Below are 72,089 nucleotides of genomic sequence, written 5' to 3' on the forward strand. Positions count from 1 at the left end.
TAAATGTGAAGCTTGCTAATGATGCATGTAATGATGGATTGACTACTCTTGAAATTTCTTTTAGTATTCTTGAGTAGGGCATTGAGTCCTTTGTTTAACCATGACCAAAAATTTAAAAGGAGTATGGTGTGTGAGGTATTCGGCCATGGCATGCTCATGAGCATGGTTTATGTTTCTTGCATGTTAGTTAAAATTTGTGTTTTGGATGGTTATGAACACCTTGAAATTGACCTTGCACCTATATGTGTATATGTGTTTGCACATGATGATTTGGTTATGAAGTAAATGATAAATATGTTTGTTTAAAGAAGAAATGGTTGAAGAATGTTTGTGAAACTTGCATGTATATTCGCCATATGAGTGCTTGATGCTATGTTATAATTATTGAGCTTAAGTATGTGGATGTAAGTGTGTGCGGCCTTATAAGGGCTAAGTACCTTGGATTCCCTTTGATATTCAAAACGATTAAATCAATTTATTTGTTAACATTAAGCTCAAGAGCAAAGGGAACTAGCTCCAATAAAGGAAAAGAAAAGGTGATTGAATAGCCGTTGGAAGCGCCGATAATCTCCAAGGTAAGTTTTCGAGTATCGAAACTTAGATTTTGATTCGATTGAACAAGTAATAAGCAATCGAAATTGTGCCCTTGTATGTGGCCATTGAGCCGAAATGATATTCTTGATTAAGTAAATTGTGCATAAAAGTTTGTTATGAAATTGAAACAAAGATGTGTATGAATGTGCGACCAGTGATATCCGGGCTAAGCCCAAGGCAATTGTGCGAGTTGTGATATCGGGCTAAGCCCAAGGCAATGGTGCGAGCTATGATATCCGGGCTAAGCTCAAGGCAATTGTGCGAGTTGTGATATCCGGTTAAGTCCCGAAGGTATTTGTGCGGGTTACCATAACCGGCTATGTCCCAAGGCGTTTGAACGAGTAGCTATATCCGGTTAAACTCAAAGGTATGTGATTTGAAAATTATAAGCTTGCTGGAAAATTTTCAGTTAATGCACTTGTGAAATTCCCAACAACAAGGTATGTGTTGTGTGTGCTTTGCACACTAGGAGTAAGTGCGTATGAATATTTGCTCCAATGATAAACGAGTTATCGGCCTTAACTAAGCCGTTATTTGTGTATGAATATAAGAGTTGGGATTGTGAAGTAAGCATGTCATTGAGAAATTGTGCATATGAATTATTGTTTAGCTACTTGAATGCTATGCTTTGGTTGTGTGTAATTATGGCTCGAAACTTACTAAGCATAAATTGCTTACTCCGTTCCTTTGTTTCTCTGTTTTATAGATTTTGCTCGTTAGCGATCGGATTCGGGATCATTGAAGTGAAGTCATCCACACTATCAAACCCCTTTTGGTACTCTTTTGGTTGAACTTTGGATATGGCATGTATAGGACTACCCTCGATTGTTTTAAGTTCTTTGTGATGTATATGTGTACGGCCATGCGAAAATGGTTCGTAAAAGTGGAGGATGGAATTTGACCATTTGTGCTTTGTAATTATATTTGGTTTCATGATGTGATTATGGTTTGGAATGAGAGTGTTGGTCACATGATCAGCCATTGGAATGGCTAAATATGATCATATGTGGACCTATGTATGTCAAAATTTTAGTTGGCCCATGGAAACCACAAGATAGGTAAAGTTTACCTTGAAAATAGATGCTGGCAGCAGCAGTGGTGCGGATTTGAAAAATCGCCAAAATTTGTAGGATTGTTATTAAATAGTGAATAAGTTTTGTAAACGAACCTTGACGAGTCTATTTTCATATGAAAGTAACGAAACGATCATATGAACAGTATACCGAGAGATATTAAAGTTCTCGTGAGATAGGGCCAGGACGGTTTCTGGGTCCCCTGTCGCGACTTTGAAAATTTACTATAAATTATCCAGAAAGAATTAGAAGTCATGCCTTATATGTGCAGATTCCATTTTGAGTCTAGTTTCATTAGAAACAAACGGGACCAGTATTAAAGCCCTGTACAGAGAGATATTCAAGTTGTAACGCGCGAAGGTCAGTGTAGTCCCCTGTAACATGGGTGACTTTAACTAATAAACTGTACCAATTGGCCCGACCAAAAATTCTAGAAATAAATCCATGGATGGATATATGAGTCTAAATTCAGGGAAAATTTACGGAATCAGTTTCTGAGTTTTGAAACTCGAGATATGATTTTTAAGGCGACAGTGATGCAGTTTTCCAGCCTGTCTGGAAAGGCCAAATTGGTCGGCACTTTAAGAGGATTTGTCTCGTTAACCCCTCGTGTCCGACACCGGCGATGGTCTCGGGTTCGGGGTGTTCCATGTGCAATTCATCCATGTTTCGCAATGGCGGCGGAATTTGTTGCCTCTACCCAAACTATTGCAACACTCGATCTGATTCGTGCATTTCCACCATCGCGTACACTATCAACGGCACCTTCGCGACCCACATACTCTGATTGTCCAAAATTTTTGGAAGGACGCATTCTATGATATCTGCCTTGGTGTATGGCATCCATTCAAAATGCAGTGCACAACTGTAAATCTTGTTATGTACGTAATTTTTTTTTACAATTCATTGTGTAATTATTATAGATTGGAAAGAAAAAGTAACGAGCCTCGGATTCCAAGTGTTGATCTAACAATAGCCTGATATCTTTAAGCTAGTCAAGTAGTCCCACGTAACTCGGCCCATGGTTCCACCTATACAACCGATATGTTAGTTCAAACATATAATAAATTAACAATATTTACTATACGAACTACATATTTATCAAGCCATGATTTTCACTTTGTCACCAATGGTATCATGTTTGAGTCATTCATTCGGGGACGTAGAAACGGTAGTCACCACCAAGCCTACAACTGTAGCAGGAGCAAACAACCCCTGATTGACATATTATTCAGTTACGTCGCCCGACATTACTCTCGGTATAGTGTGTCCCAAACTCAATTGTTTGCATTCTTTGAAGTCAACTAGGTGTAGTAACCTGAGGATTAAAATGCTCCCTATTAACCTAAGGATGAATGCTTGGGCATATTGTTCTTTGACAATGCCGTTCGAGTTCCAAGGAAGCTCCTTGAAATTGGTTTCCAACAAATTCATCGATATCCGGCCACCTTCAAACTTATTCGAGACCTTTCCCAAAAATGTTGCGCAAAGGCCTTTTTTACCAGGAACGATCGTAGACCCCATGACGACTAACCCATCCACCGGTAAACCCATTTGTAAAGCTATGTTTTCCAGTGTGATTGTACACTTTCCGCATGGAAGATGGAAAGTGTGTGTCTCAGGCCTCCATCTTTCCATTAATGTGCTGATGAATGTAGGATCGAGTTTACAACCCCCAAGCATACAAAACGCATGCAAGAATCATACCTCTTGCAAGTAACCACAAATTTCGGTGATTGGGCCATTTGACAAATTATGTATGAACCCCTTCAAAACACAATCATTTGCCTATTTGTATCGGAAAAAATTATTTTAAAATATTTTAAAAATAAAAGCTTTAAATTTAACTTGATTGAAAATAACGAAATTTGAAATTTTGTCTTACAATTATCGCTTGAGCGGCAGAAATGTACTTGTTGTCCGAACAAATCAAAGAGGTTGTTATTCGTGAATATTTAATCGAACCTTATAAAATACAAAATAATTAAAAAAATTATTCTTAAACGAGCGTATCGAAAAATTCACAACAAAACATGCAAAATTGGAGACAATATAGAGACTTGAAAGTTTAGAAAGAATTAAAATAATTAGATTTGAGTAAAATGGATAAAAATTTTGATAATATTTATAGAAAAAAAAAATGGTCATTAACCTTATTACCGTTACTAACCAACATTCAAAAAAAAAAGGGTCATCAACCAATTTCTCTATTTTTAAAAAAGACGACCCTAAACCCTAATTTAAAAAATCAACTTATTTCTTTAATTTAGCCGTAATTTTCATAAAATATTTATAAAAAAAATGGGTAATCCTTTATGAACCTCTTTGTACGGATCAAACCCAGTGGGGCTTTCGGGTTATCATCGTGACTGGGCTGGTCTAATTAAAGAATGTAATAGCAACCCAGGTCCCAGACGTGCTGGCCTAAATACCCATAGTTCACATAAAAATTATTGAGTTTAATTTTAAGCTCAAACCAACATAATAATTTACCGACTGGAATTGTATATGCAACAAGTACACACAGACACAATTCACAAATTGCAAAATTCACAGACCAAGAAAACAGAAGCTGATAAAGCTTAAAAATCTAGACTTGATTAAAACCAAATACAGGGGAAGCTGAACTCTCACTCTAAGCCCAGGGAGGAACTGTACAACAATATCAGTGATGCACAAAATTGGACATAAATATTTGTATTTACAGCTTCATCATATTGATTACTCCTACATACAGCTAAGTCAAGACTAATGCATCCCACTAGACCTATCTGGCAGGACCCGAACCACCATTTGTGGCTGTAGTTTCAGTTGTTGCATTGTTTCGCACTTGAGGGGTAACAGGATTCCTGCTATTTGCAAGAAACGCCTGCAGATGTGGTGGAACACTAGGTGGAGACGTTATATTTGTTTGTGGCCTTGCAGCTTGTGTTGACTGGGTCGGTTGAATCATCATCTGGCTAAGAGATTCAGAATATACTCGACCTGTAAGGCTTCCACGCATTCGTCCTGTAGGTCGCCAGTTCTGCTCAGATGCCAAATCAGCTGACGTATCAGGTCTTGAAGCTGCAGGTGCTACTCCACCTATGTTCAATCTCTGCTCGACGGCTGAAGCCCTACTACCATCAACATTTCCAGGATATGATGCTGCTCTTGGTGTTTGAGTTTGAACTGCCACCATCGGTGGCTGTCTAGCCATTTGGGTGGTTCTCTGGGAAGCAGCCATAAATCTGGTAGGATTGCTACTCACATTGCCTGCTGTGTAGCCTACCCCAACTTGTGCAGCTCCTTGTTGAGCCTGTGCCCGTAGTATTGGAGATGGTGACCGAATCAGGCCTGGAGATGGGCTCCTGGGTTGGGACAACCTCGTGTTCAGTGCTTGCTGCAGGTGTGGGTTCTGGTATTCAGCCCGAAACCCAGGAGGTCTGTATGGACCTGGGAGTTGACTTGGAGCTGCAGCACCAACTTGTTGAACTGGCCGGGCAGGAGCAAATGATCGTTCTTGCTGAATCCTACTCTGCATCTAGAAATTAAACAAAATCCAGCATGAAATCCTGGAAAGAGTGCATAAACAAGTGCAAATACATAATAACGACGACAATAATAATGTAACAAAACTCGAGTGATGGTAAAATGAAAATGAAGCCATATCTAGCACCTGATGTGGAATACGCGCAGAGCTGGTTGTGTTCATCGTATTCATACTATTACTTGATCTCTGTTGTGTTGGTGTCTGAGTCTGAGACATTGCTGGGAGGGCCTGAACTGCAATTGATGATCTGCTTACATGTCTAGGTATGTTCTGCAAACTTCCATATTCATGATTTGACATTGAATTTGTCACTTGTGAAGGATGTAATGGCAAATTATTTGCAGTAGCAACTTGATTTTGAATCCCAGGTGTTGCAAGATTAGCATTACCATGAGCATCAGCTCGATTGGGTGCTGGAGAGACAGCATCAGAAAATACTGGTGACACTGTAAAATTTCGTGTAGACTCAGTGCCACCAACTTGGGTATCTGTCCTAGAAGTAGAAGTGCCAGACCTATGACCTGAGTAAAGTACAGCCCAAAAATCATCGTCCAAAACATTTTGATTAGCTCCAGCTAAATTAATCAATTCTGGTGTTAGGGTTAAATTTGGAGCAGCAGACAAACTTTGAAGAGTAGCCACAGGAGGCTTCCTGTCTTCAGTTTCGATAGTTTCCAGTGCATCCACAGTCTGAGTAAGATCCAGAACCATGGGAACGCCCGTAGCAGATTCTGGCAGCTCAGACCCATCTTTTTGGCAATTAAGGGTATTACCATGCAACTCATCTACGTCATCATCATTTTCCATCACGGCTTTCCATGATCCATCTGCAGAGATGATCACATCAGACACATCCTCTGCTACCTCTTTCAGCACCTGATAACAGACCAAAGCTTTAAAATAAGTGAAACAAGAAGAGATTACAGAAGAGCAAAGAAAACTCTGTAGCAACTTACCTTAACCATATTTTGATCAATCCGGATGTTAGTGTAGCATACATGTTGATTGCAATGTGGGCAGCGCCAGGAAGGTCTTCTAGAGTTTATGTTAACATAGTTATTGAAATCAAAGCACTACAGCAAATCAAATTAATATTATAAACAGAAGGAACAAGAGTTAGATCACCATGTGAATAGCAACAATACATTAAAAATAAGAACCTACTCCTTAAAGTAACGTATTTATCTAATTAATCTATTATAGTAATTTAGAACCCTGTGAAGTCCCCTCTCAACCCAAAAAAGAGAGGAAAAAACAGTTATAATATTCCATAAGTCCCTGTACCCTTCACAAATTTAGGATTTAGTCCCTATACTTATATTTCCAAGAATTTAGTCCCTCTATTTTTCAGATTTCAAAATTCAAGTTCAACTGTAAACACAGTTAAATTTTTTTGGTTAAATTTGTTGATGTAACATTTTGAAATTAAAAAATACTCACTTGGTAGCCATGTCAATAAAAAAAATGACCTTGTAATGAAGATGAATTTAACAAAATTTTAATAATGGTAACAATTGAACCTGAATTTTGAGATCTGAAAAGTATAAAGACTAAATTCCTAAAAACAAAAGTACAGGGACTAATTCCAAATTTGTAAAAAGTATAGAGACATGCCATATTTTTACAAAAAAAAAAAAAAAGAACCAACTTTACATTACAAGTATAGATTTTAAACCAGGCTTTTCAATTTGAGAACAGGAAAAGTTTAAAGCATATGCGACAATGATAAAAGTTGGCAGGCAGAGGAATCAAAGCAAAAGTTTTTTAAAGGATTAACTTTAAGGATTAACATTCACCATAAGGAATTCAGAATTTAGTGAACAATTAGGGAAATTACTATAAAATTTCTTCAACAAGTGCCACAACATGCAAACACCTCAAGAAAAACTCACCTGAAGATGCTTACATGCATGCCCTTTGACAGGAGTTTTGATGCGTGTTCGGCTGTTGGAAGATAAAGAGAGTCAATTAACAGAACTTCAGTATGTAAATTGAATTATAATGTTAAGATGAATTAGCAGCCCTTAGTTCTCAAGAAAAACAAATTTCATGAACCACTTATAAAAATAAAAAAAAAATAAAAACCCAAAGAACACCAGAACCAAAATAGAATAATGAAGAAAGAAATAATGAATTTGATGCACACTCAAAATTTCGGGAAGACAGAAAAACAGTAGGATATAATTACATAAATGCAAAATAAGGTAAAAGATGTGACCAACATTTCAAATATGTTTTCAACTTTTACATCTAGAGAGAGAGAGGGCATTAATCAAACGGCATGTGCAACTATCAACCCTGACATTTATTTTGATCATATTGATAGAAAGCCCTCTGCCCCAGTAACAAAATATATGAATTACGATAAATTTCCATGCTCTGTGGTAATGCTTTTAAAATTTCATTTAAAACCGATAATCTAACCAATTGCATTATTTCCCCCTAGCACCATCCAAAGTTGTTATGAAAGAGTTAACAAAGATTAAAATCCTAGATTGTCATATATTCCTAATAGACACAAAATGAATTGAATCACTTAGGGCAGCAACCAATTTACTAGAGTACTGGCTTTCACCCTTAGCATGTACAACCTAATAGACACAAAATGAGAATAAATCTGACCTAGGTCAAGATTTGTAAGATAGACCTTTTTAGTGTTCTTACTGTGAAATTTTGTAAGGTTTAAGTTATTGTTTGCAGTCAAACGTTATAATTTTGTTAATTCATATACTTTCTGTTCTTTTTGTTAGAAATTTGCCTCAGGTGGTCTGCGAGTTGGTTAGACATTGGGTTTCAGTTGCAGCCATTTTTTTAGGCAAATGTACTTTGCAAATTAGGAGAGAGGAAAGAAAAAGATGAAAGACAATAGACAAAAGGAAAGGAATAAGAAAGAATTATAACAAGTTAGTTCTATAATAATTTCTTATATTTTCTTTCATTAGGAATTATGTGCCTCTTTTCTTCAAAAAAAAAAAGTGATAAAATATTCTAGTTGCTTCTTCCATTTTATTTTGATTCCCTTTTACTTCCTCCAAGAAATTGTTTATATAACCTTCAATAAAAACTGTTTACTACATTGTTTAGCTAGATTAGATTCTTACGATCAGAAAATTTTAATTTCAACAGGTTTTTAAATTATATGTTAACCATATCACTTCCAAATTCCAATTAAATGTTCACTACCATTATGGATGGTCCATGGGGGAATATTTTGTAGCAAAACTAGGAGCAACTGTCCTTTGAGATAATAGTTAGATGGGGGCTTTAGATGTTACTGGTGTAGTATGATTCATGTGCAATTGCACGAAGGGAAAATTCTAGTATAACAAGGGAAAAACTAGCGTGGCTTACCTTATGGGACACTTGAGTGAGATCCGTGATGGCCCTTCAATTAAATCAGAATCTTCTGTACCAAAAGAGGAGCAAAAATAAAATCAACCCGAAACTCATCATAACAGGATGAAGTCATCATTGGGATGGAACATAATTTCTCTATTATTTGTACTCATGCATACCTGAATCTGGTGCAAAATCACCAGACTGAACATAATCTGGCAGTGTGGAAGCGTCAGGTGATGACGACTCCATACTCATGAAGGCAACCACAATGAGATAATGACCTTTTACAATATTAGTCTGTCAGCGAGCTCGATAAAATTAGGATGTTTAGGAAAAAAACGGACATGCTCATGTCATACCGCTAAACTGGCCCACAGCTTGGAGAAGATTAGTCCCATATTTCAACATTGCAGTCACATTTGTTGGCATCTGAGGTCCCATATCCTGATACAGGAGACGGAGAAGTAAAGAATTGATGACAGAATCTGCATCTATATAAGTCTTTACACAAAAATAATCAATAAATAAAATAATGGAACAGAAAGCGAACCACTGAAACATTTGTTCTTCTCTCCACTCCCTTTCCATTTAACAGAAAGCTGCAGAAGTTTAAAATATATATATCAGAAAAGATCCAACGTGAGCAATGAAACATTAAAAAGAGAGGAAAGGGTAACAGAAAACGATTCAAACCTCACTAGTTGTGGACTTATAATGCAAGCAGATGTCTCTACGTTATCTTTTTGAGACACAAATAACCTCTGAAAGAGAAACAGAAGGGAAAATACAGAGTGAGACACAGGAAAATTTCAACAATAAATGTTTTTCAATTTTAATCTCAAGAAAAAGAACTGCAGAAACAGCAAATAGACAAGGAAAATCCAATAACTGGCTGTATCAATTAGATAGTAAAGTGGTTACAATTTTCTCCTGAGGAGAGTATGTCATATTCTTCGATATATGGAAATCAACCACGAGCGCCCCGTATCCAGGCTACAATGCAAACAAACAAGATTAAAACATGCTAAATAAGTATTATAACAACACTGTCTAAAATGATTGAAGAAAATACCTTAGCTTCAAGAGAAGCAAGTATCTGGCCCATCTTCATTAATGGATAGAACCTGAAAAGGTAGGTTTATTATCTAACCATTAATAAACAGTAGCAGTAAAAAATATAAAACTTAAACATCCAAATCTAAAGAGATGTTCTTATAACAAGTGAGTGTGACAAGCAACAAATGAAACTTTAGGAGATTGGCAATGGGCAACCTGACACTTCTTTACCCACAGCTGGAGCACATATTTATACAAATACAAGCAAGTATACCTATATTAAAAACACCACTACAGATTCAACAGACAACAATGGCATAAAATGCTATTGTATAATTATTAAAACAATAATGGCACCTACCATGCTCATGGCAATAAGGAAAGACAGAGAGAAAAACCAAATAGGAAACTTGGCTTCAACTAAATATCATGTCAGTATCACCACATGATATCCGAGTCAAATTTCTTCGACAGAAACTAGAATTTAAAATTAATGTACTTTCCTATTGTGCCCAAACTGGAATTCAACATTTCTAGGCAAGTATCATTTCGATCAAACATTAAACATGGAAATAGAAATATCATTGTTCATGCAAATAAATATGAACAATAAAAGTGCCTACCTTGACATAACTTCCAAAATAGTTGCAAGTGAACCATCCAGTTCATTGTTAATAACGCCTGGGATGCAAAAGCAACTGCCAACCTAGATATGCAGAGAAACTACAATTAGCAACACAAAGGGGTACATATCAGTAAAGGGAGTCACCACCAACTAGGTAAAGAAGTGTTTATAAGGCCCAAGGTGAGAGTTTCAAACTTCTACAATGGCTCAGGCAGAAACCATGTATTATGCAGAAAAATTAAAAAACTAACATTCAACAGACAAATAGAAAGAGAGAGAACAAAAGCATTAGCTAGGAATCAAACCTCATTGGCAAGAGTTAAAAGTTCTCGACTCTCTCCATCTGAGAACCAGCTCATTTTACAGGCATTCTATCATGTACATAAAAAGTCATCAAGAAGTTATCTTCAGTTTTAAATAGATAGTTGTCAGTTCAAGACATGTTAATAGATCACTTGGTGTTGAAAAAATAATGACATGTTAAGAGACATTAGAAATACTTAAGATAGGATTTAAGGAAAATCAAGTAGAATAATCTTCCACTAAACTTAGATACCATATGCATATACAGGCATGCGGCCATTCATACACAAGCCACACAAATTTTTAATAGAAGAAAGCTCAATTGATGTGAACATCTAAAAATACTATAAATCTATAATACATGACACACCAGAATTCTGAGAAAGAGAAAGTTAAAACCAAACAAGTCAGATAAATCAGACATTCTATCTTGCTTTAAATTGCAGGAACCAATGATATGGGGGAAAAAAAACAAATACACTATATTGTTGGCTAAGTGCAATGTTTAAATACAACTATCAAAGGAATTAACTTCAGATCAAAGTAGCTCCAATGTGAAACAAATACACAGATGTAGACAACAATTTAAGGTACTGATGAGGTTCAGGTGATCACACAACTAGACAACAGGGATCTATCTAGATGAAAGTATTCAGAAGTACCTTTACTGATATCATCAACACCATAATAGCTGCTTGTAAGAAGAGGTCATTTCTGTGTTGACATATCTATAAAGCAGAGAAACATATTGGTGACATACATATTATTTGCAAAGACAAAAACATAATACTCCAATTCCGTTTGTTAGCTGATATGAGAACAGTTATCATCAGATGGAAGGAGTAAAAAAATCTACAAGTGGTGCTTGCAACAAAAATAGGTAAAGGTCAATATAATTAAATGATAACATCTACGGGAGTAGAACTTAAGCCATACCTGCTTCAACAATAGAGGTAATTCTTGCGCTTTAGCAGGAACCTCATTGTTGGCAATTGCATAATCAATGCCTCTGCACAATTCAAACAAATAATTATGAAATCAAAAGTAAGAATATATCAAATCCTATTCAAGTGGAATCAAATAATATGGGACAGTGGAACAAGCATAGACAAAACAGAATAAAGCATGAACTCACATACAGAGCTAAATTCAAAACAAAATTGAAACAATCACTAATGCAAAATTAAAATCCATTTTCAATATTTGAACAAAAGAAAAACATCAAAGCTTAAATTCTCCTAGTCCATAATCACCACTCACGCATAGCTTACAAACCAAATGAGAATACACAACTGTCAAGAACCTTCTTTTTTTTTTTTTTTTAAACATACAATAAAAACATGGAAAATTAAAGCACTTTTAGGGATGAAAAGAGATCTGAAATGATAAATTACAGTCCACATTCGTTCAAGAAAACACGCAACTTCAAAACCAAAATAATTGAATCTCTAACCAAACTTCACTAAATTGCACAAACTAAAACCTAAGTTACCCGGAGTTTTATTTTCTCTAAAACATCCATATTGGACATTTGAATCCGAGTACACTCAGATGCAAATATGGGTATCATTCCCAAATATATGAAGAACTTATAAAATTAGAACAGGCATACCCGTGTTCGACAGTTAACGAAAGCAAAATCAAGCAACAGACAACAATGTAAAGATATGGAAGCATCCTTCTTTGGTAGGACAAAAAATATATATATTAATATAAACAAGAAACGTGCCTGGCGAGAGAGAGGCACAGGCTGAAGAACTCCGAGCTTTGAGGCTGTCTACCAGGCTGAGTATGAGTAGCCAAGCGCTCAGCTACGGCCGCCACTCGAAACGAATTCACCACAGACGCCGATATTGGCTGCCCCGACGCCGCCGGCGGGACCGCCGTCATTTGTTTGTTCTCCCAAGGGTATCGACGAAAAAAGTGAAAAGAAGAAATAAACAGCTTCTTATGTTCGCTTCTCTCAATCGAATTTTGAATTTGGATCCATCAGGAGTAGGTAGAGGTTGTACATGTCCTGGGCCGCTGGCCCGAAGGGATGGCCAAAAAAATAAAACAATTTTATTAAAAATATAAATTCGAAAAATAGATTTAAAAAATAAAACATAAAGTTATTTAGAAAATAAATCGGATTTTAGGTAAGGTATTTGCTTCAAATTCAGCTCAACCCAAATTTCCAACAAAAACAACTTATTGTTATTTTTGTAACACCCCGAACCCGAGACCATCGCCGGTGTCGGACACGAGAGGTTAACAAGCCAAGTTCACTTGTTTTGCCCATCCATTTGACATTTCCAGTCAGGCTGGAAAACTGCGTCACTGTCGCCTTAAAAATCATATCTCGAGTTTCAAAACTCGGAAACTGGTTTCGTAAATTTTTCCTGAATTTAGACTCATATATCCATCCATGGATTTATTTCTAGAATTTTTGGTTGGGCCAATTGGTACAGTTTTTTAGTTAAAGTCACCCATGTTACAGGGATCGACTGCTCTGACCTTCGCGTGGTATAACTTGAATATCTCTCTGTACAGGGCTTTATTGCTGGTGCCGTTTGTTTCTAATGAAACTAGACTCAAAATGGAATCTGTACATATAAGGCATGTCTCCTAATTCTTTTTGGATAATTTATAGTAAATTTTTAAAGTTGCGACAAGGAACCTAGAAACCATTCTGGCCCTGTCTCACAATAGCTTTAATATCTCTTAACATGTAACTCCTATGACCATTTCGTTTCTTCCATATGAAAATAGACTCATCAAGATTCATTTACATAGCTTATTCACTATTTAATTCCATTCCTACGAATTTTGGTGATTTTTCACATTCACGTCACTGCAACTGGCAGCATCTGTTTTTAAGGTAGGTCTTACCTATTTGGTAGTCTCCATGAACCAACTAGTCTTGCCATACATAGGTTCATATATGATCATTTTAACCATGCCAATGGCTGATCATATGACCAACATTCCCATTTCCAAGCCATAGCCACATCATGACACCAAATATATACATACAAACCACAATTAGTCTAAGTCGATACTTCACTTTTACGAGCCATTTTCGCATGGCCGTATATATATACATCACAACATATTCAACCAACAAGGGTAGTCCTATACATGCCATTTCAAAGTTCAACCAAAATTTATACCAAAATAGAGGCGTGGATAGTGTGGATGACTTCGACTTTATTGATCCCGAATCCGATTGCTATCGAGCGAAATCTATAAAACAGAGAGCCAAAGTAACGAGGTAAGCATTTTTTTTTTATGCTTAGTAAGTCTCAAGGAATATAATCAGCTCTAATTACAGCAATACATTCACATAGCCAAATGCATCATTTCATTAATACACATTCTTACTTCACACTTCATCATTATATACTTTCACAAAGTATCAATCAATTTAATAACTAAAATTTATTAGTCGATTGAGCGAATGTTGCTCAAACATGTCGACTTTCCAATGCACATATAACGTACCTTATCCTTTGGGCTTTTCGAGTGTACTAATTGAATTTATTACAGCAACCAACACTCACCTCCAGCCCAAGATTCTTCGAATATAACCGGATATAATCACGCACAAAATGCCTTGGTCTTAGCCCGGATAGAATAACTTCATACGAATGCCTTGGTCTTAGCCGGATATAGCCACTAGCACAATTGCCTTGGTCTTAACCCGGATATAATTTCAACATAATTGTCTTCGGGCTTAGCCGGATATCATTCAATTTCTCATGTACACATACATCAATAATCATTGGACATACATATTTCATTTTCATTACTAAGGCTCAAAACGCAAATATAATCACAAGCATATTCGCCTTCTGGACTTAGCCCGGTAGAATTCAAATGCTCATACATACATAATCAATAATCAATACACATCCATACTTTATTTCACATAATTCAAGTAGGGTCACTTCTTGAGGACTTACCTCGGATGTTGTCGAACGGCTTTTTCGGCTATTCGATCACCTTTTCCTTCCCTTGTCCAATTGTGGCCCTCTTAGCTCTTGAGCTAATTCAAACAAATTCAATTTATTAAAACCTCATTGTGCTTGCTTATGGCGAATATGACAAGGAGTTTAAATGGTCATATGGCCACTCTTTAGCTTGAATACACAATGGTCATGCACATTTTATACTACATCAAGCAATTCAATACAATTTATTTGAGCATCAAGGAAAAGCTAAGGCCTTCAATAGGCTACCCAAGGCCGAATATTCATGTACATGTTGAGGTCAATTTTGCACTTAATACCTCACAAAAATAGCATGCATTTTACTAGTTAATGCTTTGCACATTGTGGCCCAAAACTTATAATATAGCATCAAGCACTTATATGTGTGCTAGGTCAATTGTGCTTGCAATTTCACAAGCATTCTTCCACATCTTCTTCTTTAAACCAATATATTCATCACTTACTTCATAGCCAAAACATCATGTGCAAACATATATATACAATATGAGCATGGCGAATTTCAAGGTGTCCATAGCCATCCAAAATACAAATTTTAACTAACATGCAAGAAGCATGAACCATGCTCATGAATGCATCATGGTGAATATGACAATCATGCTCCATTCAACTTCAATCATGGTTAAACACAAAAAGAAAACTCAAAATCCTACTCAAGAGTAGACAATCCATCATTGCATGCATCATCATCAAGCTTCACACTTAGCATGCAATGGCTTTATCACCATAACAACTTTGGCCAAATACCATTTCCATGGCATAACAAGGATTTAAGCCATGGCTAACATGCACATCAAATTAGCAACCAAACCATGCATGAAACTCCCAACACAACCTCATACATACCTTAATCTTGATGCAAACTTAGCCAAATCTCCTTCTAGATCTCTTCTAAACAAAGGAAATGAAGCAAAATCCTTCTTCCTCTTAGTATTTTCGGCCAAAAGGGAGAGAGCAAGCATGAACAAATTTTTTGTTTTCTCTTCTTGGTTGCACTGGCAATGGGGGATGCTACTCTCACACACATTTTTTTTTTTTCTCACCCATGCTTAGTTGTTTATTATTTCTAACATCATCCATTAGTAAAACATGTTGGGAACATGTTCCCTTGCCCATAACCTTGTCATGGCCGGCCACCCTCCTTAGGAAGGGATTATTTGACATGCAACTCCACCTTTTGTTAACATGTACTAACAAGCCATTTAAAATTAGCCTATCATATTTCACCATGTTTCACTTTGATCCCTATTTAATACTTTCTCATACAAATGGGTAAAATTAGATAATGAAATTTCCACATATGCATGCACACACATAGTAAGCATAGAATATAACAATTAATTATTTTATGACTCGGTTTAGTGGTCCCAAACTACATTCCGGCTAGGGTCTATTTTGGGTGTCACAACTCTCCCCACTTAAGAAATTTTCGTCCCCTAAAATCTTACCGGTAAATAGGTTTGGATATCGCTCTTTCATAGAATTCTCGGTCTCCCAAGTAGCTTCTTCTATCCCGTGCTTGAGCCATAACACTTTCACTAGCGGAACCCGCTTGTTTCGCAACTCTTTCACTTCTCGTGATAGGATACGAATCGGTTCTTCCTCATAACTCATATTAGCTTGAATTTCAATTTCTGATGGACTAATCACGTGCGATGGATCGGATCTATAGCGTCAAGCATCAAAGCGTGAAAGACATCGTGAACCTTTTTGAGTTCGGGGCAAAATCAAGCGATATGCCACCGACCGACTCGCTCTAATATCTCATATGGCCCAATGAACCTCGGGCTCAACTTGCCCTTACTACCGAACTCGAGTATCTTTTTCCAAGGCGATACCTTGAGAAACACTTTATCACCCACCGATACTCGATATCCTTACGCTCAGATCCGCGTCGACTTCTCGACGATCGGAGGCTATCTTCAGACTTTCACGGATTACTTTCACTTTCTCTCAAAGATCCCTAATCAAATCCACCGAAAATCTTGCTTTCACCGAGCTCGGTCAAAACAATGGTGTACGGCATTTACGACCGTATAAGGCCTCGTAAGGTGCCATCTTAATACTTGATTGAAAGTCGTTGTTGTAAGCGAATTCAATCAACGGTAAATACCGCTCCCATGAACCACTAAACTCGAGGACGCAACATCTTAACATATCCTCAAGTATCCGAATTATCCGCTCGGATTGACCATCGGTTTGGGGGTGAAAGGCGGTCTTGAAATGCAACTTGGTACCCAAAGCTTCTTGCAACTTTTTCCAAAATCGCGAGGTAAATCTCGGATCTCTATCCGACACGATGGAAATAGGCACCCGTGTAATCTCACAACTGAGAAACGTACAATTCCGCTAATTTGTCCATTGAAAATCCGTGCGACGGGGACAAAGTGGGCCGACTTAGTCAATCGATCTACCACGACCCAAACCGCATCCTTCTTACTTCATCGACAATGGCGGTCCGGATACAAAGTCCATTGTGACTCGATCCCATTTCCACTCGGGTATCGTGATTGGTCAAGTAATCTCAAGGCACCGATGTTCGCTTTCACTTGTTGACATATTAAACATCTCAAACAAAGTCGGAGATGTCTCGCTTCATACCATGCCACCAAAACCGACGCTTCAAATCATTGTACATCTTCGTACTCCCGGGTGGATTGCCATTCGGCTACAATGGGCTTCATTCGAATTATCGAAATGAGTTCAATTCTTTGAGACACATAGACGACTTTTGAACCTCAAACAATCGTCATCGTCGATTTGAAACTCCGAGTCCTTGTTCGAACACACGCAGCCCGCTTTGCAACCAACTCGTCATCGACTTTCCGAGCTTCTCGAATTTGGTGTGTCAATAATGGTTTGGCTTTCAATTCAGCCACTAACACACCGCTTGATCGGGCGGATAAGTACACATTCATCGTCAGTAAAGTGAATAACGATTTGCGACTCAAGGCATCCGCAACCACATTCGCCTTTCCCGGTGATAGTCAATGATCACTCATAATCCTTTAACACCGAGCCAACGTCTTTGTCGCAGATTTAAGTCTCTTTGGGTCATCAAATATTTGAGACTTTTGTGATCCGAGTATACATGGCACCTTTCACCAAATAAGTAATGTCGCCAAATCTTTAAAGGCGAATACGATGGCGGCCAATTCGAGATCATGAGTCGGATAATTTTTCTCATGTGGCTTTAATTGCCTCGACGATAGGCCACAACTCGACCTTCTTGCATTAATACGCAACCTAACCCAAGTAGAGAGGCGTCGCTATAGATGACAAACTCCTTGCGGACTCGGGTTGCACTAGAATTGGGGCTTCACCAAATAAGTTTTCAGTTGATCGAAACTTTTTGGCATTTCTCCGTCCATTCGAACTTAACATCCTTTTGGAGTAAGCGTCATCGGCGTGGCTATCGTTGAGAAGCCTTTACAAATCGTCGGTAATAACCTAAGCAAGCCCCAAAAAGCTTCAACCTCGGTAATATTTCTGAGGCTTCCAATTAAGTATGGCTGAAATTTTATTCTGCCCGACTCGAATACCCGTCATGAGATACCACATGACCCAAGAAGCTAACCTCTCTTAACCGTAACTCACACTTGCTTTAACTTAGCATATAATTGCTTATCCGTAAAATTTGCAAAGACTAACCGCAGGTGTTCAAAGATGTTCGGTCTCATTTCTTGAATAGACCAAGATGTCATCAATGAACACGACTACTTAATCGATCCAAATATGGTCTAAAGATCCGATTCATTAAATCCATAAATACCGCGAGGGCATTAGTGAGCCCAAACGGCATCACTAGGAACTCATAGTGACCATATCTCTTCTCAAGGCGCTCTTGGGTACGTCCAAATCTCGGATTCGCAATTGATAATAGCCCGATCTCAAATCTATTTTCGAGAACACCGAGGCTCCCTTCAGTTGATCGAACAAGTCATCAATACGTGGCAACGGATATTTGTTCTTTATCATCGCTTTATTGTCGACGATAGTCGATGCACGTACCGCATGGTTCCATCCTTCTTCTTCACGAACAATCTTGGCGCACCCAAAGGCGAAAAACTCAGGCGAGCAAAACCTCTATCCACCAATTCTTGCAACCGAGCTTTCAACTCCTTTAATTCCGTTGGTGCCATACGATACGGAGCTATCGAAATTGGAGTGGTACCGGTACCAATTCGATGCCAAATTCTATTTCCGAACAGTGGTAAACCCGCAATTCTTCTGGAAAACATCCGGTATTCACAAACCACGCACAGATTCGGTTTCTTTTCGATTCCTTGTCATCGAAAGCACGACGCAAGGTACGCCGCACCCTTTTCTTACATATTTTGGGCCAACATCGGCGATATTACGGTGGCAACCCTTTAAGTCCGTAGACTCAACCCGAATTATTTCATTATTCGCGCACCTCAAATCGATAGTCTTGCTCTTGCAATTTACAACCGCATCGTGCATGGTCAACCAATCCAAACCAAGAATAACGTCGAACTCATCGAACGGCAAAAGCATCAAGTCCGCGGAAAACAAAAACCTCGGAACACTAGGGGACTTTTCTTGCACACTTTGTTGACAAGCACGTAATGACCCAAGGGTTTGACACCGAATTACAAACTCAAGAGACTCAATGGGCAAAGTCTTCTTGGATGCTAAGGTTTCACATATATATGAATGAGTAGAACCGGGTCAATCAAAGCAATCACATTTGTATTGAAAAGAGTGAAAGTACCGGTAATAACATCCGGAGAGGCAGATCCTCGCGTGCGCGTATGGCATAAGTCCTAGCAGAGCACGAGCCTCGGATCGATGGTAGCATCTCTAGATCCTCTCGACCGCCAATCGACATTGCCCATATTTCTAGGTGGCCTACCTCGAGCGAAGGTAGCACCGGGTTTCCACTCGACTCACATTCTGCTCAAGCATCCTCGGGCAATCCTTCATAAAGTGGTCGGCCGATCCACACTTATAGCGAGAGCGATCACGAAACCAACAGCTCCCGAATGCCATTTGCCACAATGTGGACACTCCGCCTCTCTCGGCGATCATTTCCACCATCGGCGATCGAAGTGACTCGTGTGGTCACAGGGTCGATCGCGTCCTCGTCTAGAAAAGCCCAAACGCCTATAGACCGGCTCGCATCATCTCGAAATCTCTTCGATGCTTGTTGAAGAGACTTTCCGAGGATCTCTTCGAATTCTCCGGTTCCCACATCAGCTTTTTGTTTCTCCTTTCTAAGCTCTTGACTTTACAAGCTCGCTCAACAAGTACTACGAACTCTCGTATCTCGAGGATGCCAACAAACATCCTTATATCATCATTCAGCCCATCCTCGGCGCTTACACATAATAGCTTGGACGAAATGCATTCTCGCTGCATCGCTAAGCCTCACAAATTTTCGTTCAGAGTCAGAATCGACATCGAACCTTGCTTAAGATCAAGGAATTCCTCCGCTTTTGGTCGATGAATCTCGATCGATATACTTTTTAGGAACTCGGTTTGAAAGAATTCCCAAGTCACTTGCTCTCTAGGCACCACGAAGTCGAGTACTCCACCAATAGTAGGCGGACTCGCAGTAGCAAGGAGATGGTACACTTTAAGCACTCATCGGTGTACAGGATAGCTCATCAAGCACCGGATAGTGTTATCTAACCAAAATTCAGCTCGCTTCGGCATCATCATCATCCGTAGCCTTAAATTCAGTGGTCTGATGTTTTCAATCCTATCGATCGGGGCTTACTTGACCTTATTTGGTCAGTCACCGGAGGTATTGTAGGTGCGGGGGTTGCATTTGTCGGGAATGGAGGTTGTGGAACAGCCGTGTTGGTTCGAATGTATTGATTAAACCATTCGCTCATCACACTATAAAAGGCTTGCCTAGCCTCGTCATTAGAATTGCTGGCCATAGGTTGAGAGTCCGCCGGCGCTGTCCCTTGCGCGGGAGCAGGCGCCACACTCTCCACATCATCAGCTATCGCTCGGTTGGGATCGGGATCCATTGCTATAAACAAACACAAAGTCAAATTGTCAGAAATCACCACACTATCGATTCATCATTTAATGGCATGTATAGCTAGACCCCAAACACATCACGGTAGTCCTAGAATCGACTAAACCGTGGCTCTGATACCAATAAAATTGTAACACCCCGAACCCGAGACCATCGCCGGTGTCGGACACGAGGGGTTAACAAGCCAAGTTCACTTGTTTTGCCCATCCATTTGACATTTCCAGTCAGGCTGGAAAACTGCGTCACTGTCACCTTAAAAATCATATCTCGAGTTTCAAAACTCGGAAACTGGTTTCGTAAATTTTCCATGAATTTAGACTCATATATCCATCCATGGATTTATTTCTAGAATTTTTGGTCGGGCCAATTGGTACAGTTTATTAGTTAAAGTCACCCATGTTACAGGGATCGACTGCTCTGACCTTCGCGAGGTATAACTTGAATATCTCTCTGTACAGGGCTTTAATGCTGGTGCCGTTTGTTTCTAATGAAACTAGACTCAAAATGGAATCTGTACATATAAGGTATGTCTCCTAATTCTTTTGGATAATTTATAGTAAATTTTAAAGTTGCGACAGGGAACCCAGAAACCATTCTGGCCCTGTCTCACAATAGATTTAATATCTCTTAACATGTAACTCCTATGACCATTTCGTTTCTTCCATATGAAAATAGACTCATCAAGGTTCATTTACATAGCTTATTCACTATTTAATTCCATTCCTACGAATTTTGGTGATTTTTCACATTCACGTCACTGCAACTGGCAGCATCTGTTTTAAGGTAGGTCTTACCTATTTGGTAGTCTCCATGAACCAACTAGTCTTGCCATACATAGGTTCATATATGATCATTTTAACCATGCCAATGGCTGATCATATGACCAACATTCCCATTTCCAAGCCATAGCCACATCATGACACCAAATATATACATACAAACCACAATTAGTCTAAGTCGATACTTCACTTTTACGAGCCATTTTCGCATGGCCGTACATATATACATCACAACATATTCAACCAACAAGGGTAGTCCTATACATGCCATTTCAAAGTTCAACCAAAATTTATACCAAAATAGAGGCGTGGATAGTGTGGATGACTTCGACTTTATTGATCCCGAATCCGATTGCTATCGAGCGAAATCTATAAAACAGAGAGCCAAAGTAACGGGTAAGCATTTTTTTATGCTTAGTAAGTCTCAAGGAATATAATCAGCTCTAATTACAGCAATACATTCACATAGCCAAATGCATCATTTCATTAATACACATTCTTACTTCACACTTCATCATTATATACTTTCACAAAGTATCAATCAATTCAATAACTGAAATTTATTAGTCGATTGAGCGAATGTTGCTCAAACATGTCGACTTTCCAATGCACGATAACGTACCTTATCCTTTGGGCTTTTCGAGTGTACTAATTGAATTCATTACAGCAACCAACACTCACCTCCAGCCCAAGATTCTTCGAATATAACCGGATATAATCACGCACACAAATGCCTTGGTCTTAGCCGGATAGAATAACTCGCATACGAATGCCTTCGGTCTTAGCCCGGATATAGCCACTAGCACAATTGCCTTCGGTCTTAACCGGATATAATTTCCAGCATAATTGTCTTCGGCTTAGCCCGGATATCATTCAATTTCTCATGTACACATACATCAATAATCATTGGACATACATATTTCATTTTCATTACTAAGGCTCAAAACGCAAATATAATCACAAGCATATTCGCCTTCGGGACTTAGCCCGGTAGAATTCAAATGCTCATACATACATAATCAATAATCAATACACATCCATACTTTATTTCACATAATTCAAGTAGGGTCACTTCTTGAGGACTTACCTCGGATGTTGTCGAACGGCTTTTTCGGCTATTCGATCACCTTTTCCTTCCCTTGTCCAATTGTGGCCCTCTTAGCTCTTGCGCTAATTCAAACAAATTCAATTTATTAAAACCTCATTGTGCTTGCTTATGGCGAATATGACAAGGAGTTTAAATGGTCATATGGCCACTCTTTAGCTTGAATACACAATGGTCATGCACATTTTATACTACATCAAGCAATTCAATACAATTTATTTGAGCATCAAGGAAAAGCTAAGGCCTTCAATAGGCTACCCAAGGCGAATATTCATGTACATGTTGAGGTCAATTTTGCACTTAATACCTCACAAAAACAGCATGCATTTTACTAGTTAATGCTTTGCACATTGTGGCCCAAAACTTATAATATAGCATCAAGCACTTATATGTGTGCTAGGCGAATTGTGCTTGCAATTTCACAAGCATTCTTCAACATCTTCTTCTTTAAACCAATATATTCATCACTTACTTCATAGCCAAAACATCATGTGCAAACATATATATACAATATGAGCATGGCGAATTTCAAGGTGTCCATAGCCATCCAAAAATACAAATTTTAACTAACATGCAAGAAGCATGAACCATGCTCATGAATGCATCATGGCGAATATGACAATCATGCTCCATTCAACTTCAATCATGGTTAAACACAAAAGAAAACTCAAAATCTTACTCAAGAGTAGACAATCCATCATTGCATGCATCATCATCAAGCTTCACACTTAGCATGCAATGGCTTTATCACCATAACAACTTTGGCCAAATACCATTTCCATGGCATAACAAGGATTTGAGCCATGGCTAACATGCACATCAAATTAGCAACCAAACCATGCATGAAACTCCCAACACAACCTCATACATACCTTAATCTTGATGCAAACTTAGCCAAATCTCCTTCTAGATCTCTTCTAAACAAAGGAAATGAAGCAAAATCCTTCTTCCTCTTAGTATTTTCGGCCAAAAGGGAGAGAGCAAGCATGAACAAATTTTTTGTTTTCTCTTCTTGGTTGCACGGCAATGGGGGATGCTACTCTCTCACACATTTTTTTTTCTTTTCTCACCCATGCTTAGTTGTTTATTATTTCTAACATCATCCATTAGTAAAACATGTTGGGAACATGTTCCTTGCCCATAACCTTGTCATGGCGGCCACTCCTCCTTAGGAAGGGATTATTTGACATGCAACTCCACCTTTTGTTAACATGTACTAACAAGCCATTTAAAATTAGCCTATCATATTTCACCATGTTTCACTTTGATCCCTATTTAATACTTTCTCATACAAATGGGTAAAATTAGAGAATGAAATTTCCACATATGCATGCACACACATAGTAAGCATAGAATATAACAATTAATTATTTTTATGACTCGGTTTAGTGGTCCCAAACCACATTCCTATAGGGTCTATTTTGAAATTGTCACAATTTTTTATGTTTTGTCTTTGTTGTTTTCTCATTTTACTATTATTTTATTATTATTTTACTATTATTTTATTACTATTTAGAAATATCGATTATTAAATTGTATTTAACTTAGTGTTATTTAAGTATACATATTTTTAATTTATTTTTAATTTACTAAAAATATTTATTTTAATATTTGTAGTGTATTTAATATATTATATTTTTAATTTTTATATAAAATAAAAATAAATTAAATTAATATAAATCAAGTCCAATTTTAATTAATATTTTTATCTGAATTGAGTTTGAACAGAAATTTTAATTTATTTTTCAGACTAAATCCAAATCTAATAATCTAACCTTAAAAATTTATTAAAATTTGACTTGAACCTAACCCAGCACATAAATAATTTTAAGGTGTCTGGGCTTTAAATACAGAAGATACATTACGACTCTGTTTATTTGCCAATAAAATATTTTCCAAAAATAATTTTTGGATAATGATTTACTATTCGTGTTTGAATAAATCTATATAAAATATTTTCTGTTATTTGACAAATTTCTAAAAATATTTTCCAAAAAATTATTTTTACATATATTAATAAATTTATATTTTAAATTATTCTTATATATATTGTAATGATTTATTTATTTAAATTATTATTAAGCTAGAATATACATTAGAAAATAAAAGAGAGAAGAACAATGCAAAATGTGAAATATTTAAAATTAACCTTTGCTGTCAAAGCACAAAAATCTATGCGTCTTAATGCATGTTATTTCAAATGTTTGTCATCAGTAACTCAATGCAATGCAAGCATTGCTAGCACCAAATAACTTTAAAACTAAAACCAGTCGTTGGCTAGTAACTGAAACAGCCTATGGCCACCGTATAGAACGTGCAATGTCGAGCGTTGAGCTGGTCATCAATGCTAAAGGGAAGAGCTGCAAATCACATCTGTTGGGGATTTGACAGCAGAGGAAGGGGGACAGTGCTATACGGAACAACCTTATTAGCTGTGCTATAAAGATATAGCTGCGGACAGTGCGGATGGGCCTCCAAAGCTGCATCAACCACCGCTCTAAACTTTCTGTAGTAGGAACCACAAGTTTTTTATCACACGGACAAGATTTGATTGCATTCAGAGAGAACAAATAGCATGGCATGTATGTGTTCATTTAACATTTATGTAGGAAGAAAAACCGGATCATAAAGGGAAAACCTACCTTTCCACTTCCGGCATATTTAGAACGGATTTAAAGAACTTTTCCAGGGAAGCTAGCACTACAGCTTCAACCATTTGAGGTTCCGCTTTCTGTAATGTGGAATTGATCCCTCCGTTTTCTAATCCATTCTTTGAGTTGAGTTTCTTCAGTATAGCAACAGCAACACGAGCTGCCCAAACCTGCAAAGGATGAGCCATTTTCACCTTGTTGGAAAGCATACATAAGAAAATGTGCACAAAACAGATAAAACATGACATCCAAGCTCATAATCAAAGAAAACTTTAGGAGAGTTTTATGAAAATAAAAATAGTATGAATAAAGTTATTTAGAAGTTGAATTTGAACATCCAGACTACAGAGACTTCATCTGCTTCACAAATCAATACATATAATGCGCATTCTAAAGTCTTTTCTACAGCTAATAAAACAAAGCATAACACAAGTATTTCAACTTTGATCATACAATTATAGTGCTACTGAAGTGATAGAAATTTCCAAATGTTTCCAGAACCTGGACTTGTACTCAATTCTTTTTTATCAAAGGCCAAGATTAGTATCTTATTGATTCCACCGTGTTCTATTCAAGAGCAGACCTTTAGTGATATAAGCTAAAAAACTCTGTTCATAATTTGATATAAAACATTCATTTCAAAACTCAAAAACTTACTGTGAACTGTAATCAATCGTCTAAGAACATTAAGAACATCATAAATAAGAACATTAGGATTTAAAGGGTCAGCTGATCCTGAATCAAAAATTACTACTTTTATTATCTCTTTCAGCCCCTCTCTTATCTGAAACGGCTCAATCACTGAACCGTATCTGCCAAATAATGCCAGAATTTACTTTTCCATGTGCAAAATTCCAAAATCAAAGACCTTTCGTCGTACTAAAAAAAGAAAAAGAGAAAAGGGAGGCATCGAAGTAAGAAGGGTCCTAAACTGCTACAAGAGTTAAACTACCTAAACTGCTACATTAAAGACCAATAAGAAGAATTTTCAATTTATAACAATCATGACTCATGAGATTATCAACAAGATCGAAATATCAATCACAGCATTAACAATTACTTATAATTATCCAGAGGCAAGCTCAAAGAAAATAAGTAGCGATGAGGATATCGCACTTTATTGACAAGTGGTCCAGTTGCTTCTTGTCAACTACACAGCGTACCTTTCTAATTCTACTAAAAGAAAATACAGCAGTGCCTTGTAAGACAGAGATGACAGATAACTTCATATTCTGGAATTATTCTAAGCTATATAGAAAATTGATTTAAGCTACTAGTAATTAATAATTACGTCCAAGAATCATAACGCAATCAAAAACATGATAATCAATTCAATGAATAACATGATACAATAAACAAAGTAATCAAAAACAGCCGATTAAAAAAAAAAACCCAAATCAAAAAATTAGCACGGAATAAAAAAGAAAAAAAAAACCCCACATTAGAAAATAATAAGAAGAACCAACAAATAGAATATCAAAACATCAATTCAATGAATTAATAAAGAAAACCCAAATCAGAAAATGAAGAAAAATTGAAAGACAGTACTGAAAATCAAGTCATCTACAAGGATCCTTTCAAAAAACCCAGTCCAAAAATACTTACCAGAAGGGAAAAAAAAGCTCAAAGACGCCATTTAGGCAACACTGAGAAGACTATGAGAAGAACAAAAGCATAGACACAAAGAGAGAATAATGGATGAATAAAGATAATAATTGGAGAAAAATGGGAAGAGGGTGGCTGCTTTAGCTTGCTTCCCCTGTTGATGATTTTGAAGATATGAGACGAACTAAGAAAAAAGAGGAGAGATAATAAGAAGATGAAGAATGGAAGAAGGAGAAGGAGTTTTACCTGGACGAAGAAGGAGATGGAAAAAAAAATCCGTAAGACATTTTCCCTAAAATGACTGAGATTTTACCCGTCTCTAGAAAAATATTTTACATTTGTAAAATGTTTTCATGCTTCCAGACACCGTAAAATCAAGAAAACATTTTCCGGAAAATGTTTTCCGCACATCTCCCCTTAAACTTGAACATGTAAAAAAGACGAATTCTACAAGCAAGGCGGAACCTTTCAAGGCCTATATTGAAGAGACATTTTTCATTTTCAATATCATTTGCTTTTGGATCTCCGTGGACGGCGAGACCCTGGCAATAATACTAGTTGGGTCAATTTTCATCATTAATATCTTACCATTTTCTCTTGGCTCGAGGTTCAGGTTTCACTTTACATTAACGTATGTCAGACTTGTTGATTTGATCCAACCAAAGACTGGCGAATGTGGTCCCCGAATCAGGTATGGAAAGAAAAAAAAAAAAACACCATTTGCAAGGCTAAAAATGAAGAGTGTACGAAAATTTATAGATTTTACTAAAATTTTTAATTTATACCGATTCTAATTGCTTAACACATTGCATTTCTGCATTTTTATTGGAAAATAAGTGGATTAATTTTATATATTTTAAAACATATAAATTAATATTTTAATTAAATTTTATCTATTAAATAATAATATGATGATGTTGAAAATATTTTTATAGGTAAATTATAAAAATAATTATTTAATTATGTCTTATATTTTTTATTACAAATTATTAATTTTTTAATCTAATCACTAAACTTTTTGAAATTAAATATTTTAATTAAAATGTTTATTAAGTTTTTTATTAGTTTAGTCATAAAATTAGTCCTTTAATGTTTACATATTCTATTAATTTGATACTAAATATAAAAATTTAACAAATTTAGTCCTTAGTGTTTAAAAATTTGTAATTTTAGTTAATTTAAAAAATAAATAAAATTGACCTCAACATTTACAAAATTTATCAATTTAGTCCTAACTTTAAAATTTAAAATATATTATAAAAAAGTTAAGTTTTAGCCATTTATTTTCTTTTTGGATCTTAGATATTTTTTATGTTTTATGCAATTCACTACACCAAAACAGACTTTTAGCGGCGTTTTAAAAGAAAATGTCGGAAAAAATTAAATAGATGGAGTTTTAGCGGCGTTTTTAAAAAAACGCCTCAATAGATCAAGCTTTAGCGGCGTTTTTGAAAAAGCGCCGCTAAAAGTTTAAGCAAGACGTTTTACATGAGCTTCATTGGCAGTAGCGGCGTTTTCCCAAAAACGCCGCCGTCGTTTTATATGAGCTTCAATGACATTAGCGGCGCTTTCCTAAAAATGCCGCAATAGCTCGCACTTTAGAGGCATTTCTGTAAAAAAACGCCGCTATAGGTCGCATAATTAGCGGCGTTTTTTTGTAAACGCCGCTAATAGATTAAGGCAAACGACGTCGTTTTAAATTAGCTTCAGTGGCATTAGCGGCGCTTTACTTAAAACGCCACAATATATCAATCTTTAACGGCGTTTTTACAAAAACGCCGCTAAAACATTAAGCAGACCAAAGTCGTTTTGTTTGAACTTCAATGGCATTAGCGGCATTTCTCAAAAAACGCCGCTAGAGTTTATGGGGCAGACACATTTTCTTTCTTTAACAAAGTAAAACACAACAAAATCATTACATTTTTAAGTTCTTTATTACTTAATATTAGGTGTTTATGGGTGCTAAATATAATATTTGTTTAAATATAATATCATATATTTTATATTTGTTTGAATTTATTTTAGTGGGGCTTAAAATATAGGTTTAACATTTTGTTAAAGCCCACTAATACTTGCAAATGATTAACCTAAGTCTATTTTAAATCCAATCATATTATATTTTTAATTTTGTAAAATTATGTCATTTTAATTTACCATTTTTATTTATTTAATTTCTTTATATAGTTATCTTAATATTATTTTAATTTTTATATTAGACTACTATATATTATACATTTAGTATAAATTTATTTTTTATAAATTATAAAATTACATAGTATATATATAAAATATTATGAAGTTGAAAACGGATTAGACCAAACTCAGGTATTAAATGTTTCAGTCTAACTTATTTTTTAAATGAATTTAAAATTTTCTATTTAAACTGATTTTTAAATTTAATATTTTTATAGGTTTAAGGGTTATGATTTAGGGTTGATGATTTATGTTTTATGATTTAGGGTTTGAGGTTTATAATTTAAAAGGTTATGGGTTTAGGGTTTAAGAGTTAGTGGTTAGTGGTTAGGATTAAGGGATATATATGGGTTTAAGATTTATGGGTTAGGTGTTAGGGGTTTATATGGGTTAAGAGGATAGGGGATAGGGATTTAGTGTTTTAAAGTTTATTATTTAGGGTTTATTATTTATGGTCTAAGATATTAGTGTTTAGCGATATTAGGCTTTAAGGGTTTAAGGTTTAGGGGTTAGGAGTTTAGGGGTTAAGGGTTAATGGTTAATGGTTTATGAATTATGTTTTGTGGTTTAGGGTTTAAGGGATAGATGTTGGGGTTAGGGGTTATGGTTTATGATTATACTTTAGGGGTTAATTAGGGTTTATGGTATATGATTTGGGGTTTAGGGTTTATAGTTTAGGGTTTATCGTATAGGGTCAGGGTCTTAGCACTGTTCAAGGATTTAGGGGTAATGTTGTTAGGGTTTAATGTTATGGTTTTAGCTGGTAAGCAATAAGATTTTATTTTTAGCGTTTTAGGATTTTAGGGTTATATTTAGTGTTTAGGGGTTAGCAGGTTTAAGAGTATACATATTTAATATTTAAGGGGTATATTGGGTTAGGGAAATTTATGGTTTTAGGGTTTAAGGATTGTGTTTTATGGTTTATGGTATGTAGTTTAAGGTTTAGGGTTTGGGGTTTGGGGTTTGGAGTTTAGGGTTTAGTGTTTAATTTTGGAATTAAAAACTTAAAAAGTTAAAATTTAATATTTTAGTTACAAAGTTAAATAAAAAATATAAAAATGATAGTCTCAAAGAGAAAATTTGAAATAAAAAGCATAAAAATATATGTTAAAATGAAAAAATTAAAATTAGAATTAGTGGCGTTTTTCAAAACGCATACAAAAAATGAGCTATAGTGGCGTTTATAATAAAAAACGCCACTAAACGTTGACCTATACCGGCATTTTAAATAAAAACGCCGCAAATATTTGAGTTTTAATAGGTTAAACGGCGTCGTTTTTCTTTCATTCTCTTTATCCCCAAGTTAAGCCCCGATACTTAGTATTTTTTCCCAAAACAAATTTTCCCCTATACCTTCAGTTTCCTCAAATCAAACCCTAAGTTGCTTTCCTCCATATTTCACCGATTGAAGGCCTGAGCTTGGTGTTTCTTCTCAATCGATCTTCATCCCCTTTTTTTAACTCTCTTTCTCTCTAAAATCCTCGATTCCACTTCACTCTCCAGATCTCTCCAGGTAATATTCAAACCTTTCTTACGTTTTCTTTTCTATTATTCTTTACAAAAATGCCGCTAAAGGCAAAAAAAAAACGCCGTTAAAAGTCTGTTTTCCTGTAGTGATTTTTTAAAAATTCTTTTACAAATGAGTTGAAAAGGATTTTTTTAAAAAATATTTTAGGTGAGTTAACGAATGAATTATTTTAATATGTTTAGCCGCTTAGTATGTTTTTGAGGATCACCCTCCATCACACTTATTTTACATAATCTATTATGATATTTCGTTTTTCTATATGGTAGGAATTTTTATTTGTTAATTAGTTATCTTCGAATTTTATTGTTTATCAAGTTCTCCTTTCTGAAGCATGCTACTGTTACGTGTATAAGAAGCTTATATTTTTATGAATTAAGTTCAAATGCTGGAGAATAGCTAGGCTTGCCGGTTCAAAGAAAATTATCCTCTACCAAACATGAGATTGAGATCCAGTTGTTGGAAAAAGAAAAAAAGAAATAAATTCTTACAAATTTTCACTTCTTTCTGTAATTCAGAGCATTTAAATGCTAAATGCCTTGAATCAATTTCAATGAATGGTTTTTTTATTGTTGGTAATATAAAGTCCCATATTGGTTGAGGAAAAATTTCTAAGAAGGTTTAAATATATAACCTTTGTTGTTATTTTTTAGTGTAATTAAGGGTTAAAGGCTTAATACATGCATATTATCATTGCTTTGCTTAGTTTGTATTTTTGAATAAAATTTTTGTTTTTTTATTAAATATTTTTTTGTTATTTTGAAAATTGACATTATTATTTTACCATTTTATCTCATCATAAAAATATAAATAGTTTATTTTTCACAACAAGTAAACAACCTTTTCTATTTTTCTTAGCTCACCTGTTTTTTGTTCAGGAATTTTTTCTCGTCAAAATTTCGATTAAGTTTTTAACTTTAGTTTCTGATCTACTTTTTCAAATACTTTTAAAAAGAATAATGTTAATTGTGTTCCACCTTCCACGACATAGTAATTATTTTATTTATTTATGCTCAATTTATTTATTCTGTTAGTGTTAACTATTTCGTTTTGTAATAATATATTTCCAAGATGTATAACTTCCTTGTTTACGAATATTTACTTGGCATTTGATGCAGTAGAAGCTTATCATTAGATTACCAGCTTTGGCTTGAAAACATGAAAAGATCTTTGAATGTTTGATCTTATTAAAAAAAGGGTACCTGAAAGAATTGAAAGCCTATGAAAACATTTGATCCAGCAAAAGAACCAGACCCATGGCATATCCAGGATCAAATCCAGCCTGCACAATTAACACAAAAACCTCCAGGCCGAATGAAATGCCTCTTTTTAATGCATCCTTCGGCCTTATCTCTGCCACCACTCTCTTTGTCTCATCTAGCACTTTACATGATCTATGCGAATACGATCCTTCAATCACATATGCATACCGTCTATCCGACGACCGCCGGTAAACATATGCAAGCACATTAGAGTTGGCATTTAAAATGTTAATGCTCTTCTTTACATAGAAAACTGGCTTTTCTGATGTACAAAATTCACCTACTTCCCCTCCATAGATAAGCCAAGTCCCTACTAGCCTAAGATTCTGTCAATAAAAATGACAAAATAAAGCTCCAAGTTAACTATCATGCATATATGCAATATTTAGGGAAATACATGAGACTATATATATATATATACGGTACCGTGCTTCGTCGCATCGTTAGGATGGGTTTCCCTGAGCCGTCCATAAGAACGAGTTCCATGGGGCGTCCTCCCACGTAAGTATCAACTCGATAAACTAAATTTCCATTTGAATCAATCACAGTAAAGCCTTTACAGGTAACTATAAGTGATTTTCTCCAAACTGTTACTGATGTGCACAGATTGCCACCTCGGGTTTCGACTAACTCCGGTTGCTCTTGGTGTTCATCATGGACTGATCTTGACAAAGATTTCTTGGAAATAAACATATTTTGTTCATATGTTTCACTGTATATAACAATTTTGAGAAGGCTGTGGGGAAAGAAATATATTTATAGGCGCTATATATATAATAAGACCAACCCAGGGTTCCTTGTGAAAAATACGAAAGAGACAGCTTTTTACCAACTATGATGCCTCTTTTTCCAAAGACAATTTTGATGGGATTAAAGAAAGAGTTGGTATTTTAATCTCACAGTGTCTAGATTCCAGATATTGTTAATGTTGGAAAATCCTAAGATTCCATTTTTTCACTTGTTTCAAGTATTTGTTTGGTTGTTATTTCAAACCATTAAATATGTGAGGCAGAGTGAAATTGTAGAGACTTACTGTCTCTTACACAGATTTCATTCTGTTGATGTCAAGCAAATAAAACAGAACAGGGAATGGTGGAGACCGATGTCCCCGTCCCCTTTTGTCAGATTGTATTTGTACGAGAATACAGTTATGTCGTATTCGGAAAGCTAGTAGTAATTTCGGTCGTCGTTGGTAGGCCAGCTTGGTGGAGACGTTGCTCCCAAGGCTATTAATTGTTGCTCCCAACAATGATGAGAACAAATAAAGGACTGAACTTTAATGCGAAGACCCTCTATTATAAACCTGGATGGATGAGCATCGGGCAGCAGTATATATGCTTTAATTTTCTCCCTGTATTTCATATCACATATGAAACATAATAGAGTTTATGCTTCCAACAAATGTATTTGTATATAACGCAAAAATAAGTGCTTAAATGCCTTCATCACAAATGGACATAATTTTTCAGCTTTGAATTCACAATTATTTGAAAAGACATTTGTTGGGAAACTAATGCACACAACCATTTCTCAAATTCATATCTAAAACATGAAAATTAGATAAATACCGAAATTTTATATAAAATATATTATATATAATGATGTCAATAGTTTCCCCAAAACCAATGAAGCTGCAGGTTTTGGATAAGTTTTAGCAATCAACTATTATTTAGTTGAGTTGAGAAGGTTTAGAATGGACTGATCTAGAAAAACTAAATAGATTTTTCCAATAAAGTGGCAGTAAAATTCAAGAAGAGCCATCGAAATAATATATAATAATATTAATAGCATATTCTCTTCAAACACGTCTTAAACTCATCTTCTCCTCTTCCATCACGCTCCCTTCGAACTTTCTTGGTTTTGGGACTCTTTTCATTGTCACTATCTTGAGATCGACTGTAACATTTATATAATGCCTGGACGGACAAAATCTGTGAAAAATAATGTAATTTATCACAACGATTTTTTCCTTCTAGACACACATAATTCTAAATAAATAAATTTGACAGGTATGTGATGGTAATCAGATATATTGAATCCCTGGAGTTCTCTCACTGACAATGTGCTTATCAATTCGAATGTTATTGTTTTTCTTCCAGCACAGAGCAGTTTTATGCAGCAAGATGTTTTTGGTAAGAAAGCAACAAAACCTTCGAATGTGAGTAAATTAAGACAGCCAAAATCATGATCAGAGGAGGATTTTTGTTCAAGCTTAGATTTGTGTGGGTGGCTCAAGAATTTTATAAACATTTGTTATTGTCAAAATGAGACGGCGCCTTGATTAGGAAGAAAATGGTATGGTGGGGTCGGTTAGAGATATTACATTTCTATAGCAGATTTAGGAAACAGGGCCTTGTGAGTGAGTAGTTGTCAAACCATGTACAGGTTGAAATTGGCTATTTTTATGATCTCTCCTCACTTGGTTCTGCGCTTATTACACAAACAAAAATGTCCTTCAAAGCCTTACTTTTATTTATGGTTTAATATTTGCATGCCAGCAGTGTCGGCACAGAAAGTGAAAAAAAAAATCATATATTTATACAGTTTTATTTTCTTACATTTACTATATTTTATTTAGAGAGAATATTTTTATTTTAGCACTTTATACAATAAGTGATTTCACCCTCTAACATTTACTAGATTAGATTTCTTACTTTTATACTTAATATGTTAAAATTCTCTATTAAGGTGGAGTTCGGATGGGTTGTTGGGTATGGTGCAATGCGGTGCGGTGCGGTACATTGCTTTTAGTTTACTTTTTATCTCACGTTACAGTATTGCTATAGTATCTAATATCATTGCTACCGCTGTATTTACATAGACCGCAAATAAACGTACCGCACATCCAAACTAAGCCTAAACTTTTCCCTTGAAAACTTAGACATTAATCAAGTTATAAACTATTATTCAATCAATGCACTCAAGGTATGTTCCATCATGGCTAATTTTCATAAATATGCTGGAAAAAAAACAATTGAGAAAGTAGGTTAAAATTATTAAAATTTATCGATCTATTTTATTTTTAGAGAGAGAAAGGAAAATGCACCCTATAAGGCGCGTTTTCCGGGAAGAAAATAAAAAGTGGCCTATTGAGTGCATTTTCACTGCCACATCAATTAAAATGTACCTCGTAAAATGCGTTTTCCTTTCAACGGTAACTATTCCAATGGTTAAAAGGATTCCAACAGCCAAAAGTTTTTCTATATAAACCCCTCCAAACTTTATTCTTTTCAACCAAATACTCAATACTCATTCCTCCATCCTAATTTCTCGATCCTCAATTTTCAATTTTTAATTTCCAATTTCCAATCCTCAATCCTCAATTATTTTTTAAATTTTTTTTTGAATTTTACTCTCTTCGATTTTATTTTATTCGTTATAATTTTTAAATGGCAAGTCAGCTTATTCATTTAGATGCCAAGCATATCTTCATTGTTCAATTGCAAATGGTAAGAAAATATTATTAAATTATTAAATTTTAAATAGTTAATGATTATGTTTAGATTATTAATTTTTTATGTTTATATACTCACTGAAGATCAAATTTTTGAGATACATTAATAATTTAAGTGAATGTGCACCAGATGTCATTTATCGACACTTGCGAGATACAAGATCTTTATATGTGGCTTTGTAACACCCCTTACTTGTCTCTGCACCGGATTAGGGTTACAGAGCATTATCGATCAATCGAAAAACATTTATCATCATAACATTTAATAAATTAATCTCAATAAAAAATCTATCAAACATATACATTTGGTCCCTAAATCGAGCCTTCGAGGCCCTAAAAATAGCTTAGAAGCAATTCAGGACTAAATCGAAATAAATCAGAATAATTGAGAAAAATTTGGAAAAAAATGGAAAATAGGGGTCACACGGCTGTGTGGCTAAGCCATGTGACATAGCCCAGGCAGTGTAACAATCGAACAAGGTTCACACGGTCGTGTCCCCGCCCGTGTAACTCACTAAATAGGGTTACACAACTGTGTCGCAGGTCGTGTGCCAAGCTGTGTAACTCTCTGACTTGCTACACATGGCCGTGTCGCAGGCTGTGTGCTAGGTCATGTAACTCACTAACTTAAAACACTAGGAATTTGCACATGACACAAGGTCGTGTAGCCAAGCCGTGTGTGTCATACGGCTATGTGATAGCCTGTGTCCCAGGCCATGTGATCCAAAAATTGACCCTAAATTCAAGCCATTTCAGGGCAAACCATATCTAACCAACCATTCCATTTAGGCACACATTCAAGAGACTTAAACATCATTCAAACACACTTAAACGTACCATTTCAAACATCCTATTTCATCTAACTAATATGCGATTCAAACGCACCACATATGTATATCAAAACATCATTAACAAACAAATCAATTTGAACATATTTCAGGCACAAAACCTAGTTCATTTAACTATCACATGATATCACAAATAACCATTTCCAAGCCATCACAAACATACCAAAAGGGTCTTATATACAAGTACTTAAGAATGGCCAAAATGAGCTAACTTGAACAAGCATTACAAGTTCATCAAACCAAATATAAATTGCAAAAGCATAAACATACTAAATCAACCATTTACACATTCATAAACTACCATTACAAAAGGTCCTATACATGCCATATATAACCTTGGCCAAGTTACTCAAAAACTACCGAAATGGTTGTTGGATAACGTGATTGATCTCCGACAAACTTCCAATTGATCGAGTTTCTGGTAATCTATAAAACAAAGGAAAGTAACTACGTAAGGAACGAGTGCTTAGTAAACTCGTATAAACTCAAACATAACCTACTGTTTCATTAGCACAATTCATAGATTAAGCATAATATCATTATCAATACCATAAGCTTAGTAAAAGCCTATACAAACATCATCAAACTCACAAGTTAGTAAGCTCATCCATGGTACATATGAACTCAACCATAATATAAGTAGATTTTCATATACACATCATTTATTACATTTTCCTTTTCATAGATTGTGATTCAATATCACATTGTGTACTTACCATGCCATTCCTTTTCTTACCTGTTGAACCATCTAGAATTACATCAGATACTCGGAAATGCTTACACATAGTTTGCCTTTCCATATAACCGTAACCTTTCCTTTTCAATAGTACTCACATGAGCTGTGAAATGGGCCTGTTCACACGAGCTGTGGGTCGGAATGTTAGCTACATGATGCTACTCACACAACTTATGGAGAATTCGTAACAAATGCAGGATCTTAGCCATCGGTAGGACATTCAAGACCAGCACCCGAAACATGAAATTCCTAATGGCATGTCATTTGTATCCTAAGAATTCTTATGGTTCAAACGGGATTCGTGTAACAACCCATTTTTCAGTGATGTCAAAAAAAGTGGTTCGAGACCACCAAATTCAGCGAGTAAGCTCGTAAATTTTATTATTTAATATTTACGAGTCAAATATGGTTTTAAAAATATTTTTGAATTAATAATTTATGTCTTATAGTGAATTATTAGATTCGAGTGATAAAACCCAGTTCAAGTGGTTTTGGACAATGAAGTATCGGGACCTCGTTTCTATAAACTAAGCCCTAAATATTTTTATAAATATTTATGAGTGTCAATAAGGTGATATTAAAGTTTTGTTGAAAAATGTTAACGTTTTGATAGTTAATTATTTAAAGAGGACTAAATTGGAAAAAGGTGTAAAACTTGCTAATTATAATATTTAAGAGATTAAATGGCTTGATTAATAAAAGAGGAAGGACTTAAGAAGAAAATATACCTAAACTAAAATGATGAGGCGGCATAATCATGGAAAATAATAAAATAAAATGATTTAATGGAAAAATGGTAAATTGTTTGAAATTAAAACAAAATGGCAATATTGGGAAGCTTCGGAGAGCCATTAACGGGAAGCTCATAAGAGTCATTTATCGGGAAGCTCCGAAGAGCAATAAACGGGAAGCTCAAAAGAGAGCCATTAATTAGGAAGCTCGTAAGAACCATTTAATGGGAAGCTCGTGAGAGCAAACTATCGAGACGCTCGTAAGAGATGTGGTGTGTCTGCAACACATGCAGGATCACAACCAATCGGGAACCCTGTACTCCATCTAATTTTATTTGTTCAAACGGGACTTAATACTTGTCGAACATTATCGGATATGCGATTGATTTTCATGCATAACAATTACACAATTCACATACATAGCATTCAATTCAAACATATAAATATACAAATTTAGTTATACGAACTTACCTGGCTAAGTTATAGCAATACTAAAGTTCAGGGGCATTTTAGTAATTATTCTTTTTCTCGATTTTCCACCAGATCTCAATCTGCATCAAAAATATAATAACCAGCTTAAAGCTCTCCCTTCATGTCGGTTTAAGCATAAGGTAAAAGATGAATTGCATAGAAACATTAAAATTCAATTTGTTTGTTTTAATTTCAAATAATTTACCATTTTGCCATTAAATCCTTTTATTTTATTATTTTCCATGCTTATGCCGCCTCATCATTTTAGTTTAGGTATATTTACTTCTTAAGTCCTTCCTGTTTTATTAATCAAGCCATTTAATCTCTTAAATATTACAATTAGCAAGTTTTGCACATTTTTTCAATTTAGTCATTTTTAATTAATTAACTATCAAAACGTTAAAATTTTTTAACAAAACTTTAATACCACCTTATTGACACTCCGTAAATATTTAAAAATATTTATGACTTAGTTTATAGAAACGAGGTCCCGATACCTCATTTTCCAAAACTACTTGAATTAGGGTTTTATCACTCGAATCTAATAATTCATTATAAGACATAAATTATTAATTCAAAAATCTTTTTAAAATCATATTTGACTCGTAAATATTAAATAATAAATTTACGAGCCTATTCGATGAATTTGGTGGTCTCGAACCACTATTTTCGACACCACTGAAAAATAGGCTGTTACAACTCTTCCCTCTTAAAAAAATTTCGTCTTCGAAATTTCTCACATGATACAAGTCATCAAGTGGAGTCTTTCTGTCAACTTCTTAACTGTAAACTACAGATAAGTCCATCATAACTCATTTCGATTCAGAATTTGTATCAGAAGTCATATCAGAACTTGATATTATACCAGATTTAACTGAACGTCCATGATTATTCTCCTATCACAACTTTATCATTAGCAGTACAGTTACCGAGAAATTCAAAGTGATTGTCTAACGAATCATAACCGAGAAACCTGGGTTATCAAACTCTGACTAATGCTTCTAGCATGTCTGTATTTGAAATCTTTCAACTTATATTTGTTTTTCCTTATATGGAAAGTGTTAAGCAATATTGTTTAACACAAGCGCAGTAGCTTCAATTATCGAGATGACTATAACCTATAATACCATTTCTCGATTAGAACTGATCTAATAGATATATTTCTGTATCATGTCTACTAGAATATGAATCCCTCATTTTGACGATTCGTCAATTTACCCGTGAATGCACAAAATTTATTCTCGGTCCTGAAGGTAAACTCAAATGCGTATAACTCAATTAACCTTTTAAATGAATAACCCATTCTGATTACAATAATTGAGTTGATTTTATCTATCAGATAATAACATTCCAAAATAATCCCTTCTGCTTGTTGTCAAGACAACCCAGACATACAATCTATCACAATTCCCTCATAATACTAATAAAATATCCTTAAAAACTATATTAACTTAAACGAAACATAACATCATGTTTTAACTTGTTGACATTAATCAAGATTACCTGAGAACGAAAACCAATAAACCAATTTGAGCTCAATCTTCTATCATCTACACTTTTACCGATGTCAACCCTTTCACGAAAGCTAGAAAGAGATTATGTATAATAAAGCTATTTCAATTATTAACATCGAAGCTTTGAACTATACTGAAGCCACAACCATCAAATAGATTAAAAACTATAGTGCTATAATAAGGCTGACGTTTCAACCGTATAGATAGAATAATACCTCAACATAAACAGTGCACTCCAAAATAGAAGAGGAAAACCGAATGTAATTCCAATAACAACCAATGTGGTAATACAACTTTTATGGTCTGAGACCTACATAATCGAGCTCCCATGATCGAACTAGGGTTTTTAACAGTAATAATTGTAATTACCTCCGGCCAATGAATATCTTTTACAATTCGTTATCTGTCAATTATTCATACATAGATACATATATAATTTCAAGTCTGTTATGTTAACACAACATAGGAAATAATCAATTTAGTTAACATTAATACAGTCACGATTTGTACGAACTTACCTTAATAACTAGGGTCGTATAAGTAGAGTTGAACACTAATTGGAAACTTTAGCCTTTCCTCGATTTAAGTCTGCTTTGTTGTTTATCTTGATCTAAATTGATAATTTCATTCAATTAAGTACTTCTAGTATTCAATTTAATCTATAATTTATATTTATGTAAAATTACAAAATTACCCTAACTTTTAACTTTTCACAATTTAGTCCTTAAGTTCATAAATTGAATATAACTCATTTTAACCTAAATCGAATTTAACCAATGGTACAAGGGACCTTGAAACAACCCATAATTACCAATAATTCACAAAAAAACCCATGGATTTACACTTTTAACAATTTAATCCCTATTTAAAAAATTCATCAAAAATCACTTAATAAAACATGTTTATTTTACAACCAAGATTAATAATCTATCAAATAACTTCAAAACCTATTCAAAAAAAACCATGGAAAGTCCCTAAACTTTCAAAATTTTTACAAATTAACCCTCGAGCTATCTAGATTAAGCTAAAACTAATTCAAAAACATAAAAATCATTACAAACGGAGCATAAAATCATACCATACAAGAACAAACTCAAACAAAAGCTCTCCCCCCTTCAAAAATGGAAAATTAGGCCAAACAAAGAAGAAATAGGGAATATGATAACTTTTACTTAGTTTATTTTAGGTTTATTTACCATTTTACCCTTATTAATAATAAAAAGTTTCAAGTTAACCGTGTCTATATTTGTCCGCTAACTCTTTAAATGGTAACCACTAACTCTTTAAATGGTATAATTATCACTCAAGTCTTTTAAATTTCATTTCCATAATTATTTAGCCCTTTTAACTAATATAATTCAACTTTTACATCTTTTACAAATTAGTCCTTTTTACTTAATTAACTATTTAAACTTTAAAATTTCTTAACGAAAATTTAATACGACTTAATATAATCCTGTAAACATTAAATAAATATTAAAATAATAACTCACTCGTTAGAATTGTGATCCCAAAATCATTTTTTTCGATATCACAGGAAATGAGATGTTACAGGCTCACATGCTCGGGGGGAATAAATTGGATCCCCCACTTATTAGTGTTTTGTTAAAAGATGGAGACTAGAGACATACACATTCCATATTCCTTGCGATGAGTGTACATTTACACTCGAAGACTTTAGTTTACAACTCGATCTACCGATCGACAATGAAGTCATTACGGGGACTAAGATTATTGTCAATTGGAGTGCAACATGCGATCAACTACTAGGGAAGGTGTTGAAAAAGTTTAGGGGTAGCCGGATCGAGATGAGATGGTTGGAGGAAAAGTTTCAAACTATTAAGGCTTCTGCGAGTAACGTTGAAAAAGAACAATTCGTGTGCATTTATCTTGAGATTGATTGGGGGTCTATTAATGCCAGATAAATCTCGCAATTTGATACATTTAATTGAGGAACATCAGGGTGACTTGAAAGAAGCAAGATGACTTAGTTGAAGATCAGCGGTGCTGATGAAATTGTACCGAGAAATGTGTCAAGCGACGATACCAGAAAAATTTAAAATCTGTGGTTGTATGCTCCTTCCTCAATCTTGGACATGGCATTGACTATCATTTTTATGCCCCCGAGCGGAACCCCCTTACAAATTCTCACTCGTAAAATGGTAAAATTCATTTGATAATATCATTACCATTTTTATTTTTTATTGTTGTAATTTTGAAATAACATATTATTTGAATAGGTGGAACAACATATCAAGGATTCAAAGTTATTTTATGAATTTGAGGATATCTGACTGGCTTTAGATAAAAAAATTAAATAGCAGGTTATTTTATGAATTTCAAAGTTATCGGTTATTTATTCCAACATTTGAAATTAAATATTAGGTGTAGCACCCCCTACCCGTATCCATTGCCGAAATAGGGTACGAGGCATTACCGGAGTTTACTGAATATTTTCAGATAATTTTGAGTCATTTATTATTCATATTTTGAAAATAATCATAACGTCTCTCTATTGGACCCTCGAAGCCCCAAACATACATTAGAAACCAACCGGAATTAAATCAGGATCATAGAAAAAAAATTTCACAAAATCTTAAATTTTATTTTCATCTAAGTACTTACTATTTCAATGCTCCTTATAATTAAACATGTTACCATTCAATCAATAGCTTGGCACTTGTCTAAGCGTCAAACAACATCATTGTTAGGATACTTGCACATATTTCATCTAAATTCAACATTGATATACTTATTTTCTCGACATATCGCACTTGAGTTTAATAATAGTCTCAACTTACATAATTTCCTTGTATCAACATATCAAAGATAATCATATATGTACATGTCATGAAACATATCATGCTCTTACCGTTTCTTCATAAGCATATATCATTCATTTCATTATATCAATATTTCATGCTCCATCATTTCCATATATTTTATGTGTATTTATTAGGTAATAGTTTATATCAAACTTAACATAAATTATATTCCATGTACTTATACTTATTTCGTTTATCTATCTTCATAATTATTTCATACAACTATTTTGTACATATATTTTCATATGACCAGTTCTTGTAAACATTTCACACAACCATTTCATATAACCATTCGCCATCTGATACGTATTACCTGAATATCAATTGTTCAATAGATGTCATAACGTCTCCCATCCACGGTCTTATTTATCTTTGACATGATGCCATAGTGTCTTTCAACTATGGTCTTACTCATTTTCTGTCATGTTGCCATGGTATCTTTCAACCATGGTCTTATTCTTTTCATGTCACGTTGCCATGGTATCTTTTAACCATGGTCTTATTCATTTCATATCAGGTTGCCATGGTATCTTTCAACCATGGTCTTACACATTTCATATCAGGTTTCCATGGTATCTTTCAACCATGGTCTTACACATTTCATATCAGGTTGCCATGGTATCTTTCAACCATGGTCTTACACATTTCATATCAGGTTGCCATGGTATCTTTCAACCATGGTCTTACACATTTCATATCGAGAGAGCACACTCCGCGAACCTCATCCTTACAAAGGGATTACCACCCGAGCTAAATCCCTATAATATAAACTCATAGAGTATTGTCGGGATTACCAATCCAGGCTAAATCCCCTGCAACGACAATTGCTCTAATGAACTTGGTCTGAATTACCAGTCCAGGCTAAATTCAGACCCTAATTTGGATTACCCGTCTGGGCTAAATCCATTTTACACGTATTCTTCGGGAGGGCTATATCAGACTAGGATCACCCGTCCGGGCTAGATCCTTTTTACCGTTAATTCCTTTTCAGAGATCCATCGAATTTTCCTTTCATTCAACCGGGATTTATTTTCAATTTATATCGAGTATTAGTAATATTTCATCAATTATCATGAATTGATCATTCAAATCATATTTTTATCACATAACCACATTTGTCAAGTATTTAAAATACAATTCAGGTTACACAAACTTACCTCATTACTTGTTTGTGTTTATAATTTCATTAATCCGATATCTTTTCTTTTCCACGATCAAGTCTCATATTTGAGTCGTTCGGATCTTTATAAATAAATTTGATCATCATTTTCATTCATTTCATATTCTAATGCACTTAATTAATGCTCTAGGAAAAATTACCATTTTGCCCCTAAACTTTTAATTAATGACGATTTCATCCTTAGGGTCAGGAAAATAAAATTCTTGCAATTTAATCCTTATTTCCAGCTATTATTCTCATACATATTGATAACAATCCATGAATTCTATAAAATATCAGAATTTTCCATAATTTCAACACTTTTTAATTTAATCCCTAAAACATGTTTTCCCCTTATTTTGAACTAAATTAATAATTTCATTCAATTTTGTAATTTAAATAATAAAATTAATCCATTTCATGCAATTTGGTCATTTTTGACATTTTTACAAAATTGCCCATAAAGTTTTACTTTTATTCAATTTAGTCCCTGAGCCTAAAATATGCAAATTAACCATGCTAAATGAACATTCATATATGTTTTCCTCCTCCTCCACTCCATTCCACATCCTTAATGTATATAACACACTTGTAAGTAACATTATCTATATTTTTATTATTATTTACTTTTATGAATATTCAAGCTGTCCATCTGTGTCATAGTCACTAAATTATTCATATCTGGAGCTATAGAACTCTAAATTAAGATCCGATAATTTTACCTAAAACTATACTCATATATATTATTACCATAAAATTTTAAGGATTTTTTGTTTAGCCAATAAGTACATTTTATTTTTTAAAGTTACCATTGTTCTGCTGTCTGACACTTCTGACCCTTCTTCACTAAAAATTAATTATCTCCTCGTACAGAATTCAAATGATGTTTATGTTTGTTTCTATTGAAAATAGACTCATTTATTATTATAAACATATAAATTTAAGCTCATAATTATTTTTATCCAATTTTTTTATGATTTTACAAAGTCAGAATAGGGGAACCCAAAATCATTCTGACCTTGTCTCACAAAATTTATTATATCTCATGATTTACAATTCCATTGCTTACATAATTTCTTCTATAAGAAACTAGACTTAATAAGATTTAATTTCATATTTTATTCATCCTATAATTAGATTTATAAAATTTTTGATGATTTTTCAAAATTTGACATCTGCTGCTGTCCAAAACTGTTTTAGTACAAGATATTAATTACCATGTTATAACACCCTTATTTTCTTTTTCTACACCATTTCTCATCACTTTTTCTTATTTCCTCTTCACCAACATATCAATAACATAGGACCTTATGTAAGAAAACTCTACTATAACATTATTTCCATGCTTTGTCAATAATAACAAACTTAAAAACATATTGAAATCTTGATATACTTACCTTGTTCTATTGATACTAATCTTTAACTTGATTTTCTCTTTCCTCCAGCTTCTATTTCTTGAATCCAACTTGATATTCTAACTCCCCATGGTCTCCTTAACATTTTTCTCTCTTGGTAGCTATGGAAATTCTTTTGATTTTTGGGTGAAAATGGTGAATTTTTGGTAAAAGGACCAAATTGTAAAAAAAATAAAATTTTCTTTCTTTCTCTCTTTCTCTCACGTTAGTGCATGGGAAATATGGATGAGAATTTCTCATCTTTTTTTCTTTATATACTAATAAAATAATAATAAAATATATTATTAAAATATTAATAAAATAATATTTATTTAATTAAATAATTATAAAATATCAAATATCTCTAGCATTATTATTACTTTCTAGATTTCTCTCTCTTCCAATTGACCATTTTTCCCTTCATTATCTTTTAAAATTCCATCCTTGAGTCATCATTTAATTTGGTAAAATTGTAGTTTAGTCCCTCATAGTTATTCATCTATTCAATTTGGTCCTAATTCATCCATTTTCCTTAGTTTCTAGATCATTCTACCTTTAAAATATTTACACTATTGGTCCTTCAAATTTTTCATATGTACACTTTAACCTCTCAAATTTTGAGTATTTACTCTTGTGCAACAAAACTTTTCTCACTTTTGCAATTTAGTCCTTTCTTGAATTAATATATCATAATATATTTCCCAATATTGACATAACTCAAAATTTCCCTTTTTGTCCCTTTATTTCCTTATTTTACTATATCACGGATAATATTTTACTGTAAAAATTTTAGGGATATTACATTAGGCATGTGCTAAAATTAATAAATTCGTATTGCAGATTGTATGGATGCCATATAAGGATCTGAGGATTCAAGAATGTGTCTTGGCCAATTTTTTTGCCAATCGCAACATATGACATGTAAAAAGTGTCATTGATCATTTTTGCAATGGTCAAGATGTACGAATTCGATCGAGTGATGCAACAGTTCGAGCGTATGCATCACATTCGTCTGCCACCCCAGTAGCTCGATAACTTGCACAAGATCGACATGCGGAGGAGACTTGAGGAAGATTGGCCAACATTCCACAAGAAGTATATCGAGAATTGGGAGCGTAGGTATGATTACTTCCATCGCATGTGTAAAACCCTTGGCCCATATCTGTTGTCGAAACAGGGTTATGGAGTATTACCGATCTTCACAGATTAATTACGAACAATTCATAATCTTTAATACATATATCATAACTCATTTATAAAACACTCATATGGTCTTTTATATGGGCCCTCGAAGCCCAAAATAGGCGTTAGAAGTAAATCAGGACTCGACTAGAGACTTTAAGAATTTTTTTGGAAAATGTCAAAATTTTTTTTAGAAACAAGGGACATACGCCCGTGTAGCTAGACCGTGTGGCTCACACGGCCAGGAGACACGCCCGTGTCTTAGGCTGTGTGGGCATTCGATGTAAAACACACGACCATCTCCCAACCCGTGTCCTTACCCGTGTAACTCTCTAACTTATGCCACAAGGCCAACCACACGCCCGTGTGCTAGGTCGTGTGCAAAGTGCAAGGGTCACATAGCCAAGTCACACGCCCGTGTTCTAGGCCGTGTGTAAAATCCTGGGCATTCTATTTTGAAATTTCATGGTGCAGGGGACACACGACTAGATACATACCCATGTGCCATGCCGTGTGTCACACATGGATGAGACACACGCCCGTGTGGACGAAAATAGGCCATTTCAAGGCCACTTTTCTCACCCTTTTTAATATCAACTTGCATACAACATTGAAATACACCAATATATCCCAACCAAGCAACCAATACAAGCCAAAAATTCATTTTCAATATGACATAACATCACCAACACTTCATTTACTTATAGTTACCTATTTAACTCCATTCATAAATTTATCAAGTACTATTACTATCTACTTACCATCAAACGTTTAAGATTTATAACTATATTTCAATCTATTTCATTGTTAAACCAACCCTATACATGCCATATAAACCAAAATTTACATTGTAAAAACTACTGGATTAATCTGGATAGTGTGGCTTGATGTGTTGATTCGATCCTTCAACCTCACATTAATCTACAAGAACATTAAACAACACGAGTAAGCTTAATGAAGCTTAGTAAGTTCATTGCCTTTAAAAATAATTCTTACCGAACATACTATAATAATTTATTAAACAAACATGTCACTAACATTTCCTGCCATTCACAAATTTCAAATGATGAAATTTACTTGATTGAGCTCAATATCAATAACCTTTTAAATTCTATCGCATTAAATCCATATAACACTTACCAATCTTTGTCAAATTAGAGAACGTCTTACAAATTTGAGTACATCGTTTTCTTGATGCCATGGTCCAACTATGGTCTTACACATATATTGCCATGGCCCTACCATGGTCTTACACTCATAGTGCCATAACCCTGTTATGGTCTTTTCATCAAGATGCCATGGCCCAGCTATGGTCTTACTGATTGCGTGATATTCGTAACAAGTTTTAAATATTTATAAATGAATCGTTCTTGAGACTAACTTATTATCATGATTAAGGTAAGTGTACCTATCGAACAGTAGTATAGCTCAGCAAGACCAGATTGTCAAACCCAAAGGAACTACGAGTACTAGTATTTACTTCCTTTTTATTATCTAGCCTGAAAATTAAAAGGTTTGGTTATCTAAACTAATTACTAACTAAGAATGCACAGAAAGAAAACTCGGGAAAATACTTTTGGGAAAATTCGATTGATTGAGACAATACCTAAGGAAAAATCCACCTAGACTTCACTTGTTAGTTGACTCTGAATCAGACGATTTATTCATTTGACTTGATCCTTAGAAATCCCTAAGTTATATTATTATCTCTCTCGAGACTAATAACGTCTAACCCTAGTTTGAGTAATTGAAATTTCTTTCTAATTAACACCCTAGAATTGCATTAACTCGATCTATGGATTTCGTTATTAGGTTTCACCCTAATCCGAAAAATCTTGTCACCCTATGTCTAGGCGGGCAATCAACTCCGCTTAATTATGACAATTTTACTCTTAAAAAGGGTCTATTCCTCCTCTGAATAAGATTATTAACTTGAATCAATGTCCTAGAATATTAAAACAAGAATTAAGAACATATAATTAAGAACAAGTCAAATATTTATTATAAAATTCAGATAATAATAACAAGATCTATCTTAGGTTTCATTCCCCGTAGGTATTTAGGGGGTTTAGTTCATATTTATGAAAGAAAATATCTCAAAAGCATAAAGATAACAAAACATAAGAAAACCTAAAACTCCTGAAGGAACTTGAAGGGAGATCTCTAGTCTTGATGATGAATCCGGCTCTTGAGATGGATCAATTGGCTTTCCTTGAGTAATTCCTTGCCTCCTACTTTGTGTCCCCCTCATAAGTGCCTCCTCAAGTGTTTAAATAGGTTTTTTAATGCCTAGGAGCCCTAAAAATTGGCCTTTTCCGAATAGGACTAAACTTGGGCTCGGCAGGGACATGCCCGTGTGCGATTACTCCAGTCAGTTGTCAATGCTGTTAAATAGGCACGGGCGTGTGGTCTACCCGTGTAAGCCGTGCTTCAATCCTGCCAAATTGACACAGCCGTGTGACACGTCGGTGTGAGGAAGTCCAGGCCGTGTTGTTTTCCCATGTGGGTCCATTTTCTCCGTTTCCGGCCCGTTTCTCGCTCTTTTTACTCTCCTATGCTCACCTAAGTATAAAACATGAAATTAAAGGATTAGGAGCATCGAATTCACCAAATCTAAGAAGAAATCATCCGTAAATGCGCTAAGCATGGGATAAAAATATGTGTAAATTACGGTTTATCAAATACCCCCACACTTAAGAATTTACTTGTCCTCAAGCAAAATCCTCAACTCACGAGCAAAATAAATTCTTCTCATTTTATAATCCCTATCAATAATATCTCAAAATAATCCATAAGTATTTATACATTGAAAATTCTACTATAAGTACATCAAAGTTTCAGACATTCTAAGTTGAGCATTTTATCATGAAAACATAGGTGTCTCCCCTCATCTAAGTGATTACCTTGATCAAAATATCATAGAGTTTAACATCCTCACTAAAGATTCACTCAAATCACTCAAGATGTTTAAGGACATCAATTAAAGCATTTATTAGTCAATATGAGAAGTTATTACCATAGGCTTGCTTGAAAATCAAATCTCCACCACTATATATTGAGATGATACCTCAATAAAAAAGGTCTTTAGAGGGTTGTAACGTGGCTTTGGTTAGGGGGTGTTGTCACAAGCTGAAAGAAAAGGTTAGAATCGAGATTGAATTAAAAAAATTACCTAGCTAGAAAAATAACTAGTCATCAGTTGAATACAAGTGAGCTTTTTCTTAGAATATGGAATTAACACTCAAGCTCAAAAAATGGCGAATTACTACTAATATGTATGTAAGTATTGTTGTTGTTGTTGTTGTTGTTGTTGTTTTTAAGAACAAGTCAAATATATAGAAGAACAAAACATAGCTAAGCAATTAGTTCAAATCAAATCTCGACAAAAATAGGGATCAAATTAGGGGATTTCAACAATAATGGGTTATGTGTTAATATTGAGGGTAAATCAATTAATGGTTTGTTAGGCTCAAAGGGGTTCACTAAGGGTTAATTATGAAGGTAGGCTTTTGTGGAGTGAGTGGGTTAAACCTAAGTGTCTTTATCATCTTGACATATCAAATCAATGGTGTGGTCTTGACATGCATAATCAAGCAAGTTCTAGAATAACAATTCAATACTGACGCACTCAAAGCAACAATAGAAGTGAGTATGAAAGAAATAATAGATGCTCTAAGGCTCAAAATCTCACAAAAATTATGACTTTTTGATGTTTAAACCTGTGAATTTCAACTCAAGATAATACCTAACTTAGGGAAACAACATAAAAGTTTTTAATTCTTCAAAAATCAACTTATCATGCTTGATTCCCTAATGTCTTAAAGTTTAAACAATCAATGCATAATTGCCTATGTTTTAATTCAAGACATATCAATAAAAATCATAAATTAATTAAAATTCATTCTAATAGTGATATGAGTAATTCACATGAGAATAAGACAAAATTTAGGGATTTCTAATGATGATATAAAAGACTCCTCCACACTTAAGATGTACATTTCCCTCAATGTACAAAGATAGATATACTGAAAAAGATACATATATAATCATAAGATAGGGAGAGAAGATAGAGAATAATCGGCCAAAGCAATGATGAAGGTGGAGGAGGATACTCAGGTAGTGGTAGAGGTTTATTAGTCCATAAGTCCTGCGTCATTTTAGTTTTTAGTTCTTGTTTGATGATGTGCTTTGGAGCTCTTTATGACTGTGATAAAATCAGAAACTCTTTAGGAAATATAATGAAGCATAATTACTCGTAATGAAATAGTCGAAAATAAAAATTGTAAAAACTCAAGATAAAATAATATTAACAGGAAATAAAAAGTAATTTCAAAATATAAAGATAAAACTAAAATAGGTAATAGGTGTTTATAGGGAAATTGGGGCACACGGCCGTGGGGCATGCCTGTGTGCCTTCGTTTCAGCCTGTGCGTCTCGTGGTTTTCAAAATTTGGTGCATCAGTGTACTCGGCCATGTTGCACGACCGTGTCAATCTTCGTTTGCTTCTCCCACGGTCGTGTATGCAGGCACACGCCCGTGTTAAATTGACATGTTTGCCCACAGTTTTAAAACACGGGCGTGTCGCACACCCGTGTTATTTTGGCAGTGGCCATGGCAACTTATCGCATTCCGTGTTGGGGAAGAGATTTTTTCCCTATTTTCACACGGCCGTATCGCATGGCCGTGTTGCATCCCGTGGTATGTGCACAGCCTACGGCACGCTCATGTGCCTGGCCGTGTGGTTCTGAGAATCTTGTGTTCAGTGACTCAGTTAGTGAATTAAATGTTAAAGACTAAAATTTAAAGAAGTTAGCACCGTTAGTGCTCGGGGTGCCTCCTGAGAAGCGCTTATTTATAGTCTAAGCTCGACTTACCTCACTTTTGCATAGTCAAGGTGGAGCGAGGAGTTTACACTCTTCATCCCTGCTATAAATTTTATCAACATAAGGTTTAAGACGCGTATTGTTTACCTTAAATATCCCGAATTTGGGATGATTTACCTCGACTATACCATATGGAAAAATACTGAGTACCATAAGAGGAATTTCTTCATTAGCTTCAGAAGTGGTAATGCGAGGATCTGCTACATCTAGTGGTACTTTGTCTCCAACCTTAAGTTGATTTGGTGAGCTATTGAGCTCGTGCTGGCTCGGTTTCAGCCTATCGGGTGTTCTCGATTTCTGTGTCTACCATTCATCTAGCTCCTCGATTTGTAGCCTCTGTTCTTCATAGATAGGTCCCTTGTTGTTGTTTAAACATGGCTCATTCTTTATAACTGTTTCCTGCACAGAAGGTTTCACTACGTGATCAGTACTAGTAGAATGATTTATACAACCACCTTCAATTTTTGATGTGTTACTCGAATTACGAGCTTGAAGGGTGATTATTTCGTCCCCCACACGAAGTGTGAGTTCACCTGTACCAACATCAATAATGGTTCTAGCAGTCGCTAAAAAGGGCCATCCTAAAATTAAAGGTACGTTACTATCCTCTTCCATGTCTAGAACAACAAAGTTTACGGGGTATATAAATTTATCGATCTTAACAAGAACATCTTCAATGATACCCCTAGGAAATCTAATGGTTTTATCAGCCAATTGAATGCTCATCCTAGTTTGTTTGGGTTTCCCAAGACCTAGCTGTTGAAACATTTTATAAGGCATATCATTAATGTTTGCTCCTAAGTCAGCCAATGCATGATGAACATCTAAACTACCAATTAAACAAGGAATTGTAAAACTCTCTGGATCTTTTAATTTTTTGGGTAGCTTATTCTGTAATATGGCTGAGCAAACTGCATTCAATTCCACATGCGGCGCCTCATCCAACTTTCGTTTATTTGTTAAAAGCTCCTTTAAGAATTTGACTACGTTTGGTATTTGCGAAAGGACTTCAATAAATGGTAAGTTTATATGTAGTTTCTTTAAAAGTTTAAGGAATTTACCAAATTGTTCGTCTGATCGGTCTTTCCCTGTCGCATTGGGGTATGTCACACGAGGTTTATATTCTATACTCACCGGCTTTGGGTCATTTTGGCCTACCTCATTCTTACCTTTGCTTACCATCGTTTCTGGCCTTGGTTTTGCAACTAACCCTTCCTCATCTTGAATGGCAATCATGTTGAGTTGCTCCCTTGGGTTAGATTTAGTGTTGCTTGGCAGGCTACCTTGTAGTCGTTCAGAAATTAACTTAGCGAGCTGTCCAATCTGAGTTTCGAGCCCCTGGATTGATGCTTGTTGATTTTTTAGTGCTGTATCAGTATTATGAAAACAAGTTTCTGACACCGAGATGAATTTGGTTAGCATCTCCTCAAGGTTCGACTTCTTTTCTTACTGGTAAGGTGGTTGTTGAAAACCCGGAGGATGTTGTGGCCTTTGATTTCCTTGACTGCCCTACGAGAAATTGGGATGTTTCCTTCAACCTGCATTATAAGTGTTACTATATGGGTTATTTTGGGGTCTAGAGTTATTGTTACCCATATATTGGACTTGTTCCTCCTCGATGCTAGGGTTGAAGGGTTGATATTCTGTGCATGCTCCTCCTCCATTCGAATCGCACCTCATCACTGGATGTACCTGAGTAGAACCACACAAACCATCAATCTTTTTATTTAAGAGTTCTACTTGGTTAGATAACATAGTAACCGTGTCGAGGTTGAAAACACTGGCTACTTTCGTTGGCTTTGTTCTCATAACTTGCCACTGATAGTTATTCAGTGACATCTTCTCAATAAATTCGTAAGCTGCCTCAGGAGGCTTATTATTGATAGTTCCTTCAACGGCTACATCAATCATTTGCCGAGTCGAAGGATTCAGGCCATTATGAAATGTTTGAACCTATAGCCAAAGTGGTAACCCATGGTGAGGGAACCTTCTCAAAAGGTCCTTGTATCTCTCTCATGCATCATAGGGTGTTTCTAAATCCATCTGCACAAAAGAAGAGATATCATTATGTAATTTGGCTGTTTTAGTCGGCAGAAAATATTTTAATAAATTAAAACTTTTCGGTCATTTGTTCCCAAGTAGTGATTGACCCTCGTGGTAACAAGTTCAATAATTGTTTAGCCTAATTCATTAACGAAAAGGGAAACAACCGAAGGCGAATGACGTCATCAGAAACGCCATTAATTTTAAAAGAATCGCAAAATTCTAGAAAATTTGCAAAGTGAGCATTAGGATCCTCATCCTGCAAACCATCAAATTGAACAAACTGTTGTATCATTGGAATTGTGTTAGGTTTCAGTTCAAAATTATTTGCAGCAATAGCAGGTCTAACTATGCTTGAATCAGTTCCTATTAAATTAGGTTTAACATAATCATACATAGTGCGTGGAGCAGGATTCTGATTTACTGGATCAGCAGCAATCGCAGGAGGTAGCAGATTTTCTTGGTTTTCAACCATCTCCTCGGTTGTGGTTGAAGTATCGTCATCTTACTCATCCTCTGTGTATCTTAGGCTTCGCCTTATTTCTCTCCGGTTTCTGCGAACTGTGCGGTTGATCTCACCATCAAAAAGTAGTGGTCCTGACGGGTTTCTTTTGGTCATAAACTTGAAAAATCTGTCAGAAGAAAATAAATGAAGAAGTAGAAAATAAAATAAAAATTTAAATTGCAATAAAAGTAAAATGGCTAAAGTAATAAAAATCGAGTGTTGCTAACATCCTAGTTCCCCGGTAACGGCGCCAAAAACTTGATTGTGTGATATTCGTAACAGGTTTTAAAGATTTATAAATGAATCGTTCTTGAGACTAACTTATTATCACGATTAAGGCAAGTGTACCTATCGAACAGTAGTATAGCTCAACAAGACCGGATTGTCGAACCCAAAGGAACTGTGAGTACTAGTATTTACTTCCTTTTTATTATCTAGCCTGAAAATTAAGAGGTTTGGTTATCTAAACTAATTACTAACTAAGAATGCACAGAAAGAAAACTCGAGAAAATACTTTTGGGAAAATTCAATTGATTGAGACAATACCTAAGGAAAAATCCACCTAGACTTCACTTGTTATTTGACTCTGAATCAGACGATTTATTCATTTGACTTGATCCTTAAAAATCCCTAAGTTATATTATTATCTCTCTCGATACTAATAACGTCTAACCCTAGGTTGAGTAATTGAAATCTCTTTCTAATTAACACCCTAGAATTGCATTAACTCGATCTATGGATTCCAACCTAATTTGAAAAAATCTTGTCACCCTATCTCTAGGCACGTAATCAACTCTACTTAATTATGACAATTTTACTCTTAAACAGGGTCTATTCCTCCTCTGAATAAGAGCGTTAACTTAAATCAATATCCTAGAATATTAAAACAAGAATTAAGAACACATAATTAAGAACAAGTCAAAAATTTATCATACAATTCAGATAATAATAACAAGATCTGTCTTAGGTTTCATTCCCCTTAGGTATTTAAGAGGTTTAGTTCATATTTATGAAAGAAAACATCTCAAAAGCATAAAGATAACAAAACATAAGAAAACCTAAAAATCATGAAGGAACTTGAAGGGAGATCTCTAGTCTTGATGATGAATCCGGCTCTTGAGATGGATCAATTGGCTTTCCTTTAGTAATTCCTTGCATTCTACCCTGCGTCCCCCTCCTAAGTGCCTCCTCAAGTGTTTAAATAGGCTTTTGAATTCCTAAGAGCCCTAAAAATTGGACTTTTCCGAATAAGACTAAACTTGAGCTTGGCAGGGACACGCCCGTGTGCGATTACTCTAGCCCGTGGTTAAGGCTGTTAAATAGGCATGGGCGTGTGGTCTACCCGTGTAAGTCGTGCTTCGAGCCTACCAAATTGACACGACCGTGTGACACGCCCGTGTGAGGAAGTCCAGGCCGTGTTGTTTTCCCATGTGGGTCTATTCTCTCCATTTTCGGCCCATTTCTCGTACTTTTTACTCTCCTATGCTCACCTAAGTATAAAACATGAAATTAAAGGTTTAGGAGCATCAAATTCACCAAATATAAGGAGAAATCATCTGTAAATGAGCTAAGTATGGGATAAAAATATGTATAAATTAAGGTTTATCACTTACACACACATATATATATTGTCATGGTTCAACCATGGTCTTACATTCATGGTGCCATAACCTAGTTATGGTATTTTCACTAAAATGGCATAGCCGAGCTATGGTCCTAAAATGGCATAGCCGAGCTATGGTCTTACATTTAAAATTTACCATGGTCCAACCATGGTTTTATCCATCAATTCATCTTGTGTCACGGAACAGTCGTATTCAATCCTGCGTTCTACTCAATTTGAACATTCAATTCAATTTTCATATTTTTACAATAATCATAATTCAATAAAAAATTTTGAAATAATACTTTATAACATTCCTAAACTAACAATTAGTCATGAAAATTCAACCATAAGAACTTACCTGAACTAATTTGTAAAATTTGTAGAAATTTAAGAACTATTCTGTTAATTTCCCCTTTTCATGTTTGTCCCCTTTTCATGTTTGTCTTCGGATTCTTGATCTATAATATAAAACTATTCATTCATCAGCATCAAATTCAATTCTAATTCACTTCACAATTTATGCCCTTAAATTTTCAAAATTACACATTTACCCTAACTTTTATAATTTTTACAATTTAGTCCCTTATCAATTTTCCCACCAAATAAGCTAATTTTTCTCAATTAACACTTTATCTAATCATTTTAGGCTACTATTCAACCTTTGATATTTAGAATTTCAGCACCAAACCCTAATTCTTAACTTTTCCACAATTTAGTCCTAAAATCATAAACATCTATCAAAATTACTTAATACAATCATCATATAAAAAAATTAAAGCTTCAAATCCATGTTAATTCATCATAAACATCTAGCACTCATCAATGGTAACTTTCAAAATTACTCATAAAATCAAAAACCAATGAATTAGATAGTTGGACCTAGTTGTAAAAGTCTTAAAAACATAAAAATTTCAAGAAAAGAGCAAGAATTGAACTCACATGTAGCAAAAATATGAAAAACTAGCTTATGGGGACTCTTCTATGGCTGTTTTTGGCTGAAGATTGATGAAGAAATGTCTAGATTTTCAATTTGGTCTTTATTTAATTTTATCTCAATTTCCAAATGACCATTTTGTCCCTAAACCATCCAATTTTAAGTTTTTTTTCCTGCACATACCGTCTCAGCCTTCTAATTAATGTCTAATTGCCTTTTTGGTCCTCCCTTATTCACTACTTAAGCTATTTAATCACTATTTCTTTAATTAAAAAGTTTTGCAGCTTTTGTAATCTAGTACTTTTTATTTAATTAACTATCAAAATGTTAAAATTTTCTAACAAAAATTTAATACCAACTTATGGACACTCCGTAAATATTTATAAAAATATTTACGACTTAGTTTATAAAATCGAGGTCTCGATACCTCGTTTTCGAGACTAATTAACCTAATAATTCATTTAAATCACAAATTTCACTAATTCAAGAACCTTTCTAAAATCACACTTGACTCATAATTATTAAATCATAAAATTTTCAAACTCACTCGTCAGATTTAGTGATCTCAGATCACTGTTTCCAACACCATTGAAAATTGGGCTGTTACAACTCTCTCCCATTTTAGGAAATTTCGTCCTCAAAATTTGTTACGTAAAAATAAATCCGAATATTGTGACCTCATTGATTCCTATGTTTCCCGGGTTGCCTCCTCCGAACCATGACGGTGCCATAATACTTTTACTAACGGTACCTATTTATTCCGCAATTCTTTAACTTCTCGAGCTAAAATCTTTACCGGCTCTTCCGAGTACGTCATATCTGGTTGTATTTCTATTTTAGTATGAGGAATTACATGCGAAGGATTAGATTTGTACCGTCTTAACATAGACACATGGAACATGTTATGAATCTTCTCAAGTTCTGGAGGCAGAGCTAACTGGTCAGCCACAGGGCCAATTCTTTCAATAACTTCATACGGTCTAATAAATCTTGGACTCACTTTCTTTTTTCTATCAAACCGTAATACTTTCTTCCATGGTGAAATTTTTAAGAACACTCAATCGCCAACAATAAATTCTATATCTCTTCTTTTCAAATCTTCATATGATTTCTGATTGCGTGATTCGTAACAAGTAATCAATATTTATAATGAAGATCAGACCTAGACTAATTATTATCAAGACGAAAAGGCAAATGCACCTATCGAACAATAGTATTGTAACGGCAAGACCGGGATATCATACCCAAGGGAACCAAAAGTACTAGTAATAACTATCTTTTTATTATGTAGCCTAAGAGTAAAAGGGGTTTGTTTTAATTAACTAATTATTTAAACTAAGAACGCACAGAGAAAAGAATTGGGAATTGCTTTTGGGAAAATTGATTGACTTGAGACAATACCTAAGGAAAAATCCACCTAGACTTTACTTGTTATTCTAGCTCCGAATCGGACAATTTATTCATTCAACTTGTTCCGTAGAGATCCCTAAGTTATGTTATTATCCCTATTCAAGACTAATAACGTCTAATCCCTAGAATGAATAACCGAGACTTTTCTCTAATTAACGCTCTAGCGTTGCATTAACTCGATCTATGGATCCCCTTATTAGGTTTCACCCTAATCCGACAAAATCTTGTCACCCTATTTCTAGGCGGGCAATCAACTCCGCTTAATTATGGCAAATGTACTCTTAGACAGGGTCTATTTCTCTTCTAAATAAGAGTGTGTCTTGAATCAATATCCTGGGATATCAAAACAAGAATTAAGAACAAGTTAAATATTTATCATACGATTCAGAAAATAATAACAAGATTCGTCTTAGGTTTTATTCCCCTTAGTTATTTAGAGGATTTAGTTCAAAACTAAATAAGAAAACATCTCAGAAGAATAAAGAATACAAAAAATAAAGAAAACCCAAAACTCCTGAAGGGAAATTAAGGAGAGATATTCAGTCTTGATGATGAATCCGGCTTTTGAGATGGATCAATCGGCTTCTTTGGGGTAATTCCTTACCCCTCTTCTCTATCTCCCTTTTTCTCCTCCTCTAGTACATATTTATAGGCTTTGGAATGCCTCGAAACCCTCCAAAGTGGCCTTTTCTGAATTGGACTTAACTTGGGCTTAGCAGGGACACGCCCGTGTGACACGACCGTGTGACATGATTGCCAGACCGTGTTCAATCCGTTAAATTGCACATGGTCGTGTGGGTCAATGGCCAGGCCATGTGAATCGTGAAAGCCTTGGTCGATAGCCTCGAAAGACACGGGCGTGTGAGCTGCCCGTGTGGCAAGGCTTAAGCCATGTCATCTTCTCGATTTAGTCTGTTTTGTCCCTTTTTGGCTCGTTTTTGGTTCCTTTTGACTCTTGGTGCTCTCCTGAGTACAAAACATGAAATTAAAGCATTAGGAGCATTGAATTCACCAATTCTAATGAGAAATCATCTATAAAATGCATTAAACATGGGGTAAAAATATGTATAATTTACAGTTTATCAAAATGCCACACTTAAGCATTTACTTGTCCTCAAGCAAAATTCTCAACTCATAATCAGAATGAATCCGTCTCAACTTATAATTTCTATCAATAATATCTCAAATTAATCCATAGGTAATCATACTTTGAGAATTTAACTAAAAGAACATAAAAGTTTCAATCATTCTAAGTTGAGCATTTTATCCCTAAAATATAAGTGTCCTCCCTCATCTAAGTAATTACCATTAATTCAGAATATCACAGAGTTTTACATCCTCACAAAAAATTCACTCAAATCACTCGAGGTGTTTTAAGGACAATAAAGGAAGCACTCAATAGTCAATAATGGAAAGTCATTACCATAGGCTTGCATGAAAATCAAATCTCCACCACTTTAATTTGAAGATGATACATCAATCAAAAGGTCTTTAGAGGGGTGTAATGAGGCTTGGTTAGGGGGTGTGGTCACAAGCTGAAAGAAAAGGTTAGAATCGAGATTGGATTGAAAAGTTGCCTAACTAGAAAAAGAGTTAATCTTCACTTGCGTACAACAAAGCTTCTCTCAGAATATGAAATTAAAGATATGCATACATAGTTGTGTTTTTTTTTAAGAACAAGTTAAATAATGTAGGCTAAATATCAAGAACAAAACATAGCTAGGCAATCCATTCAACTCAAATCTCGACAAAAATAGGGATTAATTTAGAGGATTTCAACAATAATGGGTTAAAGGTTAATATTAAGGGTAATACAAGAATTGGTTTGTTGGGATCAAGGGGGTTTACTAGGGGTTAATCGTAGAGGTAGGCTTTTCATGGCATGAGTGGGTTAATCCTAAGTGCCTTAATCATTTTGATATATCAAATCAAATGGTGTGGTTTCAACATGCATAATCAAGCAAGTTCTAGAATAACAGTTCAATACTGACGCATTGAAAGCAATAATAAAAGTGAGCATGAAAGGATGAATAGATGCTCAAAAGGCTCAAAAAACTCACAAAAAATTATGGCTTTTTGATGTTTAGACTCGTGAATTCTAATTCAAAGTAATACCTCGACTTGGGGAAACAACATATAATTTAATTTCTTAAAAATCAACTTATCATGTTTGATTCTCGAATGTCTTAAAGTTTAAAAAATCAATGCATAAATCCCTATGTTTTAATTCAAAATATATCAATCAAAATCATAAATCAATTAAAATTTATCCTAAATATGATATGAGAGTTTTTCATGAGCACAAGGTGATTATTCAGGGATTTTTCTGATAGTGAAATAAATACCCCCCACACTTAAGATGTACATTGCCCTTAATGTACAAAGATAGATGTTAGAGAAAAAATAAGATAGGGAGAGAAGTGAAACTTCTTGTATGATGAATTCCTATATGATGAAACTTCCTGTATGATGAATTCCTCGAACTCCAGCGGTCGTAGAGGTTCATTAGGCCATAAGTCCTACGCCAAAAGAATATTATACCTAGTGGTAGCTATGGTCGTTCTCGAGCAGGACATGGAAGTCGTGGAAAACCTTTCCCCGTGGAGCTTTAGTTCCTATGTGATAATGAGCTCAAGATCTCTATATAATTGGGATAAAATCAGGAACTTTTTAGGGGATGTTAGGAAGGATAAGTACTCAAAAAGAAATAGTCGAAATAAATAAGGAAAAATAAAATATCTAAAGTCTAATAAAAATAATAGAAATAGTTTCAATCATTAGTAAAAATATAAAATAATAAATAAATATTTCTAGATATCTTTATTGCTGGATGGTTCGCGAGGTGGGACTGGCGATGAGATAGGAAGGTGCTGACAAATCTGCTGTAGAGTAGCATCAATGTTGTCAAATCGTTGAAAACACTGAAGCTTGAATTGGGTGAGGTGCTCAGAGATGTCAGCATATGAAGCTGCCACATGAATTGGACGAGATGGTAGTGGTGGCTGAGAATAGGGATCAGGGAGTAGAGAATGGGAGATTTCGGCTAGGGTTTTTTTTTTTTAAAAGGAAGAAAAAATGAACAGTGATTTGCTTATATAAGGGAGGACCACTCGGCCTAGGGCCACGCCCGTGTGCGTATGAGGGTGAGCCTGTGTGTTTCGAATTTTGCAATTTTAGGTTGTGATTGGCTATTCTCCCACGCCCGTGTGTCTTGGGCATGTGTGGTACACGGCCATATCGCACGGTCGAGCCTAGCTTTGTTCGCTTCTCCCCCGCCCATGTTAAGGTACCATGCCCGTGTATTGTTGTCCACGGCTTAGCGGCACGGGCGAGTCTCATGCCCGTGTCGAAAAAATAGAATCGAGCTTTGTCCCTGGCACGCCCGTGGGTTTCCATTCCCACGCCCGTGTTCCTCTATCAAGTTCACCCACGGCCATGTCGCACGGCCGTGGGGATTTATCGCATCCCGTGTTTTGGGGAAATCATTTACTCTATTTTCGCACGACCGTATCGCACGACCGTGTTTCCCTTTGTGTTGGTGCGCACTGCCTTAAGCACGGCCGTGTTACAGACCATGTGGTGCGGGAATATGTGCTTCAAATACTCTGTTAGTGACCTAAATTTTTAAAATTTTGAATTTAAAATAATTTAAAATGGTTAGTACTCGGGTTGCCTCTCGAGAAGTACTTGTTTATAGTCTAAGCTCGACTGTTTTCTTATTAGTATACTCAGGGCTGTTTGTGGAGTCGTACTTACCTCTATCGTGCCATATGGATGAATAGATTAAATTACGAAGGGTCCTGACCATCGTGATTTTAGTTTCCCGAGAAACAATTTGAGTCTTGAGTTGTATAGTAAGACAAGATCTCCAACTTCAAATTGTTTCCATTACTTTAAACGAATGTCATGGCACCACTTTGTTGCTTCCTTGTATAGGCGTGAATTTTCGTATGCATTGGCTCGCCATTCATCTAGCTCGTTCAGCTGCATCAACCTATTTTTTTCCTGCAAGTTTGGGATCAAGGTTTAGAAATTTAATAGCTCAAAAAGCTTTATGCTCTAGTTCGAATGGGAGATGACAACTTTTTCCATAAACCAGTCTGTAAGGTGATGTCCCTATAGGAGTCTTAAAAGTGGTTCTGTAAGCCCATAAGGCACCGTCTATTTTTGTTGCCTAGTCTTTTCTGTTTGATTCTGCCATTTTTTCAAGGATCCGTTTAAGTTTTCGGTTTGCTACTTCAGCTTGTCCATTAGTTTGAGAATGGTATGGGGTGGCCGTTCTATAATGAACTCCGTATTTCTTAAGGGTATTTTTCAAATTGGGTATTACAAAAATGAGTTCCCCTGTCGCTGATAATTGCTCTAGGTGTTCTGAATCTCGAAAAGAGTTTTTTAAGGAAACACACTACCACTCTAGCATCATTAGTAGGTAGAGCTTGAGCTTCTACCCATTTGGACATGTAGTCAACTACTACTAAGATATATTTATTTCCAAATGAACTAGGGAATGGACCCATGAAATCGATACCCCACACGTCAAATATTTCACAAGAAAGCACATAGTTTTGAGGCATTTCATCACGTTTAGATATGTTACCTGTCCGTTGGCATTTGTCACATAAAGTAACATACCTGCTGGCGTCTTTGAATAACGAAGGCCAATAAAAACCTGATTCGAGTATTTTGTGTGCAGTCTTTGTTCCACTATAGTGTCCTCCAGTTGGCCTTGAGTGGCAGTGTTCCAATATTTTTGATATTTCTGATCCTGTAACGCATCTTCTGATGACTTGATCTGCACATTTGTGAAACAGAAATGGATCGTCCCAAAAGTAGTTTTTTACATCATTAAAGAATCACTTCTTTTGCTGGTGTGTTAACCCTTTTGGGATAATGTTAGTAGTTACAAAATTCGTGATGTCTGCAAACCAAGGTACCTCGGAGTTAGATATAGCGAAAAATTGTTCTTCAGGGAACGAATCATTAATTTCCACGTCATTTAGTTCTCTGATATTGGCTTTCTAGATCCTGGACAGATGATCAGCTGCTAGATTTTCACCTCCTTTCTTGTCCTGGATTTCCAAGTCAAATTCCTGCAAAAGGAGAATCCATCGGATGAGTCGAGGTTTTGCATCGGTTTTAGTTAAAAGATAGCGAATGGCGGAATGGTCAGTGTAAACAACAACTTTAGACAATATGAGATATGATCGAAATTTATCAAAAGCAAAAACCACAGCTAGCAACTCTTTTTCCGTAGTAGAATAGTTTTCTTGTGCAGCCGTTAAGGTTTTGCTGGCATAATAGATAGGTTGAAAATGCTTGTCTCTTCACTGTGCCAGTACTGCACCTACTGCAAAATCACTCGCATCACACATTAGTTCAAATGGTAGGTTCAAATCAGGTGCAATAATAATTGGAGCATTAATTAATTTATCCTTTAAAGTATTAAATGCTTCTAAACATTCCTGATCGAAGTTAAAAGGTATATCTTTTTCTAGCAATTTAGTTAAAGTCTTAGATATTTTAGAGAAATCCTTAATGAATCTTCTATAAAAACGAACATGTCGCAAAAAGCTTCTAATAGCCTTAACTGAACTAGGAGGTGGTAATTTCTCGATTGTTTCTGCTTTAGATTTATCCACTTCAATCCATTTACTAGAAATTTTATGCCCTAGTACAATACCTTCTTGAACCATGAAGTGACATTTCTCTCCGTTAAGCACAAGGTTTGTTTCTTCACATCTTATTAAAACTCATTTTAAATTTTTAAGGCAGAGATGGAAAGAGTTACCGAATACCGAAAAATCATCCATAAAGACTTTCATGATAGCTTCCACAAGTTCGTCGAATATAGCTATCATACAGCGCTGAAAAGTAGCAAGGGCATTAAATAATCAAAAAGGCATTCTACGATAAGCGAACGTACCATATGGGCATGTGAATGTCGTCTTTTCTTGATCTTCAGGAGCTATTTGGATTTGGAAGTAACCAGAGAGTCCATCCAGGAAGCAGTAATGCATGTGTCCGGATAATCTTTCAACATTTGGTCAATGAATGGCAAGGGGAAATGATCTTTTCTTGTGGCGTCATTCAGTTTCCTGTAGTCTATGCAAACTCTCCACCCTGTAACCGTTCTTGTTGGGATTAATTCATTCTTCTCGTTGGTTACAACCGTCATGCCTCCTTTCTTAGGGACAACCTGCACTGGACTTACCCAAGAACTATCAGAAATAGGATAAATAATTCTAGCACCTAGAAGTTTAATTACCTCGGCTTTTACAACTTCCTTCATGTTGGGGTTCAGACGTCTTTGAGCTTGCACACATGGTTTGTATTCATCTTCCATCAAAATTTTGTGGGTGCAAAAAGAAGGACTGATTCCTTTGATGTCAGAAATTTTCCATGCTATGGTCTTCTTATGTTCTTTTAATACTTGGATTAATTCCTCTTTCTCCTTGGGTTGCAAATTAGAAGCAATAATAACTGGTAATGTAGAATTATTTCCAAGGAATGCATATCCTAAATGATTTGGTAATTGTTTAAGTTCCTGTTTGAGAGGTTCCTCAATCAAGGGTTTTTGCCTAAGTTCATTGTTGATCTTAATACCCTCATATTCTACTTGTTTTGAAGGATGGTTATTAGGTTCCTCACCTATCTCCTCGTCTTGAGCTGGACATGGTTCTGTTGTCTCCTCTTGTACAATTTCCTAAAAAGAGTCTTGAGTAATATGACCAATAGAGTCAATGAAATAACATGAATCATCTTGTTCCCTAGAGAATCTCATAGCATCATAAATTTTAAAGATCATTTCTTCGTCACCTACTTTAAGTACCAATTTATCGTCACCCACGTCAATCACGGCTCTAGCAGTGGCTAGGAATGGGCGCCCTAAAATTAAGGGTACTTCCACATCTTCATCCATGTCAAGCACAACAAAATCAACAGGGAATATAAATTTATCTATTTTTACGAGTACGTCTTCTATAATACCGCTGGGATATTTAACAGACCTATCGGCTAATTGAATACTCATCCTAGTGGGTTTAGGTTCCTCAAGACCAAGCTGTTTGAACATTTTATAGGGCATCAAATTAATACTAGTGCCTAAATCAGCTAGTGCTTTTTCAATATTCAGATTACCAATTAAGCAAGGGATAGTAAAACTTCCTGGATCTTTTAGTTTGGTTGCCAGCTTATTTTGGAGTATGGTGGAGCACTCCTCATTGAGTTCTACCATAAATAAGTCCTCGAACTTCCTTTTATTTGTTAAAAGCTCCTTCAAAAATTTTGCGTATGTAGGCATCTGCGAGATAACTTCAACAAAAGGTAAGTTGATATGTAATTACTTAAAAAGTTCAAGAAACTTACCGAATTGTGCGTCAATGCGGTCTTTTTTTTAATTTTGCTAGATATGGAACCGGTGGTGTATATTCCTCCAGCACCGGTTTGTCACTATTTTCGGGTTTTTCTTCCCTCCTTTCGCTTTCCACAGCTTCTTGTGCTAACTTCTTTTCAGATTCCGCTAACACTTTCCCACTCCTTAGTGTAACCGCTTTGACATGCTCTCTTGATTTGGTATTACTAAATAATTTTTCTGGTGGTCTTTCCAAGATTAGTTTAGAAAGCTAGCTTATCTGAGTTTCTAGTCCTTGGATCGATGCTTGTTGATTCTTAAGTGTTGTCTCGATATTTTGGAAACGGGTTTCTGACATTGATATAAATTTTGAGAGCATCTCCTTAAGGTTCGGTTTCTTCTCTTGTTGATAAGGTGTTGAAAACCCTAAGGATTTTGTGGCTTTTGATTCCCTTAACCTCCCCAGGAAAAATTTGGGTGGTTCCTCCAACCTACATTATAGGTATTACTGTATGGGTTATGTTGAGGTCTAAAGTTATTGTTACCCATATAGTTGATTTGTTCTTCTTCAGTTGTAGGATTGAAGGATTTGTATTCTGTATGCACATCTCCTCCGCTTGAGTCACACCTCATTACTGGATGTACCTGCGTAGAACCAAGAAAACTATCAATCTTTTTATTGAGAAGTTCTACATGATTAGGGAGCATGGTGACTGAATCGATGTTATAAACGCCGGATATTTTTGTTGGCTTAGTCCTCATGGCTTGCCATTGATAGTTGTTCAGTGACATCTCCTCTATGAATTCGTAGGCATCTTTCGGTGTTTTATTGTTGATAGTTTCGCCAGCAGCAGCGCCAATCATTTATCTTATCGAGGGATTCACACCATTGTAGAACGTTTGAACTTGCAACCATAGAGGTAACCCATGGTGAGGGCACCTTCTTAATAGATCATTGTATCTCTCCCATGCATCATAAAGTGTTTCGAAGTCCATCTGCACAAAAGAATAGATATCATTACGTAATTTAACTGTTTTAGCTGGCGGAAATTATTTTAGTAAAATTTTCTCAATCATTTGCTCCCAAGTAGTGATAAGCCCTCGTGGTAACGAGTTTAACCACTGTTTAGCTTTGTTTCTCAGTGAAAAGGGAAATAACCGAAGACGGATGGCATCATTAGAAATGCCATTGATTTTGAATGTATCGCAAAATTCCAGGAAATTTCCTAATGAGTGTTGGATCTTCATCCTACAAGCCATTAAACTGAACAAACTGCTGTATCATCTGAATAGTGTTAGGTTTTAATTCAAAATTATTCGCGGCAATAGCAGGTCTAACTATACTTGATTTAGTTCCTGTTAAAGAGGGTTTAGCATAGTCATCCATAGTACGTGGAGTAGGATTTTGATTAGCTGCAATTGCAGAAGGCAGCTGATTGTCTTGGTTTTCAGTTATCTCGTCAGTTGGAGGTTGAGTATTATCTTCTTTTTCATTTTCTGTGTATCATAAACTACGCCTTATTTCTCTTTGATTTCTACGAACTGTTCGATCGATTTCTTCGTCAAAAAGTAAAGGCCTTAACGGGTTTTTTCTAGTCATAAACTATAAAAACCTACCAACAGAAAGATAAAGTAAATTAATAAATAAGAAAATAAAATAAAATTGCAAGAAAAATAAATGGCTAAAGTAATAAAAATTTAGTGTTCCTAATATTTCAATTCCCTGGCAACGGAGCTAAAAACTTGATCGCGTGATTCGTAACAAGTAATAAATATTTATAATGAAGATCAGACCTAGACTAACTATTATCACGACGAAAAGGCAAGCGCACCTATCGAACAATAGTATAGTAACGGCAAGACCAGGATATCGTACCCAAGGGAACCAAAAGTACTAGTAATAATTATCTTTTTATTATCTAGCCTAAGAATAAAAGGGGTTTGTTTTAATTAACTAATTATTTAAACTAAGAACGCACAGAGAAAAGAATTGGGGAATTGCTTTTGGGAAAATCGATTGACTTGAGACAATACCTAAGGAAAAATCCACCTAGACTTTACTTGTTATTCTAGCTCCGAATCGGACGATTTATTCATTCAACTTGTTCCGTAGAAATCCCTAAGTTATGTAATTATCCCTATTCAAGACTAATAACGTCTAATCCCTAGATTGAATAACCGAGACTTTTCTCTAATTAACACTCTAGGGTTGCATTAACTATATCTATGGATCCCCTTATTAGGTTTCACCCTAATCCGACAAAATCTTGTCACCCTATTTCTAGGCGTGCAATCAACTTCGCTTAATTATGGAAAATGTGCTCTTAGACAGGGTCTATTTCTCCTCTGAATAAGAGCGTGTCTTGAATCAATATCCTGGGATATCAAAATAAGAATTAAGAACAAGTTAAATATTTATCATATGATTCAAAAAATAATAACAAGATTCATCTTAGGTTTTATTCCACTTAGGTATTTAGGTGATTTAGTTCATAACTAAATAAGAAAACATCTCAGAAGAATAAAGAATACAAAACATAAAGAAAACCCGAAACTCCTGAAGGGAAATTAAGGAGAGATCTTCAGTCTTGATGATGAATCCGGCTTCTGAGATGGATCAATCGGCTTTCTTGGGGTAATTCCTTACCCCTCTTCTCTGTCTCCCTTTTTCTCCTCCTCTAGTGCGTATTTGTAGGCTTTGGAATGCCTCAAAACCCTCCAAAGTGGCCTTTTCCGAATTGGACTTAACTTGGGCTCAGCAGGGACATGCCCGTGTAACATGCCGTGTGACATGATTGCCAGGCCGTGTTTGATCCGTTAAATTGCACACGGCCGTGTGGGTTAATGGCCAGGCCGTGTGAATCGTAAAGGCCTTGGTAGACAGCCTCGAAAGACACGGGCGTGTGAGCTGCTTGTGTGGCAAGGCTTAAGCTATGTCATCTTCTCGATTTGGTCCGTTTTGTCCCTTTTTGGCTTGTTTTTGGTTCCTTTTGATTCTTAGTGCTCTCCTGAGTACAAAACATGAAATTAAAGCATTAGGAGCATCGAATTCACCAATTCTAATGAGAAATCATCTATAAAATGCATTAAACATGGGGTAAAAATATGTATAATTTATGATTTATCAATTTCTAACGGTTTGAAGCAGCTTTCAAATTGTCTAGGATGATTCAAACTTTTTCTTCAATTTCTCGGATCAAATCGACTCCCACTAACCTGGATTCACTCAATTCAGACCAATACAATGGAGTCTTACGTTTTCTGCCATAAAGAGCTTCAAATGGTGCCATTTTTATGCTAGACTGATAACTATTATTATAGGAAAATTCAGCCAAGGGTAAATACCTTTTCCAGCTATCTCCAAACTCGAGTGTACAACATCTCAACATGTCTTCTAGCATCTGAATCACTCGTTCTAATTGCCCGTCAATCTGAAGATGAAATGCTTTGCTGAAATTTAACTTAGTACCCTGGGCTTCTTGTAGTTTTCTCCAAAGCCTCGATGTAAACCTCGGATCTCGATCCGAAATAATATATATTGAAACCACTTGTAGTCTTACAATCTCAGACATATATAATTCTGCTAATTTCACAAGTGAAAAGTTTGTTCTGACTGGAATAAAATGTGCTGAATTAGTCAATTTATCCACAATCACCCAGATTGAATCTTTCTTTCTTGGAGTCATAGGTAATCCAGATACAAAATCCATCGTGACATGCTCCCATTTCCTCTCAAGAATCATGACAGGTTGTAACAAACCCATTGGTACCTGATGTTCTACTTTCACCTACTAACAAATTAAACATTTTGCTACAAACTCACAATACATTTTCGTACTACCCGGATGAATGGAGTACATGCTACTGTGAGCTTCAGAAAGAATATCATTTTTCAAGTTTGAATTATTCGGAACATAAATTTTGTTACGATAATGCAACATACCTCTATCATCAATGCTAAACTCTGAACTCAGATTGTCTTGTACCATCTATTATTTTGACACTAATTTTGGATCTTCATCTTGCAACTCTTGAATCTGCTGAAGGAATACAGGTTTTGCTTTCAACTCTGCTGATATAGAACTATCCTCATTAAGAGATAAATGAGCATTCATTACTCGAAGTGCAAACAAAGATGATTTTCTACTAAGTGCATCCGCAACCACATTAGCTTTCCCCGAGTGGTAATTAATAATCAAATCATAATATTTCAGTAACTCTAACCACCATCTCTGTCTTAAATTCAGTTCCTTCTAAGTCATCCAATATTTCAAAATTTTATGATTTGTATACACATAACACTTCTCACTGTATAAATAGTGTCTCCAAATTTTCAAAGCAAACACAATTGCAGCCAACTCAAGATCATGTGTAGGATAATTTCTCTCATGCGGTTTTAATTGTCGAGAAGCATAGGCCACTACTTTTCCTGACTGTATTAAGACACAACCCCATCCATTTAGAGATGCATCACTATACACAACATACGGTACACCCGATTCTGGTTGAGTCAAAATTGGAGCCACTGTTAACATCTTTTTCAACTGATCAAAAATTTGCTGACACTCATCAGACCAAAAAAATTCAACATTTTTCTGTAGTAATTGAGTCATCGGAAAAACGATCATTGAAAAGTTATTGACAAAACGGTGGTAATATCCTATTAAACCCAGAAAACTTCGCACTTCCGTTATATTCTTCAGAATTTTCCAATTCACCACTGTAGACACTTTGTTCAGATCCACTCGAATCCTTTCAATTAACATAATATGACCCACAAATCCAACCTCATGAAGCCAGAATTCACATTTACTGAACTTTTTATATAACTGCTTTTCTCTCAAATTTTGTAACACAATCCCCAAGTGTTGTGCATGCTCGGATTCTATCTTGGAATAGATCAGTATATCATCAATAAACAGAACCACAATTCTATCCAAATAAGGTTGAAAATCTAATTCATTAAATCCATAAAAGCAACAGGAGTATTGGTCAAACCAAAAGCAACAGGAGTATTGGTCAAACCAACAGGAGTATTCATTAAATCTGATTCTTTAACTTTTAACTGATAATACCCGGATCTAAGGTCTATTTTTGAAATTACTGCAACACCTTTCAGTTGGTCAAACAAATCATCAATACGAGGCAAATGATATTTTTTTTTAATTGTGACCTTGTTTAGATGTCTGTGATTTATGCACAATATCAAATATCTTTATTTCTTTTTCACAAATAAGATAGGTGCACCCCAAGGTGACATACTTAGTCTGATGAACCCTTTGTCTAGTAACTCTTGCAACTGTGTCTTTAATTCTTTTAACTCAGCTGGTGTCATTCAATATGGTGTTACTGATATCGGAGCTATTCCCAGAATCATATCAATCACAAATTCAACTTCACGATTAGGTGGTAAACCCAAAAATTCCTCAAGAAACAAATCAGTAAATTCATTAACAAGTGGTAACTATTCTAACTTTGATTCAGAACCCTGAGTATCAAGAATGTAGGTGAAAAATGCCTTATTACCTTTCCGCATTAATCTCTGAGCTGAAAAAGCTGAAATAATTCTGACTATTTCTTTTGGACTTGCAGATTCAATAATAATCATCTCTCCAGTCTGACATTTCAAATCAATCTGTCTTTCTCTACAATTTACTACAGCATCATGCTTCGTCAACCAATCCATTCCCAATATAACATCAAATTCCCGAAAAGGTAGTAACATCAAATTAGCTGGGAATTCACAACCTTTTATTTTCAGTAGACAATCACGACACACTAAATTAACTATTACACTTTGACCTAATGGATTAGTGACTTTGTAACACCCCTCACCCGTATCCAACTCCGGGACAGGGTTCGAGGCGTTGCCGGACTTAAACATTCACAAACATACAAAACTGGGTTACCAAATTTTGCCCAAAATTAAAACTTTTCAAACACATGCATATTGTCCCTTATACAGGCATTCGAAGCCTATAACATACATCGGGGTGGTTTGGGACTAAACCGAGAAATTTCGAAAGTCTTTGGGCAACTTAACAATTTTCTAGCTTTGGAGAGTCACACATCCGTATGGGTTGGGCCGTGTGGTCGTGCAAGTCCGTGTGGCTTGGGACACGCCCGTGTCCTTAGCCTGTGTAAATCTCTGTTTATGATGTCAGCAACCATTTAAGGGCACACGGCCAAGGCACACATCCGTGGCCAGAGGCCGTGTCCTCCACACGGCTGAGACACACGGTCATGTCTCTACCCGTGTGGTCAAGACTTAGGCTAATTTCCAAGCCTTTTTGTCATCTTTACATACACACACATACACGATTTCAATGGCTTTCATCATGCACATATGCTATATACTTCTCATACATAGTGAACAAGTACAATCACATAACCACATTACAAGACATTAACACATATCATGGATAAATAGGCTTACAAGCCAAAATCATTATAAGCCATATCTCATGGCTATAAACAACAAATCAATATAAACTAATATCTTTGGCTAATCACAAAAATAGTCATCATAGAAAAACTAAGTCCCTATACATGCCACTCATTTGAAAACATTTAACATACACATGTCAATACTCCACAGATAATGGCTCGATAGTGTGATGCTGCCTCCGGTGATCTCCAACCCCGAGCTGACCTGACAAAACTAAAAGAAATGGAAATGAGGGAGTAAGCTTTACGCTTAGTAAGCTCGCATGAAAATAATAAGCAATGCGATAACATGCTATTTTCATTTTTTTCTATTTATTCAAATTCCAGCTAAGCTATTTTCCCAAGTCACAGCCATTAAATTATTTATATCTAGAGCTACAGAACTCCAAATTAAGATTTGTTAATTTTCCAAGAAACTATACTCATATCTCTTCTTATCATAAAATTTTCAAAATTTTTGGTCTAGCCAATAAGTACAGTTTATTATTAAAATTCTCCCCTGTTTTGTTGTTTGATAGCTTCGACCTTTCTTCACTAAAATTTATTTATCTCATAGTACGAGACTCGATAATGTTCTTGTCTCTTTCTCCTAAAAGTAGACTCATTAAGGATTTTATTCATATAAATTTTAACTTATAATTATTTTTTTACAATTTCTAGTGATTTTCCAAAGTTGAGACATGGGAGTCTGGAATCACTCCGACTCTGTCTCACAAGAATTCAAATATCTCATGATACAGAATTCTTTTGCTTTCACTGTTTCTTTTATGTGAAACTAGACTCATTAAGATTTAATTTCATATTTGATTAAGCTTCTAACTAAATTTCCACTATTTTTAGTGGATTTTCAAAGTTGGACCAATGCTGCTGTCCAAATCTGTTTTGGTACAATATAATGATCACTATCATAAGATCATTTCCAACTATCATGAACTTACCATTTCATGGATC

At 35.3% G+C, this 72,089-nt stretch overlaps 3 protein-coding genes and 2 non-coding genes across 10 annotated transcripts; 2 read left to right on the top strand and 3 right to left on the bottom strand.

Annotated features, from left to right (window-relative positions):
* Positions 1–4,125: 4,125 nt before the first annotated feature.
* Positions 4,126–12,550, bottom strand: LOC108470077 (E4 SUMO-protein ligase PIAL2). 4 transcript variants are annotated; one of them, XM_017771281.2, is made up of 17 exons: positions 12,252–12,544; positions 11,459–11,531; positions 11,185–11,250; positions 10,525–10,590; positions 10,218–10,300; positions 9,611–9,662; positions 9,460–9,531; positions 9,232–9,299; positions 9,089–9,137; positions 8,898–8,982; positions 8,715–8,819; positions 8,551–8,605; positions 7,092–7,143; positions 6,156–6,272; positions 5,826–6,075; positions 5,326–5,720; positions 4,126–5,190 (listed from the first exon to the last, which is right to left on the bottom strand). In XM_017771281.2, the coding sequence occupies exons 1-17, from the start codon at positions 12,410–12,412 to the stop codon at positions 4,435–4,437; spliced, it is 2,505 nt and encodes an 834-aa protein (XP_017626770.2). In that variant the 5' UTR covers positions 12,413–12,544; the 3' UTR covers positions 4,126–4,434. The 4 variants fall into 4 exon arrangements, with proteins under 4 accessions (XP_017626770.2, XP_052873934.1, XP_052873933.1 ...); XM_053017974.1 differs by having other exon boundaries at positions 5,326–6,075; positions 8,551–8,602; positions 12,252–12,545; XM_053017973.1 differs by having other exon boundaries at positions 5,326–6,075; positions 12,252–12,545.
* Positions 12,551–24,558: 12,008 nt separating this feature from the next.
* LOC108464785 (uncharacterized) lies at positions 24,559–27,375 on the bottom strand. 3 transcript variants are annotated; one of them, XR_008269519.1, is made up of 3 exons: positions 26,911–27,227; positions 25,051–25,229; positions 24,559–24,914 (listed from the first exon to the last, which is right to left on the bottom strand). XR_008269519.1 is itself a non-coding variant. In XM_053018201.1 (3 exons), exons 1-3 carry the CDS (start codon positions 27,253–27,255, stop codon positions 24,776–24,778), a joined length of 321 nt encoding a protein of 106 aa, XP_052874161.1. In that variant the 5' UTR covers positions 27,256–27,375; the 3' UTR covers positions 24,559–24,775. The 3 variants fall into 3 exon arrangements, 1 of the variants encoding a protein (XP_052874161.1); XR_008269520.1 differs by lacking the exon at positions 26,911–27,227 and adding an exon at positions 26,665–26,882; XM_053018201.1 differs by lacking the exon at positions 26,911–27,227 and adding an exon at positions 27,253–27,375.
* A 4,174-nt stretch (positions 27,376–31,549) lies between these two features.
* On the bottom strand, positions 31,550–32,383 carry LOC108469490 (protein LURP-one-related 17-like). The gene is made up of 2 exons (XM_017770370.2): positions 32,071–32,383; positions 31,550–31,970 (listed from the first exon to the last, which is right to left on the bottom strand). The coding sequence occupies exons 1-2, from the start codon at positions 32,335–32,337 to the stop codon at positions 31,602–31,604; spliced, it is 636 nt and encodes a 211-aa protein (XP_017625859.1). The 5' UTR covers positions 32,338–32,383; the 3' UTR covers positions 31,550–31,601.
* Positions 32,384–52,811: 20,428 nt separating this feature from the next.
* Positions 52,812–52,917, top strand: LOC128280285 (small nucleolar RNA R71). The gene has a single exon (XR_008270465.1). It is a non-coding gene; the product is annotated as a small nucleolar RNA R71 (small nucleolar RNA).
* A 12,696-nt stretch (positions 52,918–65,613) lies between these two features.
* LOC128279755 (small nucleolar RNA R71) lies at positions 65,614–65,720 on the top strand. Its single transcript, XR_008269951.1, has one exon. It is a non-coding gene; the product is annotated as a small nucleolar RNA R71 (small nucleolar RNA).
* Positions 65,721–72,089: the final 6,369 nt, after the last annotated feature.

This window comes from Gossypium arboreum, chromosome 8 (assembly GCF_025698485.1).
Source record: "Gossypium arboreum isolate Shixiya-1 chromosome 8, ASM2569848v2, whole genome shotgun sequence".
Lineage (NCBI taxonomy): Eukaryota > Viridiplantae > Streptophyta > Magnoliopsida > Malvales > Malvaceae > Gossypium > Gossypium arboreum.

Bases quoted from the DNA above. Each gene is read 5' to 3' on its own strand.
- LOC108470077 (XM_053017973.1), bottom strand. From the start codon at position 12,412: ATGACGGCGGTCCCGCCGGCGGCGTCGGGGCAGCCAATATCGGCGTCT. The intron at 9,663-10,217 runs GTAGGCACTTTT...CTACCTTTTCAG, and splicing joins ATTTTGGAAGTTATGTCAAG to GTTCTATCCATTAATGAAGA. The intron at 9,138-9,231 runs GTTTGAATCGTT...AAACTTCTGCAG, and splicing joins ATAAGTCCACAACTAGTGAG to CTTTCTGTTAAATGGAAAGG.
- LOC108464785 (XM_053018201.1), bottom strand. The intron at 24,915-25,050 runs GTAGGTTTTCCC...TTCCTACTACAG, and splicing joins AATATGCCGGAAGTGGAAAG to AAAGTTTAGAGCGGTGGTTG.
- LOC108469490 (XM_017770370.2), bottom strand. From the start codon at position 32,337: ATGTTTATTTCCAAGAAATCTTTGTCAAGATCAGTCCATGATGAACAC. The intron at 31,971-32,070 runs GTACCGTATATA...TTTTATTGACAG, and splicing joins TAACGATGCGACGAAGCACG to AATCTTAGGCTAGTAGGGAC.